Source organism: Silene latifolia, chromosome X (assembly GCF_048544455.1).
Source record: "Silene latifolia isolate original U9 population chromosome X, ASM4854445v1, whole genome shotgun sequence".
NCBI lineage: Eukaryota > Viridiplantae > Streptophyta > Magnoliopsida > Caryophyllales > Caryophyllaceae > Silene > Silene latifolia.
The window spans coordinates 1,322,644-1,394,732 of record NC_133537.1 but is presented as its reverse complement, the minus strand read 5'-3'; the positions used below and the strand labels follow the sequence as shown (position 1 = coordinate 1,394,732).

Below are 72,089 nucleotides of genomic sequence, written 5' to 3'. Positions count from 1 at the left end.
TACCCGGAATGTTTTGAAATTGAATTAGTATGGCTAGAGATGTCGAGCAAATAAAGTTGGATGTTTGTGGTTCATCGATAAATCTTCTTATTGGTCTATATCATGAGGGTACACATAATGGTTTTTTTCTGGTACATTACATAATGTAATAGACATTCCTTAGTGGAGTAATTGTGTTTAAAAGGTAGATTATGGGAATGCCACGGTTGTTGATAACGCGATACACACTCGCAAATGGTCGCCCATGCCACCTCCACTACCGCGTCTGATCGCTTGCATCTCCTTTAAGACGGTAAGTTTTTCACTAATTTCATCTTAATTAGTTAGGGTTTAATTATAGGGATTTCGATTTATGCCTAATTCTATGTATTAAAGTGAAACTAGATTCAATTCAGTCATTATTTAATGATAAATATAGTATAATTGTTGTTATTTTGAGCTGTTAGACTTAAATTAACTAGATTTGCTGATTAGGGTCGAGTAATTTAGGTGTTTTAGATTCAATTCAGTTTATCTCTAATTATCTACTCTAATTATGCTTATATGAATATGAATTAGTGATAATATTATACTCTTTCCACACACCTATATTCACCCCATTTCAATAAAATAATACTCACATATATTAGAGAAATGGGGTGAACACTAATGTGCGGAGGGAGTAGTTTATTGCATAGCATCTTGTGGTTTTTAGCTGAAGTTCAATACTATCGATTGTGAATGATACTTGAGTTAGTCGGCTTCATTCACTATGGTTAGGTATGTAACTGATATAATTCATCAAGTCTATTCATTTTAGTCACTTGAAGTAAATACGCTGTTAATGTAGTGTAGATAAATAACTTTTAGCTTCATTAAGTTATTGATGTAGCAGCAGCTTGCATGAAATGGTTTGACTTGAGGAATATCATACATAATACTACTACATAGTAGTATAGTACCTCAATTGAGTTGCCTCCTCACCTTAGATCATATGCGTAGATGTCGTGTATCAAGTGTAATAGTTCTATTTTCATTGAAAAGTTGACGTCTTTATGTATTTAGTTGTGTCTGAATATAGTAAATTGATGATTTGTTAGCACAAATGATAAAGAAGGAGATGGAAAGGCACCAAGAGTTATTGTACCATCACCAGCTAAGGTAAGGCTTTGTAATTCTGTGTCTGACTCCTCATTCCCTTGCTATTTGTGAGAGCCCTTGAGGCATCATTATGTTTTTATTGTTGTAGTAAACTTTGTAGGTTATACAAATGGATCCGTTTGATCTGTTGTGACTTGTGAGTGTTGTTACAACAGTAGTCGATTTTTGTGGCCTTTCTGCCCTTCATCACACATGCATATTGTTGTTAAGTTGGCTGCTTGATGCCATAAAAAACCAGATACGTTTCTTCAAAGACTAAATGAGTTGGGTGTTTGTTTCCTAAGAGCACCTTTCTATAGCAGATCGGTTCTCCTGATAGTAGGCCTTCATTCTTTCATCACCACACACTGCTTTCCGAGATGCATTTCTCTCACAAACCCGTATTTTTCTCACGCATATTTCACTTCATTTTACATATACTGGTATTAAGGAAGAGCTGGTGATGAATTAACATTGTCTTGTTTATTTGCTTTCATGCATGTGATTGTGACTTTAGTGAAATGTTAAAATCTTTTCCAAATAAAGCATTCATTTTGCAGGAAGTGAGGATTTGAAGAACTTAAAGAATACGGAGTACTAGTAAAGCCAAAGGTTTGTCATTGTGTACTATTGTAGTCTTTTGCACCAATAATGTATGTAGTATAAATCTAGTACCTAATGTTTGATTTAGCTCCTCTCATCATTTATACCGTGTTCTCTTTAGGAGTTTTTGTAGGATAGTTGGAAAGTGCTGTGAAACTTGTGAAATTACTAGAGGAACTGACATGTAATTCTATTCCCAATGTGCTGACAGTTAACCTTATCCTATTCTTGTGCCCCGCATCATTGTCCGAGTTCATTAGTTTTGAAAATGAAGATAATCGATCAGACTATATTGTTAAGGCTATGATAATTACGGATTGTGAAAGGGGTCAAAAAAAGTTTTTTTTGCTCCATATTCTTAAGGGTATGTACCTTTTTTTTTCATACTACTATTATTCTATTAATTATATTATTCGGTGCTACTTTTACTACGATATTCTGATTGTTCTGTTTTATAAATGATAGTAAACATTGGATGTTGGATGCCATTAATCCAAAAGAAAGTGTAATATATTGGTGTGATCCAGCTGGAAGTGAGCCTCGTAAATTTTTGAAGGATACAATTAATACGTAAGTTCAGCATGTATACTATTTAAGAAATTGCAATTATTTCATAGATTTACATTTGTTTTTGTAAAATAAATATAATTGTGTTTTTTGGTTAGTTTGTATGTAGTTCATGATTAAAGCCCCAAAGACATACTCGGTTCAGCAAATTGATGAGGTGCAGGACATTTCGGCAACATATGCATTGCAGTTTAAGGCGCAAGTAATTGATGACAACGTTTAAAGTATTTAGGCGGCTGAATGCTTGGGTGTTATCTAAATAGCTTAAGTAATGGTGTGTGGATGGAAAAACTTGTGTTAGTTCTTGTGTTAAATTTGATTCCGTTTTGTTTGGTTGGATTTAGAGTATAAATGTAAGATTTGCTGGATTTTCTGAAATGTACAAGATTTATTTAAGCTATTCGACTATTGCCGTATAGGCTATGAATGAAAAAAAAATTATTTCAAAAATCTAGTTGTCAAACAGCGTGGATTTGTGCCAAAAAATGGGCATGCTATATTCATAAATTCGCGCTAGATTGATTTTTGAAAAAAACATATGTATGGAAGACGGTTCATTGACAAAGCGTGGTGAATTTGGTGCAAAAATTATGCGCGCCATGTGATCAAAACAAGACGGTTGAGACACAAGACCGTCCTCTTTGTAAAGGCAAAGAAGACGGTTCAAAACCACAACCGTCCTCTTTTGAAAAGCAAAAGAGGACGGTTTGACTTTACCGCAACCGTCCTCTTAGGCAACGAGGACGGGTGAATTAAGGACGGTTGTTTTATGATTTAAGGACGGTTTTTAACCGTCCTCTTTGTTTGTTTTTGTAGTAGTGATTATCCGAGGATGAAATCGAACAGGTTAACTTCTGAAATGACCTCGTACACGTGATAAAAAAATCGGGAGAAAAAAAACAGTGGTCCGGCACGACCTCCGAACGGCTCAAATTGAAGTGTATAATACACGGTTTTTCGGGATTCAGGGGTCACGGAACAAAATTCTCCGGAAATCGCACAGAAAGTTCCTCGGGTCGGATAAAGCGGCCACGCAAAATTTGAGTAGAAACGGAAGACATTTGAGGGTGCCGGTATGCAATATACCAAAGATTCGTCGAACCCTCGGATATTCGCGAAAAATGTATTAATACTCGTTATCCGAGGCTGAAATCGAACAGGTTAATCGAAATGACCTCGTACGCGTGATAAAAAAATTGGGAGAAAAAGAAACAGTGGTCCCGTCGACCTCCCGAACGGCTCAAATTGAAGTGTATATAATACACGGTTTTTGGGATTCCAGGGTCCCGGAACAAAATTCTCCGAAAATTGCGCAGAAAGCTCCTCGGGTCAGATATAGCGGCCACGCAAAATTTGAGTAGCAACGGAAGACATTTGGGGTGCCGGTATGCCATATACCAAAGATTCGTTGAACCCTCGGATATTCGTGAAAAATGTATTAATACTCGTTATCCGAGGCTGAAATCGAACAAAGTTAACTTCTAAAATGACCTCATACGCGTGATAAAAAATCGGGAGAAAAAGAAAAGTGGTCCCGGACGACCTCCGAACGGCTCAAATTGAAGTGTATAATACACGGTTTTTCGGGATTCGTGGCACCGGAACAAAATTCTCCGAAAATCGCGAGAAAGTTCCTCGGGTCGATATAGCGGCCAGCAAAATTTGAGTAGCAACGGAAGACATTTGGGGGTGCCGGTATGCCATATACCAACATTCGTCGAACCTCGGATATTCGTGAAAAATGTATTAATACTCATTATCCGAGGTGAAATCGAACGGGTTAACTTCTCGAATTGACCTCGTACACGTGATAGAAAAATCGGGAGAAAAAGAAACAGGATCCGATGACGACCTCCCGAACGGCTCAAATTGAAGTGTATAATACACGGTTTTCGGGATTCAGGGCACCGGAACAAAATTCTCGAAAATCGCGCAGAAAGTTCCTCGGGTCGATATAGCGGCCACGCAAAATTTGAGTAGAAACGGAAGACATTTGAGGGTGCCGGTATGCAATATACCAAAGATTCGTCGAACCTCGGATATTCGTGAAAAATGTATTAATACTCGTTATCCGAGGCTAAAATCGAAACAGTTAACTTCTGAAATGACCTCGTACGCGTGATAAAAAATCGGGAGAAAAGAAACGTGGTCCGTACGACCTCCCGAACGGCTCAAATTGAAGTGTAATACACGGTTTTTCGGGATTCCAGGGCACCGGAACAAAATTCTCCGAAAATCGCGCAGAAAGTTCCTCGGGTCAGATATAGCGTCCACGCAAAATTTGAGTAGCAACGGAAGACATTTGGGGGTGCCGGTATGCCATATACCAGCATTCGTCGAACCTCGGATATTCGTGAAAAATGTATTAATACTCGTTATCCGAGGTGAAATCGAAACAGTTAACTTCTCGAAATGACCTCGAACGCGTGATAAAATCGGGAGAAAAAGAAACAGTGGTCCGACGACCTCCCGAAAGGCTCAAATTGAAGTGTATATAATACACGGTTTTTTGGGATTCCAGGGCACCGGTACAAAATTCTCCGAAAATCGCGCGTAAAGTTCCTCGGGTAAGATATAGCGGCCACGCAAAATTTGAGTAGCAACGGAAGACATTTGGGGGTGCCGGTATGCCATATACCAAAGATTCGTCGAACCTCGGATATTCGTGAAAAATGTATTAATACTCATTATCCGAGGTGAAATCGCATGAGTTAACTCTCGAAATGACCTGCACGCGTGATAAAAAATTGGGAGAAAAAGAAACAGTGGTCCGACGACCTCCCGAACGGCTCAAATTGAAGTGTATAATACACGGTTTTCTGGGATTCAGGGTACCGGAACAAAAGTCTCCGAAAATCGCGCAGAAAGTTCCTCGGGTCAGATATAGCGGCCACGCAAAATTTGAGTAGCAACGGAAGACATTTAGGGGTGTCGGTATGCCATATACCAAAGATTCGTCGAACTTCGGATATTCGTGAAAAATGTATTAATACTCATTATCCGAGGCTGAAATCGAACAGGTTAACTTCACGAAATGACCTCGTACACGTGATAAAAAATCGGGAGAAAAAGAAACAGTGGTCCGCACGACCTCCCGAACGGCTCAAATTGAAGTGTATAATACACGGTTTTTCGGGATTCCAGGGCAGCGGAACAAAATTCTCCGAAAATCGCGCAGAAAGTTCCTCGGGTCATATATAGCGGCCACGCAAAATTTGAGTAGAAACGGAAGACATTTGAGGGTGCCGGTATGCAATATACCAAGATTCGTCGAACCTCGGATATTCGTGAAAAATGTATTAATACTCGTTATCCGAGGCTGAAATCGAACAGGTTAACTTCTCGAAATGACCTCGTACGCGTGATAAAAAATCGGGAGAAAAGAAACAGGGTCCGCACGACCTCCCGAACGGCTCAAATTGAAGTGTATAATACACGGTTTTCGGGATTCAGGGCAGGAACAAAATTCTCCGAAAATCGCGAGAAAGTTCCTCGGGTCGAGATAGCGGCCACGCAAAATTTGAGTAGCAACGGAAGACATTTGGGGTGCGGTATGCCATATACCAAAGCATTCGTCGAACCTCGGATATTCGCGAAAAATGTATTAATACTCGTTATCCGAGGCCGAAATCGAACAGTTAACTTCGAAATGACCTCGAACGCGTGATAAAATCGGGAGAAAAGAAACAGTGGTCCCACGACCTCCCGAAAGGCTCAAATTGAAGTGTATATATAATACACGGTTTTTGGGATTCAGGTACCGGAACAAAATTCTCGAAAATTGCGTGAAAGCTCCTCGGGTCGATATAGCGGCCACGCAAAATTTGAGTAGCAACGGAAGACATTTGGGGGTGCCGGTATGCCATATACCAACATTCGTCGAACCTCGGATATTCGTGAAAAATGTATTAATACTCATTATCCGAGGCTGAAATCGAACAGTTAACTTCGAAATGACCTCGTACGCGTGATAAAAAAATTGGGAGAAAAAGAAACAGGGTCCGCACGACCTCCCGAACAGCTCAAATTGAAGTGTATAATACACGGTTTTTCGGGATTCGTGGTACCGGAACAAAAGTCTCCGAAAATCGCGCAGTTAGAAAGTTCCTCGGGTCAGATATAGCGGCCACGCAAAATTTGAGTAGCAACGGAAGACATTTAGGGGTGTCGGTATGCCATATACCAAAGATTCGTCGAACTTCGGATATTCGTGAAAAATGTATTAATACTCATTATCCGAGGCTGAAATCGAACAGTTAACTTCGAAATGACCTCGTACACATGATAAAAAATCGGGAGAAAAGAAACAGGTCCCGACCTCCCGAACGGCTCAAATTGAAGTGTATAATACACGGTTTTCGGGATTCAGGGCACGGAACAAAATTCTCCAAAATCGCGCAAAGTTCCTCGGGTCGAGATATAGCGGCCACGCAAAATTTGAGTAGAAACGGAAGACATTTGAGGGTGCCGGTATGCAATATACCAAAGATTCGTCGAACCTCGGATATTCGTGAAAAATGTATTAATACTCGTTATCCGAATTTGAAATCGAACGGGTTAACTTCTGAAATGACCTCGTACGCGTGATAAAAAAATCGGGAGAAAAAGAAACAGGTCGTCCGACCTCCCGAACGGCTCAAATTGAAGTGTATAATACACGGTTTTTCGGATTCGGGCATAGGAACAAAATTCTCCGAAAATCGCGCAGAAAGTTCCTCGGGTCAGATATAGCGGCCACGCAAAATTTGAGTAGCAACGGAAGACATTTGGGGGTGCCGGTATGCCATATACCAGCATTCGTCGAACCTCGGATATTCGCGAAAAATGTATTAATACTCGTTATCCGAGGCTGAAATCGAACAGGTTAACTTCTGAAATGACCTCGTACGCGTGATAAAAAAATTGGGAGAAAAAGAAACAGGTCGACGACCTCCCGAAAGGCTCAAATTGAAGTGTATATATAATACACGGTTTTTTGGGATTCAGTACCGGAACAAAATTCTCAAAATTGCGCAGAAAGCTCCTCGGGTCGAGATATAGCGGCCACGCAAAATTTGAGTAGCAACGGAAGACATTTGGGGGTGCTGGTATGCCATATACCAACATTCGTCGAACCTCGGATATTCGTGAAAAATGTATTAATACTCATTATCCGAATTTGAAATCGAAAAGGTTAACTTCGAAATGACCTCGTACGCGTGATAAAAAATCGGGAGAAAAAAAACAGGTCCGAGACGACCTCCCGAACAGCTCAAATTGAAGTGTATAATACACGGTTTTTCGGGATTCCAGGGCACCGGAACAAAATTCTCCGAAAATCGCGCAGAAAGTTCCTCGGGTCAGATATAGCGGCCACGCAAAATTTGAGTAGAAACGGAAGACATTTGAGGGTGCCGGTATGCAATATACCAAAGATTCGTCGAACCTCGGATATTCGTGAAAAATGTATTAATACTCGTTATCCGAGGCTGAAATCGAACAGGTTAACTTCTGAAATGACCTCGTACGCGTGATAAAAAAATCGGGAGAAAAAGAAACAGGGTCCGGTACGACCTCCCGAACGGCTCAAATTGAAGTGTATAATACACGGTTTCGAATTCGGGCACCAGGAACAAAATTCTCGAAAATCGTGCGTAAAGTTCCTCGGGTCAGATATAGCGGCCACGCAAAATTTGAGTAGCAACGGAAGAAATTTGGGGGTGCCGGTATGCCATATACCAAAGATTCGTCGAACCCGGATATTCGCGAAAAATGTATTAATACTCGTTATCCGAGGCTGAAATCGAACAAGGTTAACCAAATTACCTCGAACGCGTGATAAAATCGGGAGAAAAAGAAAAGGTCCGACGACCTCCCGAAAGGCTCAAATTGAAGTGTATATAATACACGGTTTTTGGGATTCGTGGTACCGGAACAAAATTCTCAAAATTGCGTGAAAGCTCCTCGGGTCGATATAGCGGCCACGCAAAATTTGAGTAGCAACGGAAGACATTTGGGGGTGCCGGTATGCCATATACCAAAGATTCGTTGAACCTCGGATATTCGTGAAAAATGTATTAATACTCGTTATCCGAGGCTGAAATCGAAAAAGTTAACTTCACGAAATGACCTCACACGCGTGATAAAAAATCGGGAGAAAAAGAAACAGTGGTCCAGTCGACCTCCCGAACGGCTCAAATTGAAGTGTATAATACACGGTTTTTCGGGATTCAGTGGTCCCGGAACAAAATTCTCCGAAAATCAGAAAGTTCCTCGGGTCGATATAGCGGCCACGCAAAATTTGAGTAGCAACGGAAGACATTTGGGGGTGCCGGTATGCCATATACCAACATTCGTCGAACCTCGGATAATCGTGAAAAATGTATTAATACTCATTATCCGAGGTGAAATCGAACAGTTAACTTCTCAAATGACCTCGTACACGTGATAAAAAAATCGGGAGAAAAAGAAACAGGTCCGGTACAACCTCCCGAACGGCTCAAATTGAAGTGTATAATACACGGTTTTTCGGGATTCAGGGCACGGAACAAAATTCTCGAAAATCGCGCAGAAAGTTCCTCGGGTCAGATATAGCGGCCACGCAAAATTTGAGTAGAAACGGAAGACATTTGAGGGTGCCGGTATGCAATATACCAGCATTCGTCGAACCTCGGATATTCGTGAAAAATGTATTAATACTCGTTATCCGATTTGAAATCGAACGGGTTAACTTCTCGAAATGACCTCGTACGCGTGATAAAAAATCGGGAGAAAAAGAAACAGGGGTCCCAGACGACCTCCCGAACAGCTCAAATTGATATGTATAATACACGGTTTTCGGGATTCGTGGCACCGGAACAAAATTCTCGAAAATCGCGCGAGAAAGTTCCTCGGGTCGAGATATAGCGGCCACGCAAAATTTGAGTAGCAACGGAAGACATTTGGGGGTGCTGGTATGCCATATACCAAAGCATTCGTCGAAACCTCGGATATTCGCGAAAAATGTATTAATACTCGTTATCCGATTTGAAATCGAACAGTTAACTTCTCGAAATGACCTCGAACGCGTGATAAAATCGGGAGAAAAAAACAGTGGTCCGCACGACCTCCCGAAAGGCTCAAATTGAAGTGTATATAATACACGGTTTTTTGGGATTCAGTGGAACAAAATTCTCGAAAATTGCGCAGAAAGCTCCTCGGGTCGAGATATAGCGGCCACGCAAAATTTGAGTAGCAACGGAAGACATTTGGGGGTGCCGGTATGCCATATACCAACATTCGTCGAACCTCGGATAATCGTGAAAAATGTATTAATACTCGTTATCCGAGGTGAAATCGAACAGTTAACTTCTCGAAATGACCTCATACACGTGATAAAAAAATCGGGAGAAAAAGAAACAGGTCCGATGACGACCTCCCGAACGGCTCAAATTGAAGTGTATAATACACGGTTTTTCGGGATTCAGGGGTCACGGAACAAAATTCTCCGGAAATCACGCAGAAAGTTCCTCGGGTCAGATATAGCGGCCACGCAAAATTTGAGTAGCAACGGAAGACATTTGGGGGTGCCGGTATGCCATATACCAAAGATTCGTCGAACCTCGGATATTCGTGAAAAATGTATTAATACTCATTATCCGAGGCTGAAATCGAACAGGTTAACTTCTGAATTGACCTCGTACACGTGATAGAAAAATCGGGAGAAAAAGAAACAGGGTCCGGTACGACCTCCCGAACGGCTCAAATTGAAGTGTATAATACACGGTTTTTCGGGATTCCAGGGCACCGGAACAAAATTCTCCGAAAATCGCGCAGAAAGTTCCTCGGGTCAGATATAGCGGCCACGCAAAATTTGAGTAGAAACGGAAGACATTTGAGGGTGCCGGTATGCAATATACAAAGATTCGTCGAACCTCGGATATTCGTGAAAAATGTATTAATACGTTATCCGTTATCGAAATCGAAATCAAACAGTTAACTTCTGAAATGACCTCGTACGCGTGATAAAAAAATCGGGAGAAAAAGAAACAGGGTCCGGTACGACCTCCCGAACGGCTCAAATTGAAGTGTATAATACACGGTTTTTCGGGATTCCAGGGCACCGGAACAAAATTCTCCGAAAATCGCGCAGAAAGTTCCTTGGGTCAGATATAGCGGCCACGTAAAATTTGAGTAGCAACGGAAGACATTTGGGGGTGCCGGTATGCCATATACCAAAGATTCGTCGAACCTCGGATATTCGTGAAAAATGTATTAATACTCGTTATCCGAGGAAATTTGAAATCGAACAGGGTTAACTTCGAAATGACCTCGAACGCATGATAAAATCGGGAGAAAAAGAAACAGGGTCCGATACGACCTCCCGAAAGGCTCAAATTGAAGTGTATAATACACGGTTTTTGGGATTCAGTGGTACCGGAACAAAATTCTCCTCAAAATTGCGTAAAGCTCCTCGGGTCGATATAGCGCCACGCAAAATTTGAGTAGCAACGGAAGACATTTGGGGGTGCGGTATGCCATATAAGATTCGTTGAACCTCGGATATTCGTGAAAAATGTATTAATACTCGTTATCCGAGGCTTAAATCGAACAGTTAACTTCTCGAAATGACCTCATACGCGTGATAAAAAAATCGGGAGAAAAAGAAACAGGGTCCGGAACGACCTCCCGAACGGCTCAAATTGAAGTGTATAATACACGGTTTTCGGGATTCAGGGCACCGGAACAAAATTCTCGAAAATCGCAGAAAGTTCCTCGGGTCGATATAGCGGCCACGCAAAATTTGAGTAGCAACGGAAGACATTTGGGGTGCCGGTATGCCATATACCAAAGATTCGTCGAACCTCGGCTATTCGTGAAAAATGTATTAATACTCATTATCCGAGGCTGAAATCGAAGGTTAACTTCTCGAATTGACCTCGTACACGTGATAGAAAAATCGGGAGAAAAAGAAACAGGGTCCGGCACGACCTCCCGAACGGCTCAAATTGAAGTGTATAATACACGGTTTTTTGGGATCAGTGGCACCGAACAAAATTCTCCGAAAAATCGCAGAAAGTTCCTCGGGTCAGATATAGCGCCACGCAAAATTTGAGTAGAAACGGAAGACATTTGAGGGTGCCGGTATGCAATATACCAGCATTCGTCGAACCTCGGATATTCGTGAAAAATGTATTAATACTCGTTATCCGAGGCTGAAATCGAACAGGTTAACTTCTGAAATGACCTCGTACGCGTGATAAAAAAATCGGGAGAAAAAGAAACAGGGTCCGGTACGACCTCCCGAACGGCTCAAATTGAAGTGTATAATACACGGTTTTTCGGGATTCCAGGGCACCGGAACAAAATTCTCCGAAAATCGCGCAGAAAGTTCCTCGGGTCAGATATAGCGGCCACGCAAAATTTGAGTAGCAACGGAAGACATTTGGGGGTGCCGGTATGCCATATACCAGCATTCGTCAAACCTCGGATATTCGTGAAAAATGTATTAATACTCGTTATCCGAGGCTGAAATCGAACAGGTTAACTTCTGAAATGACCTCGTTCGCGTGATAAAAAAATCGGGAGAAAAAGAAACAGTGGTCCGACGACCTCCCGAACGGCTCAAATTGAAGTGTATAATACACGGTTTTTCGGGATTCCAGGCACCGGAACAAAATTCTCCGAAAATCGCGCGAGAAAGTTCCTTGGGTCGATATAGCGGCCACGTAAAATTTGAGTAGCAACGGAAGACATTTGGGGGTGCCGGTATGCCATATACCAAAGATTCGTCGAACCTCGGATATTCGTGAAAATGTATTAATACTCGTTATCCGAAGCTGAAATCGAACAGTTAACTTCGAAATGACCTCGAACGCATGATAAAATCGGGAGAAAAAGAAACAGGTCGCACGACCTCCCGAAAGGCTCAAATTGAAGTGTATATAATACACGGTTTTTTGGGATTCAGGGTACGGAACAAAATTCTCGAAAATTGCGCAGAAAGCTCCTCGGGTCGATATAGCGGCCACGCAAAATTTGAGTAGCAACGGAAGACATTTGGGGTGCCGGTATGCCATATACCAAGATTCGTCGAACCTCGGATATTCGTGAAAAATGTATTAATACTCATTATCCGAGGCTGAAATCGAACAGTTAACTTCGAATTGACCTCGTACACGTGATAGAAAAATCGGGAGAAAAAGAAACAAGGTCGACGACCTCCCGAACGGCTCAAATTGAAGTGTATAATACACGGTTTTTCGGGATTCAGGGCACCGGAACAAAATTCTCCGAAAATCGCGCGAGAAAGTTCCTCGGGTCGATATAGCGGCCACGCAAAATTTGAGTAGCAACGGAAGACATTTGGGGGTGCCGGTATGCCATATACCAGCATTCGTCGAACCTCGGATATTCGCGAAAAATGTATTAATACTCGTTATCCGAGGCTGAAATCGAACAGGTTAACTTCTGAAATGACCTCGAACGCGTGATAAAATCGGGAGAAAAAGAAACAGGGTCCGGTACGACCTCCCGAAAGGCTCAAATTGAAGTGTATATAATACACGGTTTTGGGATTCAGTGGTACCGGAACAAAATTCTCCGAAAATTGCGCAGAAAGCTCCTCGGGTCAGATATAGCGGCCACGCAAAATTTGAGTAGCAACGGAAGACATTTGGGGGTGCCGGTATGCCATATACCAGCATTCGTTGAACCTCGGATATTCGTGAAAAATGTATTAATACTCGTTATCCGAGGCTTAAATCGAACAGGTTAACTTCTGAAATGACCTCATACGCGTGATAAAAAAATCGGGAGAAAAAGAAACAGGGTCCGGTACGACCTCCCGAACGGCTCAAATTGAAGTGTATATAATACACGGTTTTTCGGGATTCCAGGGCACCGGAACAAAATTCTCCGAAAATCGCGCAGAAAGTTCCTCGGGTCAGATATAGCGGCCACGCAAAATTTGAGTAGCAACGGAAGACATTTGGGGGTGCCGGTATGCCATATACCAGCATTCGTCGAACCTCGGCTATTCGTGAAAAATGTATTAATACTCATTATCCGAGGCTGAAATCGAATCAAACGAGGTTAACTTCGAATTGACCTCGTACACGTGATAGAAAAATCGGGAGAAAAAGAAACAGGTCCCATTGACGACCTCCCGAACGGCTCTCAAATTGAAGTGTATAATACACGGTTTTTCGGGATCCGGGCACGGAACAAAATTCTCCGAAAATCGCGCAGAAAGTTCCTCGGGTCAGATATAGCGGCCACGCAAAATTTGAGTAGAAACGGAAGACATTTGAGGGTGCCGGTATGCAATATACCAGCATTCGTCGAACCTCGGATATTCGTGAAAAATGTATTAATACTCGTTATCCGAATTTGAAATCGAACAGTTAACTTCTCGAAATGACCTCGTACGCGTGATAAAAAAATCGGGAGAAAAAGAAACGTGGTCCGCACGACCTCCCGAACGGCTCAAATTGAAGTGTATAATACACGGTTTTTCGGGATTCGGGCACCGGAACAAAATTCTCGAAAATCGCGAAAAGTTCCTCGGGTCGATATATAGCGGCCACGCAAAATTTGAGTAGCAACGGAAGACATTTGGGGGTGCCGGTATGCCATATACCAAGATTCGTCAAACCTCGGATATTCGTGAAAAATGTATTAATACTCGTTATCCGAGGTGAAATCGAAACAGTTAACCTCGAAATGACCTCGTTCGCGTGATAAAAAATCGGGAGAAAAGAAACAGGTCCGTACGACCTCCCGAACGGCTCAAATTGAAGTGTATAATACACGGTTTTTCGGGATTCCAGGCACCGGAACAAAATTCTCCGAAAATCGCGAGAAAGTTCCTCGGGTCGATATAGCGGCCACGCAAAATTTGAGTAGCAACGGAAGACATTTGGGGTGCCGGTATGCCATATACCAGCATTCGTCGAACCTCGGATATTCGTGAAAAATGTATTAATACTCATTATCCGAGGCTGAAATCGAACAGGTTAACTTCTGAATTGACCTCGTACACGTGATAGAAAAATCGGGAGAAAAAGAAACAGGGTCCGGTACGACCTCCCGAACGGCTCAAATTGAAGTGTATAATACACGGTTTTTCGGGATTCCAGGGCACCGGAACAAAATTCTCCGAAAATCGCGAAGAAAGTTCCTCGGGTCAGATATAGCGGCCACGCAAAATTTGAGTAGAAACGAAAGACATTTGAGGGTGCCGGTATGCAATATACCAGCATTCGTCGAACCTCGGATATTCGTGAAAAATGTATTAATACTCGTTATCCGAGGCTGAAATCGAACAGGTTAACTTCTGAAATGACCTCGTACGCGTGATAAAAAAATCGGGAGAAAAAGAAACAGGGTCCGGTACGACCTCCCGAACGGCTCAAATTGAAGTGTATAATACACGGTTTTTCGGGATTCCAGGGCACCGGAACAAAATTCTCCGAAAATCGCGCAGAAAGTTCCTTGGGTCAGATATAGCGGCCACGTAAAATTTGAGTAGCAACGGAAGACATTTGGGGGTGCCGGTATGCCATATACCAGCATTCGTCGAACCTCGGATATTCGTGAAAAATGTATTAATACTCGTTATCCGAGGCTGAAATCGAACAGTTAAGTTCTCGAAATGACCTCGAACGCATGATAAAATCGGGAGAAAAAGAAACAGGTCCGACGACCTCCGAAAGGCTCAAATTGAAGTGTATATAATACACGGTTTTGGGATTCAGTGGTACCGGAACAAAATTCTCCAAAATTGCGCAGAAAGCTCCTCGGGTCGATATAGCGGCCACGCAAAATTTGAGTAGCAACGGAAGACATTTGGGGGTGCCGGTATGCCATATACCAAAGATTCGTCGAACCTCGGATATTCGTGAAAAATGTATTAATACTCATTATCCGAGGCTGAAATCGAACAGGTTAACTTCTGAATTGACCTCGTACACGTGATAGAAAAATCGGGAGAAAAAGAAACAGGGTCCGGTACGACCTCCCGAACGGCTCAAATTGAAGTGTATAATACACGGTTTTTCGGGATTCCAGGGCACCGGAACAAAATTCTCCGAAAATCGCGCAGAAAGTTCCTCGGGTCAGATATAGCGGCCACGCAAAATTTGAGTAGAAACGGAAGACATTTGAGGGTGCCGGTATGCAATATACGGCATTCGTCGAACCTCGGATATTCGTGAAAAATGTATTAATACTCGTTAACCGAGGCTGAAATCGAACGGGTTAACTTCTGAAATGACCTCGTACGCGTGATAAAAAAATCGGGAGAAAAAGAAACAGGGTCCGGTACGACCTCCCGAACGGCTCAAATTGAAGTGTATAATACACGGTTTTTTGGGATTCAGGGCACGGAACAAAATTCTCCGAAAATCGCGAGAAAGTTCCTTGGGTCGATATAGCGGTCACGCAAAATTTGAGTAGCAACGGAAGACATTTGGGGGTGCCGGTATGCCATATACCAGCATTCGTCGAACCTCGGATATTCGTGAAAAATGTATTAATACTCGTTATCCGAGGCTGAAATCGAACAGGTTAACTTCTGAAATGACCTCGAACGCGTGATAAAATCGGGAGAAAAAGAAACAGGGTCCGGTACGACCTCCCGAAAGGCTCAAATTGAAGTGTATATAATACACGGTTTTTTGGGATTCCAGGGCACCGGAACAAAATTCTCCGAAAATCGCGCAGAAAGTTCCTCGGGTCAGATATAGCGGCCACGCAAAATTTGAGTAGAAACGGAAGACATTTGAGGGTGCCGGTATGCAATATACCAGCATTCGTCGAACCTCGGATATTCGTGAAAAATGTATAAATACTCGTTATCCGAGGCTGAAATCGAACAGGTTAACTTCTGAAATGACCTCGTACGCGTGATAATAAAATCGGGAGAAAAAGAAACAGGGTCCGTGACGACCTCCCGAACGGCTCAAATTGAAGTGTATAATACACGGTTTTTCGGGATTCAGGGCACCGGAACAAAATTCTCGAAAATCGCGCGAGAAAGTTCCTTGGGTCGATATAGCGGCCACGTAAAATTTGAGTAGCAACGGAAGACATTTGGGGGTGCCGGTATGCCATATACCAGCATTCGTCGAACCTCGGATATTCGTGAAAAATGTATTAATACTCGTTATCCGAGGTTTGAAATCGAACAGTTAACTTCTGAAATGACCTCGAACGCATGATAAAATCGGGAGAAAAAAAACAGTGGTCCGACGACCTCCCGAAAGGCTCAAATTGAAGTGTATATAATACACGGTTTTTGGGATTCCAGGGTCCCGGAACAAAATTCTCGAAAATTGCGCGAAAGCTCCTCGGGTCAGATATAGCGGCCACGCAAAATTTGAGTAGCAACGGAAGACATTTGGGGGTGCCGGTATGCCATATACCAAAGATTCGTCGAACCTCGGATATTCGTGAAAAATGTATTAATACTCATTATCCGAATTTGAAATCGAACAGTTAACTTCCTCGAATTGACCTCGTACACGTGATAGAAAAATCGGGAGAAAAAGAAACAGGGTCCGGTACGACCTCCCGAACGGCTCAAATTGAAGTGTATAATACACGGTTTTTCGGGATTCCAGGGCACCGGAACAAAATTCTCCGAAAATCGCGCAGAAAGTTCCTCGGGTCAGATATAGCGGCCACGCAAAATTTGAGTAGAAACGGAAGACATTTGAGGGTGCCGGTATGCAATATACCAGCATTCGTCGAACCTCGGATATTCGTGAAAAATGTATTAATACTCGTTAACCGATTTGAAATCGAACGGGTTAACTTCGAAATGACCTCGTACGCGTGATAAAAAAATCGGGAGAAAAAGAAACAGGGTCGGTACGACCTCCCGAACGGCTCAAATTGAAGTGTATAATACACGGTTTTTCGGGATTCGGGGTACCGGAACAAAATTCTCCGGAAATCGCGCAGAAAGTTCCTTGGGTCAGATATAGCGGTCACGCAAAATTTGAGTAGCAACGGAAGACATTTGGGGGTGCCGGTATGCCATATACCAACATTCGTCGAACCTCGGATATTCGTGAAAAATGTATTAATACTCGTTATCCGAAATTTGAAATCGAACAGTTAACTTCTCGAAATGACCTCGAACGCGTGATAAAATCGGGAGAAAAAGAAACAGGTCCGCACGACCTCCCGAAAGGCTCAAATTGAAGTGTATATAATACACGGTTTTGGGATTCGGGCACCGGAACAAAATTCTCCGAAAATCGCGCAGAAAGTTCCTCGGGTCAGATATAGCGGCCACGCAAAATTTGAGTAGAAACGGAAGACATTTGAGGGTGCCGGTATGCAATATACCAAAGATTCGTCGAACCTCGGATATTCGTGAAAATGTATAAATACTCGTTATCCGAAATTTGAAATCGAACAAAGTTAACTTCTCGAAATGACCTCGTACGCGTGATAAAAAATCGGGAGAAAAAGAAACAGTGGTCCGTGCGACCTCCCGAACGGCTCAAATTGAAGTGTATAATACACGGTTTTTCGGATTCAGGCACCAGGAACAAAATTCTCCGAAAATCGCGAGAAAGTTCCTCGGGTCGATATAGCGGCCACGCAAAATTTGAGTAGCAACGGAAGACATTTGGGGTGCCGGTATGCCATATACCAACATTCGTCGAACCTCGGATATTCGTGAAAAATGTATTAATACTCGTTATCCGAGAAATTTGAAATCGAACAGTTAACTTCGAAATGACCTCGTACGCGTGATAAAAAAATCGGGAGAAAAAGAAACAGGGTCCGAGACGACCTCCCGAACGGCTCAAATTGAAGTGTATAAAACACGGTTTTCGGGATTCCAGGGCACCGGAACAAAATTCTCCGAAAATCGCGCAAAAAGTTCCTCGGGTCGGATATAGCGGCCACGCAAAATTTGAGTAGCAACGGAAGACATTTGGGGGTGCCGGTGTGCCATATACCAAACATTCGTCGAACCTCGGATATTCGTGAAAAATGTATTAATACTCATTATCCGAGGCTGAAATCGAACAGGTTAACTTCACGAATTGACCTCGTACACGTGATAGAAAAATCGGGAGAAAAAGAAACAGGGTCCGGACGACCTCCCGAACGGCTCAAATTGAAGTGTATAATACACGGTTTTCGGGATTCCAGGACACCGGAACAAAATTCTCCGAAAATCGCGCAGAAAGTTCCTCGGGTCAGATATAGCGGCCACGCAAAATTTGAGTAGAAACGGAAGACATTTGAGGGTGCCGTTATGCAATATACCAAAGATTCGTCGAACCTCGGATATTCGTGAAAAATGTATTAATACTCGTTATCCGAGGCTGAAATCGAACAGTTAACTTCTCGAAATGACCTCGTACGCGTGATAAAAAATCGGGAGAAAAAGAAACAGGGTCGGTACGACCTCCCGAACGGCTCAAATTGAAGTGTATAATACACGGTTTCGGGATTCAGGGCAGGAACAAAATTCTCCGAAAATCGCGAGAAAGTTCCTTGGGTGAGATATAGCGGCCACGCAAAATTTGAGTAGCAACGGAAGACATTTGGGGGTGCTGGTATGCCATATACCAGCATTCGTCGAACCTCGGATATTCGTGAAAAATGTATTAATACTCGTTATCCGAGGCTGAAATCGAACAGTTAACTTCTGGAAATGACCTCGAACGCGTGATAAAATCGGGAGAAAAGAAACAGGTCGTACGACCTCCCGAAAGGCTCAAATTGAAGTGTATATAATACACGGTTTTTTGGGATTCAGGGCAGGAACAAAATTCTCCGAAAATCGCGCGAGAAAGTTCCTCGGGTCGATATAGCGGCCACGCAAAATTTGAGTAGAAACGGAAGACATTTGAGGGTGCCGGTATGCAATATACCAAAGATTCGTCGAACCTCGGATATTCGTGAAAAATGTATAAATACTCGTTATCCGATTTGAAATCGAAACAGTTAACTTTCGAAATGACCTCGTACGCGTGATAAAAAATCGGGAGAAAAGAAACAGGTCCGCACGACCTCCCGAACGGCTCAAATTGAAGTGTATAATACACGGTTTTCGGGATTCCGGGCACCGGAACAAAATTCTCCGAAAATCGCGAGAAAGTTCCTCGGTCGATATAGCGGCCACGCAAAATTTGAGTAGCAACGGAAGACATTTGGGGTGCCGGTATGCCATATACCAGCATTCGTCGAACCTCGGATATTCGTGAAAAATGTATTAATACTCGTTATCCGAGGCCGAAATCGAACAGTTAACTTCTCGAAATGACCTCGTACGCGTGATAAAAAAATCGGGAGAAAAAGAAACAGGGTCCGGCACGACCTCCCGAACGGCTCAAATTGAAGTGTATAATACACGGTTTTTCGGGATTCGGGCACCGGAACAAAATTCTCCGAAAATCGCGCGTAAAGTTCCTCGGGTCGATATAGCGGCCACGCAAAATTTGAGTAGCAACGGAAGACATTTGGGGGTGCCGGTATGCCATATACCAACATTCGTCGAACCTCGGATAATCGTGAAAAATGTATTAATACTCATTATCCGAGGTGAAATCGAACAAAGTTAACTTCTCGAATTGACCTCGTACACGTGATAGAAAAATCGGGAGAAAAAGAAACAGGATCCAGTACGACCTCCCGAACGGCTCAAATTGAAGTGTATAATACACGGTTTTCGGGATTCAGGCACCGGAACAAAATTCTCGAAAATCGCGCGAAAGTTCCTCGGGTCGATATAGCGGCCACGCAAAATTTGAGTAGAAACGGAAGACATTTGAGGGTGCCGGTATGCAATATACCAAAGATTCGTCGAACCTCGGATATTCGTGAAAAATGTATTAATACTCGTTATCCGAGGTCGAAATCGAACAGTTAACTTCGAAATGACCTCGTACGCGTGATAAAAAAATCGGGAGAAAAAGAAACAGGGTCCGGTACGACCTCCCGAACGGCTCAAATTGAAGTGTATAATACACGGTTTTTGGGATTCCGGGCACCGGAACAAAATTCTCCGAAAATCGCGAGAAAGTTCCTTGGGTCGAGATATAGCGGCCACGCAAAATTTGAGTAGCAACGGAAGACATTTGGGGGTGCCGGTATGCCATATACCAGCATTCGTCGAACCTCGGATATTCGTGAAAAATGTATTAATACTCGTTATCCGAAATTTGAAATCGAACAGTTAACTTCGAAATGACCTCGAACGCGTGATAAAATCGGGAGAAAAGAAACAGGTCCGTACGACCTCCCGAAAGGCTCAAATTGAAGTGTATATAATACACGGTTTTTGGGATTCAGTGGTACCGGAACAAAATTCTCCGAAAATTGCGCAGAAAGCTCCTCGGGTCAGATATAGCGGCCACGCAAAATTTGAGTAGCAACGGAAGACATTTGGGGTGCCGGTATGCCATATACCAGCATTCGTCGAACCTCGGATATTCGTGAAAAATGTATTAATACTCATTATCCGATTTGAAATCGAACAGTTAACTTCGAATTGACCTCGTACACGTGATAGAAAAATCGGGAGAAAAAAAACAGGTCCGATACGACCTCCCGAACAGTTCAAATTGAAGTGTATAATACACGGTTTTTCGGGATTCAGGGCACCGGAACAAAATTCTCTCGAAAATCGCGCAGAAAGTTCCTCGGGTCGAGATATAGCGGCCACGCAAAATTTGAGTAGAAACGGAAGACATTTGAGGGTGCCGGTATGCAATATACCAAAGATTCGTCGAACCTCGGATATTCGTGAAAAATGTATTAATACTCGTTATCCGAGGCTGAAATCGAACAGGTTAACCACGAAATGACCTCGTACGCGTGATAAAAAATCGGGAGAAAAAAAACAGGGTCCGAGTCGACCTCCCGAACGGCTCAAATTGAAGTGTATAATACACGGTTTTCGGGATTCAGGGCATAGGAACAAAATTCTCCGAAAATCGCGCGAGAAAGTTCCTCGGGTCAGATATAGCGGCCACGCAAAATTTGAGTAGCAACGGAAGACATTTGGGGGTGCCGGTATGCCATATACCGAAGATTCGTCGAACCTCGGATATTCGCGAAAAATGTATTAATACTCGTTATCCGAGGCTGAAATCGAACAAAGTTAACTTCTCGAAATGACCTCGAACGCGTGATAAAATCGGGAGAAAAAGAAACAGGGTCCGGTACGACCTCCCGAAAGGCTCAAATTGAAGTGTATATAATACACGGTTTTTGGGATTCAGTGGTACCGGAACAAAATTCTCGAAAATTGCGCAGAAAGCTCCTTGGGTCAGATATAGCGGCCACGCAAAATTTGAGTAGCAACGGAAGACATTTGGGGGTGCCGGTATGCCATATACCAACATTCGTCGAACCTCGGATAATCGTGAAAAATGTATTAATACTCATTATCCGAGGTGAAATCGAACAGTTAACTTCGAAATGACCTCGTACGCGTGATAAAAAAATCGGGAGAAAAAAAAAAGGGGGTCCCGCACGACCTCCCGAACGGCTCAAATTGAAGTGTATAATACACGGTTTTCGGGATTCAGGCACCGGAACAAAATTCTCCGAAAATCGCGAGAAAGTTCCTCGGGTCGAGATATAGCGGCCACGCAAAATTTGAGTAGCAACGGAAGACATTTGGGGGTGCCGGTATGCCATATACCAAAGATTCGTCGAACCTCGGATATTCGTGAAAAATGTATTAATACTCATTATCCGAGGCTGAAATCGAACAGGTTAACTTCTGAATTAACCTCGTACACGTGATAGAAAAATCGGGAGAAAAAGAAATGGTGGTCCCACGACCTCCCGAACGGCTCAAATTGAAGTGTATAATACACGGTTTTCGGGATTCGAGGGCACCGGAACAAAATTCTCCGAAAATCGCGCAGAAAGTTCCTTGGGTCAGATATAGCGGCCACGTAAAATTTGAGTAGCAACGGAAGACATTTGGGGGTGCCGGTATGCCATATACGGCAAAGATTCGTCGAACCTCGGATATTCGTGAAAAATGTATTAATACTCGTTATCCGAGGTGAAATCGAAACAGTTAACTTCTGAAATGACCTCGAACGCATGATAAAATCGGGAGAAAAAGAAACAGGGTCCGGTACGACCTCCCGAAAGGCTCAAATTGAAGTGTATATAATACACGGTTTTTTGGGATTCAGTGGTAGGAAAAAATTCTCCGAAAATTGCGCAGAAAGCTCCTCGGGTCAGATATAGCGGCCACGCAAAATTTGAGTAGCAACGGAAGACATTTGGGGGTGCCGGTATGCCATATACCAGCATTCGTCGAACCTCGGATATTCGTGAAAAATGTATTAATACTCATTATCCGAGGCTGAAATCGAACAGTTAACTTCGAATTGACCTCGTACACGTGATAGAAAAATCGGGAGAAAAAGAAACAGGATCCCGTACGACCTCCCGAACGGCTCAAATTGAAGTGTATAATACACGGTTTTTCGGGATTCTAGGGCACCGGAACAAAATTCTCGAAAATCGCGCGAGAAAGTTCCTCGGGTCGATATAGCGGCCACGCAAAATTTGAGTAGAAACGGAAGACATTTGAGAGTGCCGGTATGCAATATACAAAGATTCGTCGAACCTCGGATATTCGTGAAAAATGTATTAATACTCGTTAACCGATTTGAAATCGAACGGGTTAACTTCTCGAAATGACCTCGTACGCGTGATAAAAAATCGGGAGAAAAAGAAACAGTGGTCCCGTACGACCTCCCGAACGGCTCAAATTGAAGTGTATAATACACGGTTTTTCGGGATTCTAGGGCACCGGAACAAAATTCTCCGGAAATCGCGCAGGAAGTTCCTCGGGTCAGATATAGCGGCCACGCAAAATTTGAGTAGCAACGGAAGACATTTGGGGGTGCCGGTATGCCATATACCAAAGATTCGTCGAACCTCGGATATTCGTGAAAAATGTATTAATACTCATTATCCGAGGTGAAATCGAAGTTAACTTCTCGAATTGACCTCGTACACGTGATAGAAAAATCGGGAGAAAAAGAAACAGTGGTCCGATTACGACCTCCCGAACGGCTCAAATTGAAGTGTATAATACACGGTTTTTCGGGATTCCAGGGCACCGGAACAAAATTCTCCGAAAATCGCGAAGAAAGTTCCTCGGGTCAGATATAGCGGCCACGCAAAATTTGAGTAGAAACGGAAGACATTTGAGGGTGCCGTTATGCAATATACCAAAGATTCGTCGAACCTCGGATATTCGTGAAAAATGTATTAATACTCGTTATCCGATTTGAAATCGAACAGTTAACTTCTCGAAATGACCTCGTACGCGTGATAAAAAATCGGGAGAAAAAGAAACAGGGTCCGCACGACCTCCCGAACGGCTCAAATTGAAGTGTATAATACACGGTTTTTGGGATTCCAGGGCCCCGGAACAAAATTCTCCGAAAATCGCGCGAGAAAGTTCCTCGGGTCGATATAGCGGCCACGCAAAATTTGAGTAGCAACGGAAGACATTTGGGGGTGCCGGTATGCCATATACCAACATTCGTCGAACCTCGGATATTCGTGAAAAATGTATTAATACTCATTATCCGAGGCTGAAATCGAACAGTTAACTTCAATCGAATTGACCTCGTACACGTGATAGAAAAATCGGGAGAAAAAGAAACAGGTCCGATGACGACCTCCCGAACGGCTCAAATTGAAGTGTATAATACACGGTTTTTCGGGATTCAGGGCACCGGAACAAAATTCTCGAAAATCGCGCGAGAAAGTTTCTCGGGTCGAGATATAGCGGCCACGCAAAATTTGAGTAGAAACGGAAGACATTTGAGGGTGCCGTTATGCAATATACCAGCATTCGTCGAACCTCGGATATTCGTGAAAAATGTATTAATACTCGTTATCCGAGGCTGAAATCGAACAGTTAACTTCACGAAATGACCTCGTACGCGTGATAAAAAAATCGGGAGAAAAAAAACGGTCGGAACGACCTCCCGAACGGCTCAAATTGAAGTGTATAATACACGGTTTTCGGGATTCTGGGCACCAGGAACAAAATTCTCCGAAAATCGCGAGAAAGTTCCTTGGGTCAGATATAGCGGCCACGCAAAATTTGAGTAGCAACGGAAGACATTTGGGGGTGCCGGTATGCCATATACCAACATTCGTCGAACCTCGGATATTCGTGAAAAATGTATTAATACTCGTTATCCGAATTTGAAATCGAACAGTTAATTTCGAAATGACCTCGAACGCGTGATAAAATCGGGAGAAAAAGAAACAGGGTCCGGTACGACCTCCCGAAAGGCTCAAATTGAAGTGTATATAATACACGGTTTTTGGGATTCAGGGCACGGAACAAAATTCTCCGAAAATCGCGCGAAAGTTCCTCGGGTCGAGATATAGCGGCCACGCAAAATTTGAGTAGAAACGGAAGACATTTGAGGGTGCCGGTATGCAATATACCAGCATTCGTCGAACCTCGGATATTCGTGAAAAATGTATAAATACTCGTTATCCGAATTTGAAATCGAAACAGTTAACTTCACGAAATGACCTCGTACGCGTGATAAAAAATCGGGAGAAAAAGAAACAGGGTCCGCACGACCTCCCGAACGGCTCAAATTGAAGTGTATAATACACGGTTTTTCGGGATTCGGGGGTCCAGGAACAAAATTCTCCGAAAATCGCGAAAGTTCCTCGGGTCGATATAGCGGCCACGCAAAATTTGAGTAGCAACGGAAGACATTTGGGGTGCCGGTATGCCATATACCAACATTCGTCGAACCTCGGATATTCGTGAAAAATGTATTAATACTCGTTATCCGAATTTGAAATCGAAACAGTTAACACGAAATGACCTCGTACGCGTGATAAAAAATCGGGAGAAAAAGAAACAGGTCCGCACGACCTCTGAACGGCTCAAATTGAAGTGTATAATACACGGTTTTTCGGGATTCTAGGGCACCGGAACAAAATTCTCGAAAATCGCGAGAAAGTTCCTCGGGTCGATATAGCGGCCACGCAAAATTTGAGTAGCAACGGAAGACATTTGGGGTGCCGGTATGCCATATACCAACATTCGTCGAACCTCGGATATTCGTGAAAAATGTATTAATACTCATTATCCGAATTTGAAATCGAACAGGTTAACTTCGAATTGACCTCGTACACGTGATAGAAAAATCGGGAGAAAAAGAAACAGGTCGTGCACGACCTCCCGAACGGCTCAAATTGAAGTGTATAATACACGGTTTTCGGGATTCAGGGCACAGGAACAAAATTCTCGAAAATCGCGAGAAAGTTCCTCGGGTCGAGATATAGCGGCCACGCAAAATTTGAGTAGAAACGGAAGACATTTGAGGGTGCCGGTATGCAATATACCAGCATTCGTCGAACCTCGGATATTCGTGAAAAATGTATTAATACTCGTTATCCGAATTTGAAATCGAACAGGTTAACTTCTCGAAATGACCTCGTACGCGTGATAAAAAATCGGGAGAAAAAGAAACAGTGGTCCGTACGACCTCGGAACGGCTCAAATTGAAGTGTATAATACACGGTTTTTCGGGATTCAGGGGCAGGAACAAAATTCTCGAAAATCGCGCGAGAAAGTTCCTTGGGTCGATATAGCGGCCACGCAAAATTTGAGTAGCAACGGAAGACATTTGGGGGTGCCGGTATGCCATATACCAGCATTCGTCGAACCTCGGATATTCGTGAAAAATGTATTAATACTCGTTATCCGAGGCTGAAATCGAACAGGTTAACTTCTGAAATGACCTCGAACGCGTGATAAAATCGGGAGAAAAAGAAACAGGGTCCGGTACGACCTCCCGAAAGGCTCAAATTGAAGTGTATATAATACACGGTTTTTTGGGATTCCAGGGTACCGGAACAAAATTCTCCGAAAATTGCGCAGAAAGCTCCTCGGGTCAGATATAGCGGCCACGCAAAATTTGAGTAGCAACGGAAGACATTTGGGGGTGCCGGTATGCCATATACCAGCATTCGTCGAACCTCGGATATTCGTGAAAAATGTATTAATACTCATTATCCGAGGCTGAAATCGAACAGTTAACTCTCAATTGACCTCGTACACGTGATAGAAAAATCGGGAGAAAAAGAAACAGTGGTCCCACGACCTCCCGAACGGTTCAAATTGAAGTGTATAATACACGGTTTTTCGGGATTCGGGCACCAGGAACAAAATTCTCCGAAAATCGCGCGAGAAAGTTCCTCGGGTCGATATAGCGGCCACGCAAAATTTGAGTAGAAACGGAAGACATTTGAGGGTGCCGGTATGCAATATACCAAAGATTCGTCGAACCTCGGATATTCGTGAAAAATGTATTAATACTCGTTATCCGAGGCTGAAATCGAACGGGTTAACTTCTGAAATGACCTCGTACGCGTGATAAAAAAATCGGGAGAAAAAGAAACAGGGTCCGGTACGACCTCCCGAACGGCTCAAATTGAAGTGTATAATACACGGTTTTTCGGGATTCCAGGGCACCGGAACAAAATTCTCCGAAAATCGCGCAGAAAGTTCCTCGGGTCAGATATAGCGGCCACGCAAAATTTGAGTAGCAACGGAAGACATTTGGGGGTGCCGGTATGCCATATACCAGCATTCGTCGAACCTCGGATATTCGCGAAAAATGTATTAATACTCGTTATCCGAGGCTGAAATCGAACAGGTTAACTTCTGAAATGACCTCGAACGCGTGATAAAATCGGGAGAAAAAGAAACAGGGTCCGGTACGACCTCCCGAAAGGCTCAAATTGAAGTGTATATAATACACGGTTTTTTGGGATTCAGTACCGGAACAAAATTCTCGAAAATTGCGCAGAAAGCTCCTTGGGTCGAGATATAGCGGCCGCGCAAAATTTGAGTAGCAACGGAAGACATTTGGGGGTGCCGGTATGCCATATATACGATTCGTCGAACCTCGGATATTCGTGAAAAATGTATTAATACTCATTATCCGAGGTTGAAATCGAACGGTTAACCGAAATGACCTCGTACGCGTGATAAAAAATCGGGAGAAAAAAAAAACAGGGTCCGTACGACCTCCGAACGGCTCAAATTGAAGTGTATAATACACGGTTTTTCGGGATTCGGGGTACCGGAACAAAATTCTCGAAAATCGCGCGAGAAAGTTCCTCGGGTCGATATAGCGGCCACGCAAAATTTGAGTAGCAACGGAAGACATTTGGGGGTGCCGGTATGCCATATACCAACATTCGTCGAACCTCGGATATTCGTGAAAAATGTATTAATACTCATTATCCAGAAATTTGAAATCGAACAGGTTAAACGAATTAACCTCGTACACGTGATAGAAAAATCGGGAGAAAAAGAAACAGGGTCCAGTACGACCTCCCGAACGGCTCAAATTGAAGTGTATAATACACGGTTTTCGGGATTCAGGGCACCGGAACAAAATTCTCGAAAATCGCGAGAAAGTTCCTTGGGTCAGATATAGCGGCCACGTAAAATTTGAGTAGCAACGGAAGACATTTGGGGGTGCTGGTATGCCATATACCAAAGATTCGTCGAACCTCGGATATTCGTGAAAAATGTATTAATACTCGTTATCAGAAATCAAATCGAACAGTTAACTTCGAAATGACCTCGAACGCATGATAAAATCGGGAAAAAGAAACGGGGTCCGTACGACCTCCGAAAGGCTCAAATTGAAGTGTATATAATACACGGTTTTTTGGGATTCAGTACCAGGAAAAAATTCTCGAAAATTGCAGAAAGCTCCTCGGGTCGGATATAGCGGCCACGCAAAATTTGAGTAGCAACGGAAGACATTTGGGGGTGCCGGTATGCCATATACCAAAGATTCGTCGAACCTCGGATATTCGTGAAAAATGTATTAATACTCATTATCCGAAATTTGAAATCGAACAGGTTAACTTCACGAATTGACCTCGTACACGTGATAGAAAAATCGGGAGAAAAAGAAACAGGGTCCGATACGACCTCCCGAACGGCTCAAATTGAAGTGTATAATACACGGTTTTCGGGATTCGGGGCACGGAACAAAATTCTCCGAAAATCGCGCGAGAAAGTTCCTCGGGTCGAGATATAGCGGCCACGCAAAATTTGAGTAGAAACGGAAGACATTTGAGGGTGCCGGTATGCAATATACCAGCATTCGTCGAACCTCGGATATTCGTGAAAAATGTATTAATACTCGTTAACCGAGGCTGAAATCGAACGGGTTAACTTCTGAAATGACCTCGTACGCGTGATAAAAAAATCGGGAGAAAAAGAAACAGGGTCCGGTACGACCTCCCGAACGGCTCAAATTGAAGTGTATAATACACGGTTTTTCGGGATTCCAGGGTACCGGAACAAAATTCTCCGAAAATCGCGCAGAAAGTTCCTTGGGTCAGATATAGCGGCCACGCAAAATTTGAGTAGCAACGGAAGACATTTGGGGGTGCCGGTATGCCATATACCAGCATTCGTCGAACCTCGGATATTCGTGAAAAATGTATTAATACTCGTTATCCGAGGCTGAAATCGAACAGGTTAACCACGAAATGACCTCGAACGCGTGATAAAATCGGGAGAAAAAGAAACAGGTCGGTACGACCTCCCGAAAGGCTCAAATTGAAGTGTATATAATACACGGTTTTTGGGATTCAGGGCACCGGAACAAAATTCTCGAAAATCGCGAGAAAGTTCCTCGGGTCGAGATATAGCGGCCACGCAAAATTTGAGTAGAAACGGAAGACATTTGAGGGTGCCGGTATGCAATATACCAAAGCATTCGTCGATTCTCGGATATTCGTGAAAAATGTATAAATACTCGTTATCCGAGGCTGAAATCGAACAGGTTAACTTCTGAAATGACCTCGTACGCGTGATAATAAAATCGGGAGAAAAAGAAACAGGGTCCGGTACGACCTCCCGAACGGCTCAAATTGAAGTGTATAATACACGGTTTTTCGGGATTCCAGGGCACCGGAACAAAATTCTCCGAAAATCGCGCAGAAAGTTCCTCGGGTCAGATATAGCGGCCACGCAAAATTTGAGTAGCAACGGAAGACATTTGGGGGTGCCGGTATGCCATATACCAAAGATTCGTCGAACCTCGGATATTCGTGAAAAATGTATTAATACTCGTTATCCGAGGCTGAAATCGAACAGGTTAACACGAAATGACCTCGTACGCGTGATAAAAAATCGGGAGAAAAAGAACAGTGGTCCCAGACGACCTCCCGAACGGCTCAAATTGAAGTGTATAATACACGGTTTTTCGGGATTCGGGGTACCGGAACAAAATTCTCCGGAAATCCCGCAGAAAGTTCCTCGGGTCGGATATAGCGGCCACGCAAAATTTGAGTAGCAACGGAAGACATTTGGGGGTGCCGGTATGTCATATACCAACATTCGTCGAACCTCGGATATTCGTGAAAAATGTATTAATACTCATTATCCGAGGCTGAAATCGAACAGTTAACCACGAATTGACCTCGTACACGTGATAGAAAAATCGGGAAAAAGAAACAGGTCCGTACGACCTCCCGAACGGCTCAAATTGAAGTGTATAATACACGGTTTTTCGGGATTCCAGGGCACCGGAACAAAATTCTCCGAAAATCGCGCAGAAAGTTCCTCGGGTCAGATATAGCGGCCACGCAAAATTTGAGTAGCAACGGAAGACATTTGGGGGTGCCGGTATGCCATATACCAGCATTCGTCGAACCTCGGATATTCGTGAAAAATGTATTAATACTCGTTATCCGAGGCTGAAATCGAACAGTTAACTTCGAAATGACCTCGAACGCGTGATAAAATCGGGAGAAAAAGAAACAGGTCGTACGACCTCCGAAAGGCTCAAATTGAAGTGTATATAATACACGGTTTTTGGGATTCGGTGCGGAACAAAATTCTCGAAAATTGCGCGAAAGCTCCTCGGGTCGAGATATAGCGGCCACGCAAAATTTGAGTAGCAACGGAAGACATTTGGGGTGCCGGTATGCCATATACCCGGCATTCGTCGAACCTCGGATATTCGTGAAAAATGTATTAATACTCATTATCCGAGGCTGAAATCGAACAGTTAACTTACGAAATGACCTCGTACGCGTGATAAAAAAATCGGGAGAAAAAGAAACGGGGTCCGTACGACCTCCCGAACGGCTCGATTGAAGTGTATAATACACGGTTTTCGGGATTCCGGGCACCGGAACAAAATTCTCCGAAAATCGCGCGAGAAAGTTCCTTGGGTCGATATAGCGGCCACGCAAAATTTGAGTAGCAACGGAAGACATTTGGGGGGGTGCGGTATGCCATATACCAACATTCGTCGAACCTCGGATATTCGTGAAAAATGTATTAATACTCGTTATCCGAGGCTGAAATCGAACAGGTTAACTTCTGAAATGACCTCGAACGCGTGATAAAATCGGGAGAAAAAGAAACAGGGTCCGGTACGACCTCCCGAAAGGCTCAAATTGAAGTGTATATAATACACGGTTTTTTGGGATTCCAGGGTACCGGAACAAAATTCTCGAAAATTGCGCGAGAAAGCTCCTCGGGTCGAGATATAGCGGCCACGCAAAATTTGAGTAGCAACGGAAGACATTTGGGGGTGCCGGTATGCCATATACCAACATTCGTCGAACCTCGGATAATCGTGAAAAATGTATTAATACTCATTATCCGATTTGAAATCGAACAGGTTAACTTCACGAATTGACCTCGTACACGTGATAGAAAAATCGGGAGAAAAAGAAACAGGGTCCGTACGACCTCCCGAACGGCTCAAATTGAAGTGTATAATACACGGTTTTTCGGGATTCGGGGTACCGGAACAAAATTCTCGAAAATCGCGCGAGAAAGTTCCTCGGGTCGGATATAGCGGCCACGCAAAATTTGAGTAGAAACGGAAGACATTTGAGGGTGCCGGTATGCAATATACCAGCATTCGTCGAACCTCGGATATTCGTGAAAAATGTATTAATACTCGTTATCCGATTTGAAATCGAACGGGTTAACTTCTCGAAATGACCTCGTACGCGTGATAAAAAATCGGGAGAAAAAGAAACAGGGTCCGGTACGACCTCCCGAACGGCTCAAATTGAAGTGTATAATACACGGTTTTTCGGGATTCCAGGGCACCGGAACAAAATTCTCCGAAAATCGCGCAGAAAGTTCCTTGGGTCAGATATAGCGGCCACGTAAAATTTGAGTAGCAACGGAAGACATTTGGGGGTGCCGGTATGCCATATACCAGCATTCGTCGAACCTCGGATATTCGTGAAAAATGTATTAATACTCGTTATCCGAGGTGAAATCGAAACAGTTAACTTCGAAATGACCTCGAACGCATGATAAAATCGGGAGAAAAAGAAACAGGTCGGCACGACCTCCCGAAAGGCTCAAATTGAAGTGTATATAATACACGGTTTTGGGATTCAGTGCAGGAAAAAATTCTCGAAAATTGCGCAGAAAGCTCCTCGGGTCGAGATATAGCGCCACGCAAAATTTGAGTAGCAACGGAAGACATTTGGGGTGCCGGTATGCCATATACCAACATTCGTCGAACCTCGGATATTCGTGAAAAATGTATTAATACTCATTATCCGAGGCTGAAATCGAACAGGTTAACTTCTGAATTGACCTCGTACACGTGATAGAAAAATCGGGAGAAAAAGAAACAGGTCAGACGACCTCCCGAACGGCTCAAATTGAAGTGTATAATACACGGTTTTTCGGGATTCGGGCACCGGAACAAAATTCTCCGAAAATCGAGAAAGTTCCTCGGGTCGATATAGCGGCCACGCAAAATTTGAGTAGAAACGGAAGACATTTGAGGGTGCCGGTATGCAATATACCGAAAGATTCGTCGAACCTCGGATATTCGTGAAAAATGTATTAATACTCGTTAACCGAATTTGAAATCGAACGGGTTAACTTCTCGAATGACCTCGTTCGGCGTGATAAAAAAATCGGGAGAAAAAGAAACAGGGTCCGGTACGACCTCCCGAACGGCTCAAATTGAAGTGTATAATACACGGTTTTTCGGGATTCCAGGGCACCGGAACAAAATTCTCCGAAAATCGCGCAGAAAGTTCCTTGGGTCAGATATAGCGGCCACGCAAAATTTGAGTAGCAACGGAAGACATTTGGGGGTGCCGGTATGCCATATACCAGCATTCGTCGAACCTCGGATATTCGTGAAAAATGTATTAATACTCGTTATCCGAGGCTGAAATCGAACAGGTTAACTTCTGAAATGACCTCGAACGCGTGATAAAATCGGGAGAAAAAGAAACAGGGTCGCGACCTCCGAAAGGCTCAAATTGAAGTGTATATAATACACGGTTTTTTGGGATTCGGGGCAGGAACAAAATTCTCCGAAAATCGCGAGAAAGTTCCTCGGGTCGAGATATAGCGGCCACGCAAAATTTGAGTAGAAACGGAAGACATTTGAGGGTGCCGGTATGCAATATACCAAACATTCGTCGAACCTCGGATATTCGTGAAAAATGTATAAATACTCGTTATCCGAATTTGAAATCGAAACAGTTAACTTCGAAATGACCTCGTACGCGTGATAATAAAATCGGGAGAAAAAGAAACAGGGTCCGGACGACCTCCCGAACGGCTCAAATTGAAGTGTATAATACACGGTTTTCGGGATTCAGGGCACCGGAACAAAATTCTCCGAAAATCGCAGAAAGTTCCTCGGGTCGAGATATAGCGGCCACGCAAAATTTGAGTAGCAACGGAAGACATTTGGGGGTGCCGGTATGCCATATACCAAAGATTCGTCGAACCTCGGATATTCGTGAAAAATGTATTAATACTCGTTATCCGATTTGAAATCGAACAGTTAACTTCTCGAAATGACCTCGTACGCGTGATAAAAAATCAGGAGAAAAAGAAACGGGGTCCGTACGACCTCCGAACGGCTCAAATTGAAGTGTATAATACACGGTTTTTCGGGATTCTAGGGCACCGGAACAAAATTCTCGAAAATCGCGAGAAAGTTCCTCGGGTCAGATATAGCGGCCACGCAAAATTTGAGTAGCAACGGAAGACATTTGGGGGTGCCGGTATGTCATATACCAACATTCGTCGAACCTCGGATATTCGTGAAAAATGTATTAATACTCATTATCCGAATTTGAAATCGAACAGTTAACTTCTCGAATTGACCTCGTACACGTGATAGAAAAATCGGGAGAAAAAGAAACAGGGTCCGTACGACCTCCCGAACGGCTCAAATTGAAGTGTATAATACACGGTTTTCGGGATTCAGGGCACCGGAACAAAATTCTCCGAAAATCGCAGAAAGTTCCTCGGGTCGAGATATAGCGGCCACGCAAAATTTGAGTAGCAACGGAAGACATTTGGGGTGCCGGTATGCCATATACCAGCATTCGTCGAACCTCGGATATTCGTGAAAAATGTATTAATACTCGTTATCCGATTTGAAATCGAACAGTTAACTTCGAAATGACCTCGAACGCGTGATAAAATCGGGAGAAAAAGAAACAGGTCCGTACGACCTCCGAAAGGCTCAAATTGAAGTGTATATAATACACGGTTTTTGGGATTCGGGTGCGGAACAAAATTCTCGAAAATTGCGCAGAAAGCTCCTCGGGTCGATATAGCGGCCACGCAAAATTTGAGTAGCAACGGAAGACATTTGGGGGTGCCGGTATGCCATATAACAGCATTCGTTGAACCTCGGATATTCGTGAAAAATGTATTAATACTCATTATCCGAGGCTGAAATCGAACAGGTTAACTTCTGAAATGACCTCGTACGCGTGATAAAAAATCGGGAGAAAAAGAAACAGGGGTCGTACGACCTCCCGAACGGCTCAGATTGAAGTGTATAATACACGGTTTTTCGGGATTCCAGGGCACCGGAACAAAATTCTCGAAAATCGCGAGAAAGTTCCTTGGGTGGATATAGCGGCCACGCAAAATTTGAGTAGCAACGGAAGACATTTGGGGGTGCCGGTATGCCATATACCAACATTCGTCGAACCTCGGATATTCGTGAAAAATGTATTAATACTCGTTATCCGAGGCTGAAATCGAAACAGTTAACTTCACGAAATGACCTCGAACGCGTGATAAAATCGGGAGAAAAAGAAACAGTGGTCCCGACGACCTCCGAAAGGCTCAAATTGAAGTGTATATAATACACGGTTTTTGGGATTCAGTGCGGAACAAAATTCTCGAAAATTGCGCAGAAAGCTCCTCGGGTCGAGATATAGCGGCCACGCAAAATTTGAGTAGCAACGGAAGACATTTGGGGGTGCGGTATGCCATATACAAACATTCGTCGAACCTCGGATATTCGTGAAAAATGTATTAATACTCATTATCCGAGGCTGAAATCGAACAGTTAACTTCTCGAATTGACCTCGTACACGTGATAGAAAAATCGGGAGAAAAAGAAACAGGGTCCGGTACGACCTCCCGAACGGCTCAAATTGAAGTGTATAATACACGGTTTTTCGGGATTCCAGGGTACCGGAACAAAATTCTCCGAAAATCGCGCAGAAAGTTCCTCGGGTCAGATATAGCGGCCACGCAAAATTTGAGTAGAAACGGAAGACATTTGAGGGTGCCGGTATGCAATATACCAGCATTCGTCGAACCTCGGATATTCGTGAAAAATGTATTAATACTCGTTATCCGAGGCTGAAATCGAACGGGTTAACTTCACGAAATGACCTCGTACGCGTGATAAAAAATCGGGAGAAAAGAAACAGGGTCGGACGACCTCCCGAACGGCTCAAATTGAAGTGTATAATACACGGTTTTTTGGGATTCAGGGCACCGGAACAAAATTCTCGAAAATCGCGCGAAAGTTCCTCGGGTCGATATAGCGGCCACGCAAAATTTGAGTAGCAACGGAAGACATTTGGGGGTGCCGGTATGCCATATACCAGCATTCGTCGAACCTCGGATATTCGCGAAAAATGTATTAATACTCGTTATCCGAGGCTGAAATCGAACAGGTTAACTTCTGAAATGACCTCGAACGCGTGATAAAATCGGGAGAAAAAGAAACAGGTCCCGTACGACCTCCGAAAGGCTCAAATTGAAGTGTATATAATACACGGTTTTTTTGATTCAGTGGTACGGAACAAAATTCTCGAAAATTGCGTGAAAGCTCCTCGAGTCGGATATAGCGGCCACGCAAAATTTGAGTAGCAACGGAAGACATTTGGGGGTGCCGGTATGCCATATACCAGCATTCGTCGAACCTCGGATATTCGTGAAAAATGTATTAATACTCATTATCCGAGGCTGAAATCGAACAGGTTAACTTCTGAAATGACCTCGTACACGTGATAAAAAAATCGGGAGAAAAAAAAACAGGGTCCGTACGACCTCCGAAAGGCTCAAATTGAAGTGTATATAATACACGGTTTTTGGGATTCAGGGCACCGGAACAAAATTTCTCGAAAATCGCGCGAGAAAGTTCCTCGGGTCGATATAGCGGCCACGCAAAATTTGAGTAGAAACGGAAGACATTTGAGGGTGCCGGTATGCAATATACCAGCATTCGTCGAACCTCGGATATTCGTGAAAAATGTATAAATACTCGTTATCCGAGGCTGAAATCGAACAGGTTAACTTCTGAAATGACCTCGTACGCGTGATAAAAAAATCGGGAGAAAAAGAAAAGTGGTCCGCATACGACCTCCCGAACGGCTCAAATTGAAGTGTATAATACACGGTTTTTCGGGATTCCAGGGCACCGGAACAAAATTCTCCGAAAATCGCGCAGAAAGTTCCTCGGGTCAGATATAGCGGCCACGCAAAATTTGAGTAGCAACGGAAGACATTTGGGGGTGCCGGTATGCCATATACCAGCATTCGTCGAACCTCGGATATTCGTGAAAAATGTATTAATACTCGTTATCCGAGGCTGAAATCGAACAGTTAACTTCGAAATGACCTCGTACGCGTGATAAAAAATCGGGAGAAAAAAACAGGGTCCGTCACGACCACCCGAACGGCTCAAATTGAAGTGTATAATACACGGTTTTTCGGGATTCCGGGTGTCCCGGAACAAAATTCTCCGAAAATCGCGAGAAAGTTCCTCGGGTCGGATATAGCGGCCACGCAAAATTTGAGTAGCAACGGAAGACATTTGGGGGTGCCGGTATGTCATATACCAACATTCGTCGAACCTCGGATATTCGTGAAAAATGTATTAATACTCATTATCCGATTTGAAATCGAACAGGTTAACTCGAATTGACCTCGTACACGTGATAGAAAAATCGGGAGAAAAAAAACGAGGTCCGATACGACCTCCCGAACGGCTCAAATTGAAGTGTATAATACACGGTTTTTCGGGATTCAGGGGTCCCGGAACAAAATTCTCCGAAAATCGCGTGAGAAAGTTCCTCGGGTCAGATATAGCGGCCACGCAAAATTTGAGTAGAAACGGAAGACATTTGAGGGTGCCGGTATGCAATATACCAAAGATTCGTCGAACCTCGGATATTCGTGAAAAATGTATTAATACTCGTTATCCGATTTGAAATCGAAAACAGTTAACTTCTCGAAATGACCTCGTACGCGTGATAAAAAATCGGGAGAAAAAAAACGGGGTCGTACGACCTCCCGAACGGCTCAAATTGAAGTGTATAATACACGGTTTTTCGGGATTCCAGGGCACCGGAACAAAATTCTCCGAAAATCGCGCAGAAAGTTCCTTGGGTCAGATATAGCGGCCACGCAAAATTTGAGTAGCAACGGAAGACATTTGGGGGTGCCGGTATGCCATATACCAGCATTCGTCGAACCTCGGATATTCGTGAAAAATGTATTAATACTCGTTATCCGAGGAAATTTGAAATCGAAACAGTTAACTTCGAAATGACCTTGAACGCGTGATAAAATCGGGAGAAAAAGAAACAGGGTCCAGACGACCTCCGAAAGGCTCAAATTGAAGTGTATATAATACACGGTTTTTTGGGATTCCAGGGTACCGGAACAAAATTCTCCGAAAATTGCGCAGAAAGCTCCTCGGGTCAGATATAGCGGCCACGCAAAATTTGAGTAGCAACGGAAGACATTTGGGGGTGCCGGTATGCCATATACCAGCATTCGTCGAACCTCGGATATTCGTGAAAAATGTATTAATACTCATTATCCGAGGCTGAAATCGAACAGGTTAACTTCTGAATTGACCTCGTACACGTGATAGAAAAATCGGGAGAAAAAGAAACAGGGTCCGGTACGACCTCCCGAACGGCTCAAATTGAAGTGTATAATACACGGTTTTTCGGGATTCCAGGGCACCGGAACAAAATTCTCCGAAAATCGCGCAGAAAGTTCCTCGGGTCAGATATAGCGGCCACGCAAAATTTGAGTAGAAACGGAAGACATTTGAGGGTGCCGGTATGCAATATACCAGCATTCGTCGAACCTCGGATATTCGTGAAAAATGTATTAATACTCGTTATCCGAGGCTGAAATCGAACGGGTTAACTTCTGAAATGACCTCGTACGCGTGATAAAAAAATCGGGAGAAAAAGAAACGGTCGACGACCTCCCGAACGGCTCAAATTGAAGTGTATAATACACGTTTTTCGGGATTCAGGGCACGGAACAAAATTCTCGAAAATCGCGCAGAAAGTTCCTCGGGTCAGATATAGCGGCCACGCAAAATTTGAGTAGCAACGGAAGACATTTGGGGGTGCCGGTATGCCATATACCAGCATTCGTCGAACCTCGGATATTCGCGAAAAATGTATTAATACTCGTTATCCGATTTGAAATCGAACAGTTAACTTCTCGAAATGACCTCGAACGCGTGATAAAATCGGGAGAAAAAGAAACAGGGTCCGGTACGACCTCCCGAAAGGCTCAAATTGAAGTGTATATAATACACGGTTTTTTGATTCAGTGGTAGGAACAAAATTCTCGAAAATTGCGCGTAAAGCTCCTCGAGTCGGATATAGCGGCCACGCAAAATTTGAGTAGCAACGGAAGACATTTGGGGGTGCCGGTATGCCATATACCAGCATTCGTCGAACCTCGGATATTCGTGAAAAATGTATTAATACTCATTATCCGAGGCTGAAATCGAACAGGTTAACTTCTGAAATGACCTCGTACACGTGATAAAAAAATCGGGAGAAAAAAAAACAGGGTCCGGTACGACCTCCCGAACGGCTCAAATTGAAGTGTATAATACACGGTTTTTCGGGATTCCAGGGCACCGGAACAAAATTCTCCGAAAATCGCGCAGAAAGTTCCTCGGGTCAGATATAGCGGCCACGCAAAATTTGAGTAGCAACGGAAGACATTTGGGGGTGCCGGTATGCCATATACCAGCATTCGTCGAACCTCGGATATTCGTGAAAAATGTATTAATACTCATTATCCGAGGCTGAAATCGAACAGGTTAACTTCTGAAATGACCTCGTACACGTGATAAAAAAATCGGGAGAAAAAGAAACAAGGTCCGGTACGACCTCCCGAAAGGCTCAAATTGAAGTGTATATAATACACGGTTTTTTGGGATTCCAGGGTACCGGAACAAAATTCTCCGAAAATCGCGCAGAAAGCTCCTCGGGTCAGATATAGCGGCCACGCAAAATTTGAGTAGCAACGGAAGACATTTGAGGGTGCCGGTATGCCATATACCAGCATTCGTCGAACCTCGGATATTCGTGAAAAATGTATTAATACTCGTTATCCGAGTCTGAAATCGAACGGGTTAACTTCTGAAATGACCTCGTACGCGTGATAAAAAAATCGGGAGAAAAAGAAACAGGGTCCGGTACGACCTCATGAACGGCTCAAATTGAAGTGTATAATACACGGTTTTTCGGGATTCCAGGGCACCGGAACAAAATTCTCCGAAAATCGCGCAGAAAGTTCCTCGGGTCAGATATAGCGGCCACGCAAAATTTGAGTAGCAACGGAAGACATTTGGGGGTGCCGGTATGCCATATACCAGCATTCGTCAAAGCTCAGATAATCGTGAAAAATGTATTAATACTCGTTATCCGAGGCTGAAATCGAATAGGTTAACTCCTGAAATGACCTCGGACGCGGTATAAAAAAACCGGGAGAAAAAGAAACAGGGTCCGGTACGACCTCCCGAACGGCTCAAATTGAAGTGTATAATACACGGTTTTTCGGGATTCTAGGGCACCGGAACAAAATTCTCCGGAAATCGCGTAGAAACTTCCTCGGGTCAGATAAAGCGGCCACGCAAAATTTGAGTAGCAGCGGAAGACATTTGGGGGTGCCGGTATGCCATAAACCAGCATTCGTCGAACCTCGGATAATCGTGAAAAATATATTAATACTAGTTATCCGAGGCTGAAATCGAATAGGTTAACTCCTTAAATGACCTCGGACTCGTGATAAAAGAATAGGGAGAAAAATAAACAGGGTCCCGTATGACCACCCGAACGGCTCAAATTGAAGTGTATAATACACGGTTTTTCGGGATTCTAGGGTACCGGAACAAAATTCTCCGAAAATCTCCCAGAAAGTTCCTCGGGTCAGATAAAGCGGCCACGCAAAATTTGAGTAGCAACGGAAGATATTTGGGGGTGCCGTTATGCCATAAACCAGCATTCGTTGAACCTCGGATAATCGTGAAAAATGTATTAATACTAGTTATCCGAGGCTGAAATCGAATAGGTTAACTCCTTAAATGACCTCGGACGCATGATAAAATAACCGGGAGAAAAAGAAACAGGGTCTGGTACGACCTCGGGTTAGATAAAGCGGCCACACAAAATTTGAGGAGCAACGGAGGACATTTGGGAGTGCCGGTATGCGATAAACCGGCATTCGTCGAACCTCGGATAATCGTACAAAATGCATTACTTCTCATTATTTGGGCAGAAATCGAATAGGTTTACTCCTGCAATGATCTTCATACACGTGGATGAAAAATCTTGAGAAAAAGAAACGTGGTCTGGTACGACCTCCCAAAAAGCTCAAAATGAAATGTATAATTCTATGTAAGTCACACATAATGTTCTCGAATCAGATAAAGCTGCCACACATAATTTGAGGATCAAAGGAGGATATTTGGGAGTTCCATTATGCGACAAACAAGTATTCGTCGAATCTCGGATAATCGTGAAAAATGGATAATACTCGTTATTTGAGGCTGAAATCGTATAGGTAACTCTTAACTTGACCTCGATCACGTGGTAGATAAACCGGGAGAAAAAGAAACGTGGTCTATTACGACACCCCGAACGGCTCAAATTGAAGTATATAATACACGATTTTCAAGATTCCTAAGTCCCGGAACAAAATTCTCCGAAAATCACATAGAAGGTTCCTTGGATCAGGTAAAGCGGCCACGCAAAATTTGAGGAGCAAATGAGGAAATTTGAGAATGCCGATATGCGATAAACCAACATTCGTCGAACCTCGGATAATCGTAAAAAATGAATTAACACTCGTTATTTGGGCGGAAATGGAATAGGTTTACTCCTGCAATAACCCCAGACAGGTGCTCGAAAAACCGTGAGAAAAAAAAACGTGGTCCGGTACGACCTCCCGAACAGCTCAAAATTAAGTTTATAATACACGATTTTCGAGATTCTAGGGTCCCGGAATAGGTCAGATAAAGTGACCACACAAAATTTGAGGAACGGTGGAGGACACTTGGGGTTACCGTTGTATGCGATAAACTAGCATTAGCCGTACCTTTGGATAATAGTGAAAAACAGCTCAAATTTAAGTGTATAATACACGGTTTTCAGGATTTCAGGGTCACTGATAAAAAAATGTTCGTAAATCATACGGATGGTTTCTCGGGACAGATAAAGCAGCCACACAAATTTTGAGAAGCAACAAAGAACATTTGACTGTGCTAGTACGCAATAAACGAGTCTCATACGAAGATCAGGTTCTCCATAAAAATAAATGGATAATTCTTATTTAGGGCCGAAAATCGAATATAGTAAGTTATGAAGCGACCCAAGACGTGGTGGAAAAACTTCGAGGAAAAGAAACATGACCCGATAAGATCTACCAAACGACGCAATTTAAGTGTATAATACACGGTTTTGAGATTTCAGAATCCCGGGACAAAAATGTTCGTAAATCAAACGGATGGTTTCTCGGTTCATATAAAGCATCTACACAAATTTTCAGGACCAACAGAGAACATTTGAAGGTGCTAGTACGTGATAAACAAGTCTCAGACAAAGATCAGGTACTCCATAAAAATAGAGGGATACTTCTTATTTAGGGCCAAAAATCGAATACAGCAATTGATAAAGCGACCCTTGACACGTGGTAGAAAAACGGAGAGGAAAAGAAACATGACCCGGTACAATCTCCCAAATGGCTCGAATTTAAGTGTATAATACACGGTTTTCGGGATTTCAGCATCACGGAACAAAAATGTCTGTAAATCATACGGATGGTTTCTCGCCATTCTCGGGTCAGATGAAGCAGCCACACAAATTTAAAGAAGCAACAGAGGACATTTAAGGGTGCTGGTACACGATAAACGAGTCTCGGACGAAGATCGGGTACTCTTTTAAAATAGATGGTTACTTTTTATATAAGGCCGAAAATCGAATACGGTAACTCATGAAGCAACCCCAGACACGTGGTGAAAAAACTGGGAGGAAAAGAAATATGACCCGATACGACCTCTCAAATGACTCAAATTTAAGTGTATAATACATGGTTTTCGGGATTTTAGGGTTCCCGAAAAAAAATGTCCGTAAATCATACAGATGGTTTCTCGGGTCAAAATTGACCCGTCGTAAGCTTAAGACGGATAGTGTCGATTTAAATGAAAATTTGTGTAGCCTAAAATGAATTGAGCGGCCGATCCTAAAATGTAATTATATCTTCATTTTTTTTTTACCAATTTGTCATAAGTTGCATCTTTTTTACCAATTTGAGAAACACTCCTCACTTTTTTTACCAATTTGATTGTTTGGCTTATTAAACTTTCTTACTTTTTTTAAAAGAACCAAACGTCTTACTTTTAATACAATCAATTTGTATTAGGACTCAGGACAATGAAACCTGTTTGATGCAAGAATTTGTGTTTACACAAAAGAAATGACAAAATCCTCATTTGTGAATCACAAAGACTGATTGAGAGTACGCCTCTCAAGAGATTTACTCTTTATGAATAAAACTCAGCCGGTCCTGTATTATCTATCTAGGCTTGGTGTGAATGATATCTTTTTTTGATATGATTTCATCTTATTTGATTTCATCTTAATTTGGGTAAGTATAAATTATATTACAATATGATCAAGATGTCATTAAATTTCGGAAACTTCTATTTTACATGTAAACTCATACCATAATTGTGACTACCAATCTACCATACTATAAATTCAAATGCTATGAAATAGTATAATTATTCATTTCATTTCTTTCACACTAATTTAACCAATGGTTAACCCATCAAAACCCCACATTGCACTCTTAGCTAGTCCAGGATTAGGCCATCTAATCCCAATTGTCGAGCTAGCGAAGCGCCTTGTAGCACAACACGGATTCACTGTCACAGTTTTCGCCGTGACAACCGGGGCCCACCAGGCCGAGAACAAGCTGCTTTGTTCCGCCACTTCATCATGTGCCGGACTCTTCAGTACTGTGGCCCTTCCCAATGTTGTAAATGACTCATTAGACATTGACCCTAGCGCGGGTATACTCCCACGTATCTTGGCTATGGTTAGGTGTACCTTGCCTACCCTACGATCCTCAATTTCCGACATGAAAGTTAAGCCGGTGGCCATTATTGTCGATCAATTCGGGATTGAGGCGGTCAAGGTGGTGGCAGAAGAGTTTAATATGTTGAAATATGTATTTATTGCTTCTAATGCATGGTTCTTGGCCTACCTTACCTACTTGCCATACTTGCAAAAAAGAGTTTACCCAAATACACCCTTATATATCCCTGGCTGTAAATCGATCCCGGGTGGGGATTTATTAGATCACACATTTGAGCCTGATAGTAGGGCTTACCGCGATTTTGTTAGTATGGGACGAGATATTACGAGAGTTGATGGTATTTTCATTAACACATGGGAGGATCTCGAACCTGAAACACTTGGTACATTTAAGGATGGTATGTCATTAAACTCGATTGTCAAGGTACCGGTTTACCCTATTGGGCCAGTGATTCGAAGGCCTAAAGAAGTTGCGAAAAATAAATTAACAGAGTGGTTGGATGATCAACTCGATGAGTCGGTTATATATGTATCATTCGGAAGTGGTGGTACTCTATCAACTCAACAAACTATAGAGTTAGCTTGGGGTTTGGAATTGAGCAAGCATAGGTTTATTTGGGTATTTCGGCCTCCTACCGAAAATGATAGTTCTGCTTCTCTTTTTAAGTCGATGGATAAAGCGGATGAATCGATCTCCAAGTGTTTACCAAATGGGTTCTTGGATCGAACCCGGGATCGTGGGATTATAGTCTCAAAGTGGATAAACCAAGAGGAAATCCTTCAACATAGATCAATTGGTGGATTTATAAGTCATTGTGGGTGGAATTCGGTGAATGAAAGTATTGTCAACGGAGTGCCATTAATCGCGTGGCCTCTTTACGCTGAACAAAATATGAATGCAACAATGTTGGTTGAAGACCTCGGAATTGCAATTCGACCTAAGGTAAAGCCGAGTAAGGGCCTAGTAAGAAGGGAAGAGATTGAGAAAATGGTGAAGTTTGTTATGGATAGTGAAGGATTTGGCCTAAGGAAGAGGGTGAAAGATCTTCAAATAAGTGCTAATCTAGCATTGAAAGAGGATGGTTCTTCTTATTCTGCTCTCTCCAAAGTTGCTAGGGATTGTAACAAGAAATTTCAGTCTAACCAACCTTATGAAAAGTGCAATTAGGATCCTCTCTAGGACCGTCAATGACCGTCGTGTGGAAATTGATACGAAGTATTAACTAGTTTAGCTGATAGTGTCAATAAGTGATGATATTCATGAGTCATGACCATGTTCAACACCCGTAAGCATTAAAATTGTCATGGGTCTCACTTTATAATAAAAATAAAAATAAATAGCCCATGGAGAACCGTGATCCCGTTGATACTTTTAGTAGCAGCAGAGTGAAGCAACTAATCGATTACTGATTGAACGGTTAGTCTTGTGTAAGGTGGTTTACACAAGGTTAGTGTAAAACGTACCAAAACATAACTATATTATTGGGTAATATAGTTATTCAAAGAACCCGTTTTACAATCAACTTGTGTAAGGGGTCCTTACACAAGTATTTGTGCTGATTGAAAAAACAATACTTCTATAAAGAACATCCACTGATCCACATCCACATTCGGGCTGTGTCTCAAATCTCAGTACACCGATGCACAAACATCCACAATCTTATTGTGTCTCAATTGAGATAAATAATGGAACACTGTTACACTGGGTTTGATTTATCTACAGCAATTTCTAAGCCATAAATACAATTAAATGAACATCAAACAAGAAGCCGAAAAATGAACAAATGATAGGTATATATCTGTGCAGTGCAAGAGCTCGATTTGTCGAGGACAAAAAAAAAAAGAATAGAAGACTGGACAAAACATACACACCAGTTGATCAAAGAGTACACCTACACCTGTCAAATGGGCCGAGTTTGGTATTTTGTGTCAAAATAGGAGACGAAATACATACATGTGTGACCCACGAGTGAGGATTTTGACAAGTCTAGGTACACCATTTGGACCTAAACCACTGACTGCGAGTAGACCAAGGAAATCAAGGCTGAGCGAGTCTCTTGACAACAGCAGCCATATACTTACCCTGATGCTCAGCAAGTGCAAGTTCAGTGTCAGTGGGTTGTCTAGTACCGTCCCCTGCGAAGACTCCAGCACCGTAAGGAGAACCCCCTCGGATTGAGTCCATCTTGAACATTCCAGCCCCAAAGGTGTAACCAATTGGAACGAAAAGCATCCCATGATGGGCTAATTGAGTTATTGCTGTCCAACTGCAAACATTCAAGGAAACACAAAGATAAGGAACAGGACATAATCCAATAAGCTCACTAACATCAACGGTTACGATAGACCTGGCTAACGAGGAATTCCAGTCATTGCGAAAGGATAAAGGTCCTTAACTGATACGGAGTACTCCATATATATAAGCCAATCTAGGCCATTGAGAGGCGATGGACCATCAACTGCTTTGTAAGAAATTGAGTGGATCCTCCTCACTCATTTCAAGCATAACACAGATGTCCACTAACATAGCACAAATGTCAAGAAAGGATCATTCAAAGCAAATATAATTATTACAGTATATGACAATGACATGACCGGGATAAAAACATTATACCCAGTGCCTTAAAAACTCGACGCCTATGGATGAGGTAAAGGGGTAAAGAATGTAGAAGGCATGGCATAAATGTCCAGAAAGGATTGTTCGGAATGAATATCACAATATATGACATATTGACATGGCAGACGGTAACAAGAATATACATAGTATCCTGGTGCCTTAAAACTCCCTCCCGGTGGCCGAGTAAGGAGGTAAGATGCATGGCATGCACTAACGTCCAAACTAGAGAAAGGATAATTCAGCCTAAAAAGGTAATGACAAATCACAATATATGCCATGGCCAACAATAAAACATTAAGCCAGTGCTGTAAAACTCCCCGCCAATGGGTGAGACAAGTAATGGGGTAGGAATGTAGGATGCATTGTATAAAATCTGGGTCACGGAACCGCATTGCAAGCACTTTGTAAAGGTTTTGAAAGTTATCGCAACGATTAAGATTAGGCCATGAAGACCAATCACGAGATCAAGGTTCAAACCAATATTAGATCGGATGTAAGCACACTTACATTCGTTGAAAATACAGATGAGGGGTTTCTATGATATTAGCGTCTAAAATTGCACCGACTGCTTTCTGCTTCACGATGACAAACCCAATAACTAAACCATAGACGACTGGCCTAATGCAAAAAACATTAAACTGGTACATTGGCAATAAAGTATAAATATGAGGACCGTGTTGTAGCTTCATTTAGACTCCTGAAATCTAATTACGGCCTTGTGGCATTTTCCCAACCACAGAGGTAGTACTGTTTCTTGAAAATACTGCTTGTGCAGATATAATGAACGACAGATTATGACATACATTGCCAGGCATTTCCATGATCCCGAAGATACAGTAGCTCTAACACTCAGCAAGAGATCCACAAAGAACCTCATCGGGATATTGCTTTATGCTAAGAATTTGGCAATGAACACATAGCTTGACTTTGACTGAGACTTAAAAAACAGCAGTCCTTGATAAAGCCCTCACTCATTTACAAGAATGAGATTTCTTTGGTCTTCTCTTTCTACTTAAGTTAACCTCTCTTTAAGATCTTTTTTACCATCAAACATTCAAACTAATGACATCCACTGTCAACCAGAATTAATGCTGACTGATCCACTCTCTGTATATTAAACTATAATTCTATCAAATAAACTTACAGAAGAGAAGCTACAAACAATGAACCGTTTTACCCAAATTTTCCAACAAGAAGTGAGAGTGGTTTAAGTGAGGTGATACTTCTACCAATTGTCTAAAACGTTATGGCTAGGCTACACGGGGTACTCTGACCCGGTGAAGTCTTTATGTTTACTTTTGGATAAAAAACCAAGAAACGAATAAAAGTTACTCTTTTACCCTCTTCTATTATCTCCTCCTTTGGCCTAGCTTACTTTGCTGCTCCTTTTATTTCTCTCATCTCTCACTTCACCATCACCTACAATGAACCTCCAAAATACAACGCTCACATATTCAAAACAATACTACCTTTTTCAATGTTCACTATCGAAAGCCCCATATTTTTTTGCCATGCTATGCTATTTACTTATAAATCAAAATCCAGAGAAATCGAAACAGAATTTGTTCAGCCAACATTGGAAAAGCAAAAATAAGATTAGCTCTAAACAAACAATCAGAAATCTATCTTTTCATTATCACCAAACATGAAAATCTCATCATACACGGCCACAAGCAAGCAGATTATGGCGAGGGCTTCGAGCAGTTGAGTTCGAGGCGGCGAGGGTTAGGGGATTATGTTGTTTGGGGTGGTACGGGGTTGGACTTTGGTTGTTGAGTGTGGCTTTGGTGCTGTAAGTTGCCATATCTGGTTGTGGTGGCAGACTACCGATGGTAGTTGGGGTAAAATCACTCGTAAAGGAGAGAATGGTGGAGAGCAATCTAATTAGGGGCATAATGGACATATCACAAGCTAAACACAATTAAAAAAACATAACTAAAGCGGAAACGTACTAAAATAAATGAGACACCCTAAAATGAAAAATGTAAATAATTAACCGGGACAGGGAGTAACAATTTGGGGTAAACATCTAGAATCCATAATTTTGCTCAGGTGGCCCCCATGTCGGTTAATGTGGGCCATGATCCAGAGAATTATTACACATGCTTGCAAGATTCAACCATGGGCACTAATGGGTCATGGTTGAATGGAAATGTTAAATTCACCTGTTGTGTTTTAAGTGTCCCATATTGAACAAATAAAGTGTGGTTTCCAAGTTAGGAGTAACTCTAGGGTCCTCTCAACCTTAAAAGAGTAATGGGAAGGGATGGCTCAGATAATCACTACTCCTCCCTCCCATTCAGCTAATGAAACGTAAACAACTAGTCAACTAGATGAATAGGAGGGAGTATTTCTTCAATGTCAAATTCTTGAACATAACTTGTAGAATCCCCATCAATCTCTCACACAGATAAGTAATGCTTTTAACTCCTCTATAATTATCTTAGTTGGTCTAGATAATCATGGCAACTCCCTTTAAATCTTGCAAAAACTAACGAGACATGAATTAGCCCAACCCGACCCTAGCTGAATTTTGATGGTCGCGAACTTACCTTTACCTCTAAATGATCCGATAATAACACAGCACAAACATACCCAAACCCAAAATGACATGACCTACCCGACCAATTACAAACATATGAAAGTGACCCATATGCTATGTTGCTGGGTACGGGTGTCGGACACGGGTACGGATCCGAGTGTCGGGTACTCCGAGGTGAGAAGAAATTACAGGCACGGGGACAATTGGACACGGGTACGGGGACACGGTTGATATTTACAAAAAAAAAAAATATGTAATTTTCACACTGAAATCAGAAAATACCAATAATAATGCATAGATTATTAATCTGAAAAATCAGACTCATTGTAAATTGTTCAGCAAGCAAAAAGCATTAAAGTGCAAGCAAAAAAAAACACCTTAAACTTTCTTCTTCCTTTCTGCCTCTTCATGTTCAAGTTTAATCTGGGCAAACACATCGTCGGAAACTTTCGAACAACCTTTAACTCCAACATTGGAAACCTGGAGTAAATGTGCTTTTACTTTTGAGTAAGAGCCTCTCACAATTTTGTAGCAATATTTGCATTGCCACTTTCGGTTGCTACCACCATTAATAGGAGTTTCGATAATGTCGACATGGCTCCATAACGGTGATGCATCATACTACTTTGGAATTGGTTAATGATCGAGTAGTATGATTGTCAAATGAAACTTGTCATGATCAATGATCATTAGACATTGTAACTAAGTCACACTTATGGGTTTCATCGACCATCGTCGTCGGAGTATGATGCATCACCCGGAGTATGACTGTCAAATAAAACAGTCCATAATGACTTAAAGATCATTGATCATGACAAGTTTCATTTGAGAGTCATACTATCGATCATTAACCAATTTCAAAGGAGTATGATGCATCACCCTTATGGAGCCATGTCGACATTATCGAAACTCCCATCAATGGTGGTAGCAAACGAAAGTGGCAATGCAAATATTGCAACAAAATTGTGAGAGGCTCTTACTCAAAAGTAAAAGCACATTTACTCCGGGGTTTCCAATTTTGGAGTTAAAGGTTGTCCGAAAGTTTCCGACGATGTGATTGCCCAAATTAAACTTAACTTGAACATGAAGAGGCAGAAAGGAAGAAGAAAGTTTAAGTTGTTTTTTTTTTCTTGCACTTTAATGCTTTTTGCTTGCTGAACAATTTACAATCATTCTGATTTTTCATATTAATAATCTGTGCATTATTATTGGTATTTTCTGATTTTGGTGTGAAAATTACATTTTTTTTTTTGTAAATATCAACCGTGTCCCTGTACCCGTGTCCAATGTCCAAAAAATGGACAGTGTCCCCGTGTCTGTAATTTCTAACCTCGGAGTACCCGACACTCGGATCCGTACCCGTGTCGGACACCCGTCTGAGCAACATAGTTCTTATGTATAGACGTACAGTATGAAAGGGTAGTATTACTATCCAACCTTGAAGCGACAATCAACAATTACAGTTCCATTATAGTAAATTTCACACAATTCAATCATCCTCATATGAAGTGGCTACACATAACGCCATTCATAAAACACTTGTGCCACTCTTTTATTTCCTTGAAAAAAATTTAAGTTTTTTTAATTAAACCCACATATATTAAGGAACGCGGTTAATTAGTGATCACCTAATTTCTAGTGCACCCTAATACTGTCATCATCTCCTAACAAATCACAATTTAATCAAGGAACCAATTAACCAACCAATGACACAATTCATATAAAATCAACCACCCCACCAAGACCAACCACCACCACCAGAGCCCATATGCCACCACATGCCATCATCTCGGTGAATTCTTTACTTTGCTTTGGGATCAAAAACCAAGAAAAGAATAAAAGTTACTCTTTTACCGTTTTCTATTCTTTCCTCCCTTTGCTTAGGTTACTTTGCTGCTCCTTTAATTTCTCTCATCTCTTACTTCACCATCACCTACAATGGCTCTCCAAAATACAATGCTCACACGTCTCAACTTCAGATATTCATGTCTTCTACTCAATAGTACTACCGTTGATTAAATATTCGAAAACAATCCTACTTCTTCAAAACATGAAACTATAAAAAAAACAATACTAATTTTTACCGCGTTAAGTAAGTTCCTTATAAATCAAAATCCAAATACCTATAGCCAAAGACTAAGTGTGGGTTTGGCCTAGCTTTTCAAAGTGTTTTTTTGACTTAAAAGCACTTTTTGGTCACACACATCATTATTTAAAAGTTAAAAGTAAATTCTCAAAAGCTCAAAAACAATCTTTTTGCCAATAAAAATAGTAGGTCTAGCTTTTGAAAACTACTTTTAAAAAATTAAACTTGAGAAATAGAAACCCATTTGCCAAACATGCTCTAAATCAGAATTCTTCCAAAAACACCCACACCACTCCAGATTAAAATAAAAAATTAGTATAATCACCAACCACAGTACTTAATTCTATAATCCTCACAACAGATATCTTAATTAAACAACTGAACACCAGCCAGCTAGCAAAATCTGTTTTGACTCTATGAGATTGCAAATGGCTGAAATGGGCATCAAACCAACAAAAAAGACAGGCTGATACAGCTAAGGAACATCACACATTCACACTTTTTATTCTCAAGGTCAACAAAGACCCAGTATGCTGACATATGAAATTGATTTAATTATTTTGATAAAAACAAATGTTATTAAAGCAATGAAAAACGGTAGACGGCGAGGAAACCTCACATGCAAATAATTACAAAGAAGATGATGTTTCCTTCAACGTCATTGGAGTACTCTTAAAAACATTTTTCTTGATTCCAGTTGGGCGCGACCACAACGAATAAATGATCTCATGATGGAGGAATAAATTGCCCCTGACCCACATTTTTTTCTAGCACAAAACACACGTGTCAATCACAGAAAATACCAGGTCTGTGCCTTTAAAAGCTATTGCAATTATTACTATACTCGAAGGCATAGTCTAAACAAAAACCTCTCACTTTCACAGAGGAATAATGGACTTCCAAGTGCCATTCGTGACTATACACTTACTAGAAATAACTGATATTGTGAAAGCCGTTACAAAGGATATGCATCCTAAAATAGCCAAAGCGTTATCTTTGCACACTCTAATCTCAGAATTTTCTTCCAATAAACAGTCTCCAAAATAGAAAGTTACACAACTGCTCCCCTGTTCTTCAAGACAGCATGAGACGGTAGTATTACTATCCAACCATAAGCGCTCGGTACTATCCTTTCAATAATCCAACAATTACAGTTCCATTACAGTAAATTTCACACAATTCAATCATCCCCCTATATAAACTATAAAGTGGGTACAAATAACGCCACTCGCAAAACGCTTGTGTCACTCAATTCCTTCCTTACACTCACATATTAAGGAGCGCTGTTGATTTCTCTTGTCAAGTTAAAGCACTATGATCACTTAATGCTTAGTGATCGTAATAGCATCATCTCCTAACAAATCACAATTAAATCAGCCAACCAACCAATGACACAATTCAAATAAAACCAACAACCCCACCAAGCACCTTAGCCCCTATGCCACCACATTGACACCGTCCCACCAAGCACCTTAGCCCATATGCCACCACATTGACACCGTTTCCAATGATCTAAAGTGCAAATAGTGTTACGAGAAGTATTTTAGTCTAAGATAAACAAATGATTGGGACTATGACTTTACCATAAAAATAGCAAGCCAATTCACTGTATTTTTTATCATTGGTGCAACGTATTCTAATCAAAGGTAAATAAATGATTGGGACTTCGACTTCACAATAAAAAAACACTCCCTCCGTCCCGGTCATTTGTTTATCTATATTAGTAGATATTATATTATATTGATAATCTATTCCGTTTTGGGTGTCTCAGATGGATCTATTTTAGGAATGCCTTTGATGGATAACTTGATCCTCCACACACTCATCTTGTTCACTTGTCATCTAATAATTGGTCCTCTCTTCTTTCCGTGGTCTTTGTGGCAAAACGAAAGGTAAACAAATGGCTGAGACGGAGGGAGTAGCAAGCCAATTCACTGTATTATTTCTATTGGCGAGGCGTATTCTAATCAAAGGTAAATAAATGATTGGGACGGGGAGAACGACTTCACAAATCACAACAACATAAATCAAAACAATGATTAAAACAACAAGAATCCAAATAATCTTACGCAGTGGTCTCCTGACCGCCACCCTGAGTGCCAGTACTAACAAAAAACCCAGCCGGCTTCCCAGCAAGCGTCTGATCCTTCCAAAGCGGTCCAGTCGAATCGAAAAACGCCTTCATTTGAGCCGACATAGACCCATACCGAGTCGGAAACCCAAACAAAAACCCAGACCCAGACGCAAGATCTTCAAGCGACGAGATCACAGGGATAGAATCGTCTTTTTCCGGGGCCATCATCTGAGCCAACACGTCATTCGAAAGCGTCTCGGGGACTCTATATAACACCGCTTCGACTCCGTCAACGGAATCAACACCTTTCTTCATACGCCGCGCTAGCTGTTCTACGTGGCCGTACATTGAGTAGAAGACGATTAATAGTTTCAGAGGGGCGGTGCTGATTGAATTGACTGGTGCGGTTGCGGCGGCGGGTGCGGCAGCGATGGTGGTGGGGGAGGTTGGGGTGGAGGATGAGGAGGAGGATGTGGAGGGTTTTGGAGGTGGTGGTGTGGTGGTTGATGCGGTGGTTGTTGTGGTGGTGGTGGGAGGGTGTTTCTTTTTGCTGGGGACACAACCGCCGCCTTTGCCCATTGTTAGGGGAAGCGGAGGAGTGGAGTGATGATTTGGTGGAATGGGGTTTGACTTTGGGTTCAATGGGAGGGAGATTATGATTTGGGGTTAGGTCATTTGGGTGTGTTATTTAAGTCGATTGTGTGGATTTGTGGGTAAGTTAATTGGATTTGAATTGATCTGAATTAGTATTGTTTGATCTTGACTCATTGCTATAAACTGATTATTATGTGTAAATAATTTGGTAATAACAGGTTCGAAAATTTTGAGTCTAAAATGTTTCGATCCGTTCTTATTTGATCTGAATTTTTACAAATTTGAAACGACTTGGTCCGAATTGATCATATTTAATTGACCTGTTTGTCAGGTTTAATTATGGATGAGGTCTTTATTTTAAGAGGGTATTAAACAAGAGTTTGTGGTACTCTTTAAATTGAAGTGAAGTCATGGTTATTTCGGACTAAAGTAGACTTGAACTGTAATCTCTTGTCTCGATCCTTTGTTATTTGACATAAGGATCAAGGAAATGAAAACAACATTAGAAACAACAACTCTTCTATAGGACTGACAGAGAAGTCCAATTATTAAATATAATTTCATTTATATTTTAATTTTATTTTAACAACTCGACATTTTAATGATAAAAACTACCACGTTTAAATATACAAGTTATCAATCTAAAATTTTTGGTTATCAAAATAAAATATTTTTATACAAATTTATTGAGTAATTTATTTGGGCTTTTAATTAATGGGCTAGTCTTATGAGTAAAAGGGTCTTACACAACAATTTGTGAACTAGAAAATTCATGGTAAAATAAGGACTTCTCTGAGTTCTCTCACATGTCCACATGCCCACATCACATACCCACTTATTCACTTGTATAAGTCCTCCCAAAAGTATAAATATTTTAAAAAAAATACTAAAACTTGAGAGAAACGGTATTTCATAATGTTATTGAGAAACCAATCTTCCGTACCTTTTTATTTATATTTCGTGCCTCTTTTATTGTATCTCCCTTGGTTCGAGTTGCATCTACCTCTAAGTTTTTTTTTTTTTTGGTAAAGCGAAGCGCGGGATAAACCCAAACATAACAGAAACAAAGTGAAAAACGAAAAAAGAACTAAACCTATTATATAACAGAACTAGGAGGCCGATAAGGGAACCAAACGAGGCCAAGCAACGCCTCCAACATCGTGTTGAGCCAGCTCAAAAAGACGTCTCGAGAAGTTCGACTTATTAGTTGTTGATCCTGCTGTACTCCCAAATTTGTCAACCAATCAGCACATCCATTCGCTTCCCAAAACCAATTGGCAATGGGAGGAGTAGCCCCTTGGATTATAAGAGGGATCACTATTTGGCAATGGGAGGAGTAGCCCCTTGGATTATAAAAGGGATCACTATTCTCTATTTCTCCGATGTGGGAGACCTACATGTGATTCTTCACACGCCCCCTCACATGTAAGGTCTCCTTTCGATCAATCGACAGGAACGCCGCAATTTTTCGAACCTGTTTTGTCGGGCGGGAACGTCGTCGCTTTTCGGACCCGCTAAATAGTGGCCTAGTTTTTCGTCGCACGGGAACATCGTCGCTTTTCGGACCCGTCTTCGCCTCACAACCCAGGACTAAACCTTGGGCTCTGATACCATGTTAGATAGCATATGGGTCTGGGCCGCACCCGTCGAGGAGGATAGAGTGTCCAGTTCACAAGTCCGAGGAGGTTCAATCCCAAAACCAATTGGCAATGGAAGGAGTAGCCCCTTGAATTATAAGAGGGATCACTATTCTCTATTTCTCCCATGTGGGAGACCTACATGTGATTCTTCACACATCTCCACCCTCCATGTTGAGTCCGTTATAAAGATTTGCAAATGTTACACATGCGCGAATGAGCAGCCTGTACCTTCGAGACATCCTCCATGAAAGTCATAATCATTTTCGAGTCCGTTTGAATGATGAGTTTAGACATCCCTCTTTCCAATGCAATCATCAAACCCCTTCGTAAAGCCAGCAACTCGGCCCTCGTAAGTCGTAACAGTTGCCTCACCTAAACGTTCAGGAAAGGCTTCTATGGTATTTCCCGACAAATCCCGAAAAATCCCCCCAGCTCCTGTCTCCTGAAGGGCCCGGATTGCCCTTCGAGGCTCCATCGATATTCAACACTAACCAGTAGAGCGGAGGAGCTAACCAACGAACATTAATCTCCTTCTTCTTCCGTATGCTATCTAACATGGTATTACCGTATTTGGAGTGTACAAACAATATCTTAATACGAATTGCACAATGAGAAGAGTTGATCGATCATCAATTCCATTTTACAACTACTAAATTTTACAGTACATTGTATAGTCAAGTAAGCTAAGCACCATCTGACCATTGATCTATCGTTTTCACTTTTCAGTGTCAACTCGCCTACAATATGATCACCAAAATGCATGACAATTACTCGACCCACCTTGATTACAACCTTATTTATCGCAACCATAATATGAAAATTTTATCAATTGTAAATTTACATACTAATCAACCACAACAATACTCGCATATGTTTGTTTACACATACGAGATATATAACCAGGTTGACGCCAACTCATTTTCCATTAGCGTGAAAAACGCTAACACTTCCAAGCCGAAGTTGCGACAAGTGGCCGATCATGCCAAAACAACATCATCTCCCCGTGACGTTTCGCCACGTGGAAGCCTCCAATCTGTGCCCTACGAAGTAAACACTCAGCTTGAAAATCAGCAAACTGACTAAACCCTACAACCCTCATTCCCGCCACATTAAATGCTTCTCGCCAAGCCGAATTTCGCCGTCCTGCCGTTCTCCCTGCTGCTTTCACCACCGCCATTATCCTCGGTCGAAGCACATACGTCTCGATTTTCCTCACACAATCACCGCCGCCGATGAAACCTCCAGCAGCCGCCACGTCGAGCGATTCCAGCATACCTGTGTAGAATTCAATCCCGGCGATGAAACTCACCCCAAACGACGCCGTTCCTACGTCAATTCCGACCTCTCTATCCACCACCACGATCACACTCGGCGATATAGCTCGGAGATCCGCGACGAATTTTGAAATTCCGCTTCGCGAATTATTTGCGAAGCGGTGAAATACCGACGGCGAGAGATGCACCGCGATCTTCTCGCCGTCGATGAATTTCACTGATTTAAATGACAGTATTTCAAACGTTGGTATAAGAACAAAATCGATTTGAAAATTAAGGTTTAATTCAATAGCAAACTGTGATAGATTCTCTCTTACTAGCTTGCTCTCTACGCCATATTCTTCAGGAACAATCGCCGTAATTCTCAAGAAAATCGACGTCAAATTATCGGCATCAATGGCCTTATCGACGAGCTCACGCATGAACGACGACCAATGGCCTCCGAAACCGATATCGAAGTCGACAATGTGGATACACGACGCGCCATCAACCGCCTCCAATACGGCTTGATTAGCAGCGAAGGCAGCAAAGAGAGAAATCGGCGAAATTCCAGCGAACGCCTTAGTGGCGCGAATGGTCTGAACGACGTCGTATGATGATAGTTTCACCGGCCGTGGTGTGGCGGCGGCGATGGCGGTGGCAGCGGCGGTGACGGAGAGGTGGTGCAAGGCTTCCTTGAAGTAGAAGGCGGCACGTTGTAGAGGCTTTCCGATGGGTGATCTTAGTCGTTGATTGAGCCGCGACAATATCACGTGGAGGAGGTGTGAGTCGTTAGACTCGAATGCTTGTGCTGCACGCAAAAGGTCGTCAAGGAAATCAAGGCCGAAGTTGGTGCCAGTGTTAATATTATTATTATTATCAGTATTAGTATTATCGTTTTCGTTGTTGTTGTTGTTTTGATCGAAGGGTCCGAAATTCGAAGTTAGATTTGGTGTATAGGAGAAGTCAGGGAAGGAAGAGGAGTAATCAGACGGTAGAGACGAGGTATGATCAAATGATTGCGAGGAAGGGAAGTCAGGGAAGAGTTGTGTGATAAGGGATTGGGAATCAGAACATGAGTTAATATGTGAGAGTAATAGTTTTGAAGAATTGTTATTATTATTATTATTTGGATTAGAGTAATTATCATCATTAAGCCCCAGTTCTGATAGAATTGAATCCCAACCGTCCAAATTGTCCAGGTCAGCGTTCGGAGGGTGGTAAGAGCTCTCCGGAGGCGGTTTGGTAGCCGGACTAGGACTCCTTTGGAGGTCTAGTACTGACTTTGGCTCGTAACACTGGGTGTTGCTGTTGTTGTTGTTGTTGTTGTTGTTGCTGTTGTGCTGGTTCGGATTCAGGGTTTGTAAAGCGGTGGTGGACGATTTCGTGGTGGCGGAATTGCAGTTGAGATTGGTAGAAATGGGAACTTTCATTCCTAGATGAGTATATATGTAAAGGGAGTTGCTTTGCTTGTAGTTTGGGTTTACTTGTTTTTAAGAGGAAAAAAAGGAGTAGGGAAAATGGTGGTGGGTATGATATGAAAGGTAGGCTAGTAAAGATCATATATACACATACTTGACATATGTAAGGCTGTCTCTAGTGGAAAAAGGCTCTGTCTTTTTTATCTTGAGAAAAATTGAAGGCTTCAAAGCCAAGCCTTTTGTTATTGGGTCTTTCTAACTTTTGCTTTCCATGATATTCCCCTTCCACTCCCAAGACCTCTCCTTTTTTGGTTGTTTTGTGTTGTGTTTGTGGACTTATCTTTCAATAACTAGAAGGACTATTTTGTTTGCTACTCCGTAATTCCTCAGTTCCTGTGAATGATTTACATTTATTTTATTTAATAAACTATTTTCGATTTTTCTCTGTTTCTGTGAATGATTTATATTTGTTTTGTTTTATAAGGAAAAAGTAAAGTAAGTATAAATTATTGACTGGGATGGAAGGAGTGGTGATTTACTCGTACATGGCTATAATCATGATTATTAGGTATACTCGTATAATATATCATATCATCCTACACTATAATCAATAAGAGGACATCTCGATGGTTTATTGAGATTGTTGTTCTAAGAAATATCGTCTCTTTTCAATTTTCTCATTGATTAGGATTAGGGATGGCAGTGGGTCGGGGACCCGAACCAGACCCTGAGGGTCGGACCCTAATGAATCGGGTATGGATCTCATTTTTTCATACCCAATGGGTAGGGGTCGGGTATGGGTCTTAAGAAAATATTTCGGGTCCGGGTCCGGGTCTAAGTTATGAGACCCATACCCGACCCTTAGACCCTTTATTAAAAAAAAAATAAAAAAAAAAATCACAACTTCTCTGAATTCATACTGACAGACCGTAGAAACCCAACTAAAGTCTCTTCCTCTTCAGTAAGGATCCTCTGTCCCACTTTTGTGTCCCAATTTGTGTGTCACTCCAATCACCTTCTGACACATCACTTGTTGCAAAATAAAATATTGCAATAATTATATTTATTTGTTGATGTGTTAGAAGGTGATTGGAGTGGCACACAGATTGGGACACCAAATGGGACAGAGGATCCCCACTCCTTTCTCTTCCCTCTTCCCATAAGGTGATAAAACCCAACCAAACTCTTCTGACAATACCACCACTCCACCAGTGACACAAGAAAACCACCACCACAGCACTTATACGCGACTGGCAACCACCTCTCGGCGGTGACCGACAACCACCATTAACGACAGCCATCGACGGTCAGATGGAGACGGCTATCAAGTACGGTTGATTTTTGGGTTCCGAGTTTGATTCTTTCACATGTATTTGGATGTAAAATTAATTTAGGTCTTGTTTGTCTTTCTTAATCTCTTTGGTATGTATATTGGATTTGGTAGTGTACAATAGAAATTAATAAACTCATAATGTTAAAGTAGTATGAATTTTTTTTTTAATATTATAGACCCAATAGCTGTTAATCTAAAGTGGCTGAAACTCGGATCCGCGGGTAGACCCAGACCCTACCCTTACCCATAGGGTCCGGGTATGGGTCCTCAAATTTTAGACCCTTGCGGGTCTGGGTCGGGTCCGGGTCCAAAGGGAAAATCTCGGGTCCGGGTCCAGGTCTAGACGGACTCTACCCAGACCCTACCCATTGCCATCCCTAATTAGGATGTACAGCGATATGGTATAGTGAGATCATTGTGTAGTACTGCGACATGGTACAGTGAGATCATTGTGTAGTACTGCTTCTAATATCTTCAACTTCTACATACACTAATTTTGCGTCTAATTAATCATATGTATGCATAACCCAAAAACGAAGCCTTACATTAAATCAAATTTTCCAATTGCCATCTCGGAACATAACCCTGTAGTGTTGTTTGCAACGATATCGTCAACATGTAGAGCTAGAGTTGTGTCAAGATTTAATCGGATTGTCATGGTTTAAACTTTATGTTAGACATTCATTGCTTCAATCGCCTGTTTATGTTGATATAATTAAACAATAACTTAATTTTGTTATTCTAACTATGTACTTTTATAGGAATATAGGATGTATAGAAAGTCAAGAAGTCAAAGCTAGAAAGTTTGTTACAAAGTTGTTGAAGAAGTTAGTTAAGAGCATAACAGAATTTGTTATATATACTTGAACAATGTAATTCTGTAAACTACAACATCATAATACAAGAATCATTTTTCTCTCTTCTACACATTTCTCTCTCTCGTTCCTCTCTCTAAAATCTTCTATTCATATCTTCATCTTTCTCACCATTCTTCATCATGTTCATCATACTTGATCATGATTGATTAGTGTTTTCATATGGTATCAGCTTCAAAATTCGATCCAAAATCATAAGTTTTTGCTTCCGCGTTTCTTTTTTCTTCATAATCTTTGTTCCAATCAAAGATTTCTTTCTTCTGTTTGTACGAATCTCTGATTCTGTTTCATCATTTCTCTAATTTTTACTGCAAATATGGGTGATTCTTCTGAAACTAGTTACTACTCCTTGCTTGATGATCCTCTCTTCCTATCTCCCTCGACCGGACCCAAACTTACAACTTCTTTCGCTCGGTTGTTTGATGGTTCTAACTTCATTCAATGGCGCGTGATGTTGTCAGTCTCTCTTCTCCAAAAATAAGACTGGTTTCATCACTGGTGAAGTTGCTGCACCTCCTAAGACGGACAAAAAATACAATCAGTGGGTTCGTGTGGATCTTCTTGTGCTCAGATGGATCTTGAATTCTCTGGAAAAGAATTTGCGTGAGAATCTTCAATATGCTTCTTCTTCCAAGGCACTTTGGTCCGAGATCATTGAGCGATATGGCCAGCTTAATGCTCTGGAGCTCTATGATTTAAAGAAAGACCTTAGCAATGTTAGTCAGGATAATTCTACACTGATTGAATATTATAGCAAGCTCAAGTGTTTATGGGAGATCGTGGATAATCTTGATCCTATTCCACAGTGTACATGTGGTGTTATGTCCAAGTGTTCGTGTCAGTTGCTTAAACGTTTGCTTGATAGAGAAGCACATGCCAAGCTCATTCAACTGCTTATGGGTCTTAATGCTGGATACGAACACGTTCAGACCACTCTTTTGTCCATGGAACCACTTCCTCCCATCAACAAAGCTTTGGGGTTACTACAGAAAATTGAGAAGCAGAAACACATCAATGATGCTTCTGGTGATGTGTTTGCTGGTTCTGCTGCTTATGCTGCTAAGAAGAGGCATCATTCCTCAGTATCTGATTCTCAGGGTCCGCAAAAACGCTCTAAGGAAGATCCAGATGCTGAAGGTTTCAAGCATTGTACGCACTGCAACAGGGATGGACATGTTATTGAGGATTGTTATAAGCTCAAGACTTGCACTTTTTGCAAGATTAAGGGACACATTCAGGAACATTGCTATAAGTATAAGGCTTTTCTTGCTAAGAAAAACAAGGGAAAGGCTCCTGTCCAGACTCCTCGTATGCATCCTCAATCTTCTGCTAATCATGCTGATTTGTTATTTTCTGATCAAGATTCACAGTATGAAGCAGTTACTCCATTTCATGAACCATCTGCTGTTCCAGATCCTTCTTCTCAGTCTGTTCCTGAATTTGTGCATCATCAGTTTCCTTCTGATATGATTCAGAACATAATCAATTCAGTCACTCAGCAGGTTTTACAGTCTATTAATGATGCTTCTAATGCTAATCATTCTGATTCTATTCTGAAGTCTTCTGTCAATTTTGCTGGTATGTCATTCTCTCATGTCTTTACTGCTCAAAATCTATCTGCTAAATCAGTTTGGATTATTGACACAGGGGCGTCTGATCATATGACTTCTGAATTGTCTTTATTACAGAATGTTAGACATTTAGTGCATCCTATTTCTGTTGGGTTACCTGATGGTACAGTCAAATATGTGCACACCATAGGCAATGCTAAATTGACTGAGAACTTAACCTTGCATAATGTGTTTCATATTCCAGATTTTAGACATAACTTGTTGTCAGTTGGTAAATTAATCACATCAACTGGTTTAAATGTCTTATTTTGTAAAAATCAATGTTTATTCTAGGACCATTCCACTAAAAAGCTTATTGCTGTGGCTAAGAGGCATGGAGATCTCTACAAACTGGATGTTGGACTGCTGCAACTTAATAAAAGCTCCAATAGTGTTGTTTTTAGTTCTAGTACTATGAATCAATGTAATGCTAATCCTGGTTCTACTGTGAAGCCAGTTGATGTTGCTCTTTTTCATTCTAGAGTTGGTCACTCATCTTTTAGTAAGATGCAGCATATGAATAAATTTGTAAAAAATGTACAGAATTTCTCATGTGACATTTGTGTAATGGCCAAACATCATCAATTGCCTTTTCCTAGAAGTTTGTCTCATGCTAAAGCTTGTTTTGAATTGTTACATTTAGATGTTTGGGGGCCCTATAAGACCTCATCTATTACTGGAGCAACTTCCTTTCTAACAGTATTAGATGATTATTCTAGGACAACCTGGACATTTTTGATCCAAAATAAGACTCAAGTACCAAAATTGATCAAGCAGTTCATTGCATTTGCAGAAACACAGTTTCATAAACAGGTTAAGATTATACGCTCTGATAATGGAACTGAGTTTTTTCAGGTGCAATGCTCTCAGTTTTTTTTAGATAAAGGGATTATTCATCAAAAGAGTATTGTTGGTAGGCCTCAGCAAAATGGTAGAGTAGAACGTAAACATCGACACCTTTTGGATACTGCTAGAGCTCTTAAGATTCAGTCTAATGTTCCTAACAGTTTCTGGGGAGAATGTTTACTAACTGCTACATACCTCATTAATAAAATGCCTACTCCTATTCTTGACTGGAAATCTCCTCATGAGATGCTATATCATACTGTTCCTGACCTTGAAGAGCTAAGGGTTTTTGGTTGTCAGTGTTTTGCCACCCCACCTATAACCCTCAGGGATAAGTTTGCCCCTCGTGCCAGGAGATGTATGTTTATTGGCTATCCATATGGTCAAAAAGGATATAAACTGTATGACCTTGAAAGGAGAATAATTTTCACAAATAGAGATGTGATCTTTCAGGAAAATATTTTTCCTTACAAGATTCCATCTTCATCAACTTCTTTGCCTTTAGTAACTGATGTTATTTCATCAGAATTGCTCAATTTTTCTGATCCTGTTACATCAGGACCTCAGACTGTTACTCAGTCTTCTAATGCACCTGTTACAGAAATGACAGTTGAGTCCACTGATACAGCAGTTGAGACTTCTACTGTCTGAGTCTGAAATTATGACTGATGCACCTGTCATAGACCCACCTGTCACAGAGGCTGTTAGAACATCTACTAGACTGAGGAAGCCCTCAGTTTTATTAAATGGGTACAAATATACCCTTCCCAAGTCCACAGCATTACATATTCAGGTCATAAATGAACTGAATATGCTAGACAAGGACTATATTTTATCCTTGTGTAATGTTGTAGAACAACTTGAACCAAGCTCTTATAAGCAAGCTATGACTGATAAGCACTGGATTGATGCAATGACTGACGAAATTCAGGCATTAGAAAAGAATGAGACATGGGAATTGACCAATTTACCTCCTAATAAGAAAGCTATAGGATGTAAATGGGTCTATAAGGTGAAGCATAAGCCTGATGGCACAGTTGAACGCTATAAGGCAAGACTTGTGGCCAAGGGTTATAATCAAATAAAAGATAAAGATTACAAATATACTTTTAGTCCTGTTGCAAAATTTGCTACTGTAAGGGTTTTTATGGCATTGGCTGCCATAAAACAGTGGCCTTTACATCAATTGGACATCAACAATGCATTTCTTCATGGATTCTTAGATGAAGAAGTGTATATGTTGCCTCCACAAGGGTATTCTAAAGCGAAGAAAGGACAGGTTTGCAGACTAAAAAGGTCCCTATATGGACTCAAGCAAGCTTCACGTCAATGGAATTTAGAACTCACAAAATTTTTAACAAATGCAGGCTATATTCGATCAAAGCGGGGATTATTCCTTGTTTACACGAGCAGATGCTATAACGGGAAGATTTATAGCAAGTACTAGTCTATGTTGATGATGTTCTAATCACTGGTGATAAGCTAGAGGATATCATTGTTCTCAAGGAAAGTTTGCATGCCAAATTCACTATTAAAGATCTAGGTCCAATAAGATATTTCTTAGGGCTAGAGGTTGCTAGAAATTCAAGTGGGATCATGATTAATCAAAGGAAGTACATCCTTGATATCATCAAGGATGTTGGTTTGGAAGATTGTAAACCTGTTGCTTTTCCTATGCAGAAAGGCTTAAAACTCTCTCTTGTCAAAGGGACTCTCCTAGATGATCCGAGAACCATATAGGAGGCTCATAGGAAGACCGCTTTATCGAATATGACCGGGCGGACATTTCCTATAGCGTACAACACTTAAGCGTTTGTTTCTCAACCTAGACAAGAACACTATCAGTCATAAAGTACATATTGTTAAGTATCTAAAAGGTCTGTCACACCGGTCTCTTTTATTCATCTGCAAAGACAACCGGATCTCGGGCTTATTCGAGATCTTGTTGGGCTAAATGCGCTTTTAGTTGTCGTTCTCTGAGTGGATATTGCATCTTCTTGGGTAAAAGTTTGGTCTCATGGAAGACTAAGAAGCAAAGCGATGTCAAGAAATCAACTCTTTGAATCGAATACCATGACATGTCGTATACAACAAGTGAGATTGTTTGGATTGAGAGGTTATTAGCTGAATTCAAAGTGCAAGTACCACTACCTATTCCTCTATATTGTGATAACCGTGCTGCTGAACATATTGCCTTGCATCCTGTTTTTCACGAGCGTACTAAGCACCTTAATGTTGACTGCCACTTTGTAAGAGACAAGCAACAAGACGGGCTCATCAAAACAAAGACATGTCAAGATGCAAGCACTAGGCGATATTATGACGAAGCCTTTGGGAGCTGCTGAACATAGAGCTTTCTCGTTCAAGCTTGGCCTTCATCTTCATCAAGGCAGTCCAGCTTGAGGGGGGATTATAGGAATATAGGATGTATAGAAAGTCAAGAAGTCAAAGCTAGAAAGTTTGTTACAAAGTTGTTGAAGAAGTTAGTTAAGAGCATAACAGAATTTGTTATATATACTTGAACAATGTAATTCTGTAAACTACAACATCATAATACAAGAATCATTTTTCTCTCTTCTACACATTTCTCTCTCTCGTTCCTCTCTCTAAAATCTTCTATTCATATCTTCATCTTTCTCACCATTCTTCATCATGTTCATCATACTTGATCATGATTGATTAGTGTTTTCATAACTTTCATTAACCAAATCTTGACTAATAATAAACGTGACATCTCTTGGTTAAGTACCAGCCATAAATCAAGGGTGTTGCAGTCGTCTACAAATTCCCTTTGAGAACGACTTTCTCTTAATCTAGAATTAGGCAGACAAATTATGCTGCGCTTTATAAATTAAAACACATGACTCTTGGACAATTATAAACTTCAAAAGTTTCGGCAACCATTTCCCTTGGCTCTAAAATTTAGGAGAGACGGTCTCCCACTAAGTTATTGAGAGACCATTCTTTCGTACCATTTTATATGTTTTTCGTGACCCTTTAATTGTTTGTTATTAATTGACAATTTTTTCCCAACTCGTACCATTCATGATAAGACGATTAAATAAAATGAATAGTTTAATTAACTAAAGCGAGAAATAGTGTAACTGATAAAGTTCCGTTTTCCTCAATACTAAAATTCCGTTTTATTACTTCAGACTAAAAGGGCTCGTATGAAGCCAGACCAACTGTTCTTATATTACCAAACACATTATATACGAGCATACGACTAGGATCCTGAGGTAATCGTAGTTTGGTGCATGCAGACAGCAGATTGCATCATGCCTAATATCAGAGAATCGATCTCTTTATAATGAATGATTGACGAAGACCATGCACTAAACAAAGTCAAGATCAAAAGTTGATCGAATGACATAAAAGATTACTGTGATTGGACAATGATGACATTCATTGGGCCCACATGGGACCTCTATTGTCCACTTCCGTGATATCTAAGGCCATGCCGCGCGTGCATGTCAGAAATTTCGCCATTTTGTCCAAATATTTTCTTGAGTTAGTAGTGGTGGTGTTAGAGGAGATTACGGTATCATATCGTAATATATCGTAATCAGAATAAAATAAGTTATATTATTATGGTTTTCTATATTAGGAGATCTTACGAGTACTATAAATACGGTACGATTGTAATTGTAAAAACACGAACACCGATTATCAATAATACAACGATTACTCTTATGCAATTCTCCCCTCTCGATTTCTATTATGGTATCAGAGCCAGCGTGACCGAAGGTCACGGGTTCGAATCATGGCAACCCCAATAACTCACGAAGTGGAAATTCAGCACATGGTATGAGGGGGCCTGTGCACTAACCACTCTTCGAGCACAATGGACACTCGAGTGAGGGGGCGTAATAGAAATAAATATAATATTGATCGTTTGATATTTTGACGGGTTTGAAAAATTGCGACGTTCCCGTTCGAAGAATTTCTTTTTGATAGGTTCGACAAGAATGTCATTGTCTTCTAAGATTTGAAGATCGAAGAATGAAGAAACCGATTATTTTCTTCATATTTTTTTTGTTATTTGTGTGCAAACTCATGGAATTTTTTTCAAATTACCATGAGTTTGAGGGAGGATGTTAGACGAGATTACGGTATCACATCGTAGTATACCGTAATCAGAATAAAATAAGTGATATTATTATGGTTTCCTATATTAGGAGATCTTACGAGTACTATAAATACAGTACGATTGTAATTGTGAAAACACGAACGAACGATTATCAATAATACAATGATTACTCTTATCCAATTCTCCCCTCTCGATTTCTATTAAGTGGTCTTACTTAAAACCGTCTTGATGACCTTGCTACATATATATTGTAACTATAATTATTCGAATGAATTATATAGTGTGTGGAAAGATATCGTTTTAAGTTTAAAACACTCTCAAATGAGGTTTTTAAACCAATATGAGATGCCCTTCTAATCAGAAACAAAGTGGTTGAACAACGAAAGTAAATCCTCGTGCATATTAAGTAAACTCGCTCCAGAAGAGTATTGTACTCTAGGTGAACTACGGTTGAGTAAAAAGGAGAGCAAAAAACGTAAATAATTAATTACATGAAAATTTCAATACGACTTTGTGTAAATTAAATCAATCAAGTAGTTGGTCTAATGGTTTTATACTCCGTAGAAGATTATTTTATACGGTAATTCTTTGTAGAAAATGCTTCTTACTTATTATTAAGATTTATTGATCAAATAACATTTGAATAATATAATTGTTATGTTGTACGTCATACTACGATCTTATTTATTAAGTTTTTGTGATGAGCATTTGCGACGAGTCGACTAGATAGAAAAGAGCGTGAAACTTACTGGTACAGTGTTTTCATATAATGCCAGTGTTTGGGGACGACAAGAAATGAAGAGAGAATATGTTCTCGTCCATAAGTGTATCAATCATCCTTTAGTAAACTCTATATTGCTTTTATTTTTAGGTCGTATCACCATGCATCCATAAAGAACCCCTTTAACATCTATCTCCCTCTTTCCTTTCATTATTTCACCTTTAATACAACTACAAATTAAAGCTTTACAAGTTGCTTCCTACCTTTTTTTTACTACACAAAATCTCATTGGAGACGGGCGATATCCGTCACAAGCTTGTGACGGATACCGTTTCCTCTCACAAAATGCCCATTGAGAGGTGAGTGGGAAGCACATGAGGGGTGCCCCACCTTGTCCCCTCTCCCTTTTTGTGAGAGGTCACAAGCTTGTGACGGGATTAGCTCATCACAAGCAAGACTAGCTGTTTTTACTAATACAACACTTTTCCTTTGCCTAATTATTTAACCATTTTAAATCAAATCATTTAATTGCTAAGTGCATGAATAATCTAATCTAAAAGCCTAAAATAGAGTGAGCTATGTTTGTATATGGTCTAATTTTCTTTACCTAACCATTATTCCCTCTAGATTACAATAACTTTTCATTTAAATTTTAATCCTTTGATCGATCATGGACAGTGGCGAGGTATGTAGAATTTAAACATAATGAGGGAGAATTTAATTAAAAACTTTGAAATTTATCCCGTTTCAATCTTCTTCTTTTTTTACATTTGATTAGAATATTCTTTAAAAAAAAATTATAAATAAAGGTAAACAAATAATTGGAACATGGGAACAGGGAAGTATTAAACTTGGATAATATACACTTAGTTGTGTAATTAACTAATCCATGTTTCGTAAACACATGCTTTCAATTAATAAAAGAATCCTATCTTTTAAGATCTTATTCCTGATCATGCACAGAGAGAATGTACGTAGCTAACCACAGTGCCATGCACAGTTGTGTGATCACTTGTTAAACAAATATATAATCATCATGATTAGCTAATTGTTATAATAATATTTGTTAAAGTGCATGCACGAGTTGTTATTTCAACTTTAATACGTCGTTGTGTCTAAGATACGATTAAATAAACAAGTTCCATTATTGAACAAAAGTAGCCTTTCGGCCTCTAAGGGTAAATAAAAATTAAAAAAAGAGAGCATAAGAATCAATGTGTCTTAATAGAGATATGGTTAAGGTTAAATTAGATTTATTAGGAAATCGAGTTAATGTATTTCTAAGCATTATTGTCTGTCTTATAATTGAACTGCACCCAATTTTTTTGTGAAAATTTTTAATTAGATACGGAGTATATGTCTTAAGATAAATTTAGGTATATTCTAATTGCTTGAAGTTTGATAGAATTCGAATTTAGTGCATGAGGTTTGGGTCGTCCATTTTAAGCAGGTACTATGAAATTTAGGGTATGTTTTTTCTGCCTTAATTTCAGCTCAGTTTTATATAGTTTAGTTCAATTTATCTCTTCACGAATTAACTATTACTTTAGCTCAGTTAGTTCAGATCAATTATATTTTAGTCAAGTTATCTTAATAAGTCGAACTCAACTTCTTAAACTAGTATGCATCAAAGATGGCTGCTACGAGTTTCGCAACCTAATTTTATTAGTTTAAATAGATGACGTCAAATACTTAGGAGTTAAGGTAGCAAAGGCACACGAGACAAAGGAAGAAACTTGTAGAACACAAAAGATGTCAAACATACAAAGCACTGCCAAAATAATTGTGGAGAGTGTCTTAGATTCTTGATCTTAATCATTCATGTATAAAGGCTTGAGATAGGTCTCCCCTTCAATCCCCACTCATAAAAGAAGAAGATGAAAAAATATAAAGTAAAATGAAAGGTGTCAATCATTCAATTTTTGCCATATGACAAAAATATATGATAAAATAATGTATCAAAATTTTGATACTTTTAAGTCTTTATTATTGATCAAAATGCTAAAAAAAAAACTTTTACATGCAAAAAAAGGTATAAGCACGCAACCTAATGAAAGGTCTTTTTCTAGTGTGGGGATCATTGGATCATCCTCAAGTAGAAAGTCAAGTTAATCGGGTTACCAATATTTTTCTTCTTAATTACACCTTAATTATCTTAACCCACTTTTACTCTCCCAAGCAGAAGGTCACGACATATGTCACCAACCAAATCATTTTTCACTTTTCAGCCAATAAGAGAGAGTGTCACCTACCGGGTCACCATACTCAAACAAAAGTCATCTTCCCTTTGTTTTGACGGTTGTCCTTTTTTTTTTGTTTCTAACCAATGAGAGAGTGTCACATACCGGTCACCAACAAGGTCACCAACTTAACTGAAGGTCACCAACTTAACTAAAAGTCACCAATTAACTCTGAGTAGTTGAAGGTCATCAAAATCATCCCCTTAATCCTAATTTAATTAAGGTTTTATTAAAGTGATCCAACATAAGGTCACCGACCCACTTGAAGATGGTTTTATATACTCCTACATGTTAATATAACGAGCCGTGTTAGGTCGGGCTCTATTGAAACCACATTAGATAATAGATAGATTTATATTGACTTGCGCGAATTGTTCCATATATTTTTTAGACAACAGTGTACTATTATAAACATAAAAGGAACGATCTTTGCCAACTAGAGTACGAAAACAGGGTCACTGAAGGGCCCTAAGCTACTAGAAACCCATGAAACCTCGTTAAAACTATGAAAGGAACAAGACGGTAGATGACGTTTTTTTACTGGTGGATGATAAAGGTTATCAAACTGAATCATTTGAGCGTCCTTTCTTTTATTCCCCTTGCCTTCTGCAACCTTTTTAGTGTACCTGCAAAAAGAAGATAAAAGCTCGACGGAAACCAAAGATCATTTCTTCAAATAACCAGTAGGCCGTGACATATGACCTCGACAATTGGTCAAGTCCACCTTGCAGCTACATTTCTTGCTTAAATGCTCTTTAACTGCCGTAAATTCAAACTGAGTCGTGGAAACCTTGCTAACAGAATATGAATCGGACGTTAGACGTTTCTTCTTATTAATATGAAATATAGCCTCATTGTTCAATAGGTCGACATTATCCTATATCGCAAGACTTGAAATCATATTGTTCTTCTCAGCCGAAGGACCGGAAGAGGGAACCAATGCTTCCCTTGAAAATTCTTCATGGGGAGTTCCCGTCAAAGTTTTCTTTTGAGGAAGGTTGTGAACACTCGCTGACATAGTAGTTAAAATATTTTGCTGGTGAACATAAATTGTCTTACCTTCAAGCAAGTTTTTATAAGAGTTGGCATCGACCCTAAGGTTGGAATAACCTCTACCTTGTTTCTTGAAGGTGAACAGCCCATCCCTTTGATCCTGATTGGAGTAAGGAGCCTCATCGACATTTATTTCTGAGTTACAGCACACTTCATTACTAACACAACCGGTACTATCCAACACCATAGTATTCAAGACGATGCAACATCGTTCTAGAATCCGACTTCACCGATGTACGACTTGTGGCGTCCACTCGCAGAATTTGGCAAAGACATCAACTTCTTGTATACGGGGAGAAGAAACTAACTTTTCACCTTGTTGAACATCACTTGTATCTAAACAATCCACGACAACTCGCTGAGCGTTTTGATTAAAGACGAGAGATTTTTTAACTTCCTCCAACTCTTCAATAATATCCTTATTATGCGGTTCTATCAAACGAGCCGCCTCCAAAGCACACTTTGCCTCTGTAAATCTATTCAAACCTCTAAAAGCTACAGATGAACTGAAAAGAGCCTTAGCATTGTGTGGGAAGAAATTTAAAACCATTGAACAGATTGATAGAGCTCCTTCAAACGCGAAAAGCTTATTAGCACAAGCAACTAAATTAAGTGATAAAGAAACAGCAAGTATAACAGACGATTGCAAATCATGATCGATTTTTTCATTGAGAGTAGAACACGGTAGGCGACATGCCTTACCGTAACAATCACCCGCAAAATCAAACAGATGTTGTCTAAAAAGATTATTACCAAAGTCTTTAAGGGCATTAATCTTAGATAGAGGGAGAAAATCCACTTGTGAAAGAGCTTTATGAAAATCAGCATCACCATCCACCAACTGAGTACAACCATGAACAAAAACAAAGCATCGAAGAAAATCAACACTAGACTCGGAAGACATGGTCGAAACAAACTAAAGCAAGAAAAACCCAAACAAAGAACTCCAAAGCACTAATAACAAAGGATCAGGTGGTTCCTTTGATCATTCGATCGGACGATCAATCGGAGCCAATGATTTGATAAAGAAAAAGAGGGAAAGACTCACAAAAGAGAGGAAAGAGAGAAAAAAAACCTCTCGCCGGCGACTTAAGGAGGTGCGGTGAGGCCGCCAGCGAGAAAAGGAGAGGAAAGAGCTAAGGCGGTGGAGGATATTTTTTGGGGTTTTTTCTACCTCCGCGGTAAAGTTTGCTTCCCACACATCATCTCTTCAATATCCTTTGATGTCAATGTTGAAAATGTAATTGTTCCATACATTATTTGACGAGAACCCATAGAATCGGAGAGGGGTCTATTTCGTGAAAATTTACATGCTAAACGAATTTACTGTTACCAAAATCTAAATCCATTTCACAATGTACTAAGTTAACACATAAAATATAGCATGATAACAAAGCTATTAAGCCAAATTTTACAAATACAAAGTACACGATTGTTGAGGACATAGGCTTGATTAGATCATATACTTTGAATTTAATTTACAGATTTGATATCCATCCAAATCCAAATACGAATTACACCATATTTTTCGCACGTAATTCGACATCCAACCCGATATGATAATGAACAAATATTATACTATCTATTAATATTTGTACGTTTTTTTATCATAATTAAAATATGTGCAAATGATATAAAATATATACTCCAATGATAACATATTTTTACCACAAATCTAATTATATAATTTTCCTAAAAAAAATTTACGATATTTTTTTCTCAAATAAAATGTATAAGTTCTTATATAAATAAAAATTATAAACATCGTCATTTGAATATAAGATAAAAAATTATATCATATTCGGGAGAAAATGATACAAACTCTTAAGAGCTCTCTAAGACAATATTTAAGAGACTCGAAAGATTTTGGGATAATATCTAAATTACAATGATGTCTTTTATATATAATCATAGAATCACCCCATATTATATTAATCTTTCGATGTGGGACAATTCTACAAATTATATATAATATATTCACCACTCCTGGATTATTTTTCAATGTGGGACAAATATCATACCAAGAAATACACCATCTTTTTCCCACATTCAGCCCAAATTCCAAGTACAGACAATTGTTACTTCAATATATGTAATAGTTATATACCATCGGTTAATATTCGTACATTTT

The 72,089-nt window shown here is 41.1% G+C and overlaps 5 protein-coding genes across 6 annotated transcripts; 2 read left to right on the top strand and 3 right to left on the bottom strand.

Annotated features, from left to right (window-relative positions):
* Window positions 1–42,674: 42,674 nt before the first annotated feature.
* LOC141622158 (UDP-glycosyltransferase 72E1-like) lies at window positions 42,675–44,541 on the top strand. The gene has a single exon (XM_074438216.1). It carries the CDS (start codon window positions 42,683–42,685, stop codon window positions 44,129–44,131), a length of 1,449 nt encoding a protein of 482 aa, XP_074294317.1. The 5' UTR covers window positions 42,675–42,682; the 3' UTR covers window positions 44,132–44,541.
* Window positions 44,542–44,543: 2 nt separating this feature from the next.
* Window positions 44,544–52,949, bottom strand: LOC141622159 (putative NAD(P)H dehydrogenase (quinone) FQR1-like 2). Of its 2 annotated transcripts, XM_074438218.1 has the most exons (3): window positions 52,278–52,949; window positions 50,828–50,975; window positions 44,737–45,230 (listed from the first exon to the last, which is right to left on the bottom strand). In XM_074438218.1, exons 1-2 carry the CDS (start codon window positions 52,859–52,861, stop codon window positions 50,867–50,869), a joined length of 693 nt encoding a protein of 230 aa, XP_074294319.1. In that variant the 5' UTR covers window positions 52,862–52,949; the 3' UTR covers window positions 44,737–45,230; window positions 50,828–50,866. The 2 variants fall into 2 exon arrangements, with proteins under 2 accessions (XP_074294318.1, XP_074294319.1); XM_074438217.1 differs by lacking the exon at window positions 50,828–50,975 and having other exon boundaries at window positions 44,544–45,230; window positions 52,278–52,945.
* A 2,162-nt stretch (window positions 52,950–55,111) lies between these two features.
* Window positions 55,112–57,347, bottom strand: LOC141622157 (scarecrow-like protein 15). The gene has a single exon (XM_074438215.1). It carries the CDS (start codon window positions 57,200–57,202, stop codon window positions 55,457–55,459), a length of 1,746 nt encoding a protein of 581 aa, XP_074294316.1. The 5' UTR covers window positions 57,203–57,347; the 3' UTR covers window positions 55,112–55,456.
* Window positions 57,348–59,270: 1,923 nt separating this feature from the next.
* On the top strand, window positions 59,271–61,390 carry LOC141622081 (uncharacterized). The gene is made up of 3 exons (XM_074438135.1): window positions 59,271–59,375; window positions 59,860–60,976; window positions 61,303–61,390. Exons 1-3 carry the CDS (start codon window positions 59,271–59,273, stop codon window positions 61,314–61,316), a joined length of 1,236 nt encoding a protein of 411 aa, XP_074294236.1. The 3' UTR covers window positions 61,317–61,390.
* Window positions 61,391–70,184: 8,794 nt separating this feature from the next.
* LOC141622053 (uncharacterized) lies at window positions 70,185–70,862 on the bottom strand. Its single transcript, XM_074438121.1, has one exon. The coding sequence runs from the start codon at window positions 70,860–70,862 to the stop codon at window positions 70,185–70,187; it is 678 nt and encodes a 225-aa protein (XP_074294222.1).
* Between the last annotated feature and the right edge of the window lie 1,227 nt (window positions 70,863–72,089).

Bases quoted from the DNA above. Each gene is read 5' to 3' on its own strand.
- LOC141622158 (XM_074438216.1), top strand. From the start codon at position 42,683: ATGGTTAACCCATCAAAACCCCACATTGCACTCTTAGCTAGTCCAGGA.
- LOC141622159 (XM_074438217.1), bottom strand. From the start codon at position 52,861: ATGGGCAAAGGCGGCGGTTGTGTCCCCAGCAAAAAGAAACACCCTCCC. The intron at 45,231-52,277 runs GTAAGATTATTT...GAATGTTTGCAG, and splicing joins GGCGGTCAGGAGACCACTGC to TTGGACAGCAATAACTCAAT.
- LOC141622157 (XM_074438215.1), bottom strand. From the start codon at position 57,202: ATGAAAGTTCCCATTTCTACCAATCTCAACTGCAATTCCGCCACCACG.
- LOC141622081 (XM_074438135.1), top strand. From the start codon at position 59,271: ATGTACTTTTATAGGAATATAGGATGTATAGAAAGTCAAGAAGTCAAA. The intron at 59,376-59,859 runs GTTATATATACT...TGATGTTGTCAG, and splicing joins TTAAGAGCATAACAGAATTT to TCTCTCTTCTCCAAAAATAA.
- LOC141622053 (XM_074438121.1), bottom strand. From the start codon at position 70,862: ATGTCTTCCGAGTCTAGTGTTGATTTTCTTCGATGCTTTGTTTTTGTT.